General features: G+C 31.7%; 3 protein-coding genes across 3 annotated transcripts; 1 reads left to right on the top strand and 2 right to left on the bottom strand.

Moving 5' to 3' along the window:
- Positions 1-23,295: 23,295 nt before the first annotated feature.
- Positions 23,296-24,070, top strand: LOC139870967 (uncharacterized mitochondrial protein AtMg00810-like). The gene is made up of 2 exons (XM_071858726.1): positions 23,296-23,416; positions 23,607-24,070. Exons 1-2 carry the CDS (start codon positions 23,296-23,298, stop codon positions 24,068-24,070), a joined length of 585 nt encoding a protein of 194 aa, XP_071714827.1.
- Positions 24,071-53,065: 28,995 nt separating this feature from the next.
- LOC139870965 (uncharacterized) lies at positions 53,066-54,891 on the bottom strand. Its single transcript, XM_071858725.1, has 4 exons — positions 54,372-54,891; positions 53,422-54,244; positions 53,269-53,320; positions 53,066-53,098 (listed from the first exon to the last, which is right to left on the bottom strand). Exons 1-4 carry the CDS (start codon positions 54,889-54,891, stop codon positions 53,066-53,068), a joined length of 1,428 nt encoding a protein of 475 aa, XP_071714826.1.
- Positions 54,892-55,993: 1,102 nt separating this feature from the next.
- LOC139870964 (uncharacterized) lies at positions 55,994-56,957 on the bottom strand. Its single transcript, XM_071858724.1, has 3 exons — positions 56,643-56,957; positions 56,446-56,584; positions 55,994-56,220 (listed from the first exon to the last, which is right to left on the bottom strand). Exons 1-3 carry the CDS (start codon positions 56,955-56,957, stop codon positions 55,994-55,996), a joined length of 681 nt encoding a protein of 226 aa, XP_071714825.1.
- Positions 56,958-72,089: the final 15,132 nt, after the last annotated feature.

Raw genomic sequence — 72,089 nt, 5'->3', positions numbered from 1 at the left:
TGTATAGCGAGCTCGAACATTACAACATATAGAGTGTCTATGGTTGTTCCAAATAATATATATAGATGGGTCTATATGATATGTCAAAACATTGTATACGTGTCTATGGTATCCCAAGATTACATAATATTTGTTAGAATACATGTATAATACAATATAAGTTAGCTAGGATATGATTAGTGTAGATTTGTTGTAAAATTTTCGTAGCTACAACAAGTAAAATTTTCCAATTTTGTTTTACCCATAATTTCTTCGTTTTAAATCCGTTTTGAGTGATTCAAGTTGCTATGGTTTCATAATGAACAGTAATTTATGAAACTAAACAGAAAAAGTACAAGTTTATAGTTGGAAATACAGGTTACAAGTCATTTACTAAAGAGGTAGTCATTTCCGTCGAAAGAACGACATCTTGATGACCATTTTGAAAAACATACTTCCACTTAGAGTTTAACCATGATTTTTGGATATAGTATCATGTTCATATGAAATATCATTTTTCCAGAAAACAAACTTCCAATTCAAAGATTAAGATAGTTTTTATTTTTCTAACCCAAAATAGCCTCTGGTTTCAATACGACGGCGTATGTCTGGTTTTACGGTGTTCATCGTGTTTCCAGGTTTTAAATCGTTAAGTAGCATATCATATAGATATATAACATGTGTTTAGTTGATTTTAAAAGTCAAGTTAGAGGGATTAACTTTATTTGCAAACAAGTTTAGAATTAACTAAACTATGTTCTAGTGATTACAAGTTTAAATCTTCGAATAAGATGGTTTTATATGTATGAATCTAATGATGTTATGAACATCATTACTACCTTAATTTTAGTAGGTAAACCTACTGGAAATGAAAAATATAGATCTAGCTTCAAAGGATCCTTGGATGGCTTGAAAGTTCTTGAAGCAGAATCATGACACGAAAACAAGTTCAAGTAAGATTTCCACTCGAAATAAGATTGTTATAGTTATAGAAATTGAATCAAAGTTTGAATATAAGTATTACCTTGAATTAGAAAGATATCTTACTGTAAATAAGAAAGATTTCTTGAGATTAGATGATCACTTGAAATGGATTTGCAGTATTGGAAGTAAGCTAGTAAACTTGAAAGTGTTTTTGGTGTGTTTTTGAGTAGTTGTTTTGGTAAGTTGATCTAGGTTAGGATTTATGAGCTAGATTGAGCTAGATTTTGATAAAGGTGATGAAGAACACTTAGATCATCAAGAGAGAACAAGAGAGAGATAAGTTTGATGCATGAAAGTTGAAAAATGAAAGTGTTATGGTTGGTGAAGAAAAACGTGATCCTACCCTTGAATATAAGGTTCCATTAGTTTGTATTTTTGTTAGATATTTCATGCTAGTTGCCAAATGATGGTTCCCACATGTTTAGGTGACTCATTAAGGCTGCTAAGAGCTTATCATTGAAGTGTATATACCAATAGTATATACGTCTAGAGGCTGAGTATTGTACGAGTACGAGTACGGATTGAATACGAGTAAATTGTGTTTACCGTAGCAAATAGTATTTTACTGTAGCAAAGTAAAAATTTACTGTAGCAAATAGTGCTTTACTGTAGCAAATAGTGTTTACTGTAGCAAATAGTATTTTACTTGTACATCTTTGATTTAATTGTATTTCTTCACACATATATATATATATATATATATATATATATATATATATATATATATATATATATATATATATATATATATATATATAATAAAAACTTACATCATAAAAAAATAAAACGATTATATAATTATCACAAGTTATGACGTTCGTGAATCATCAGGCAAACTGGGTGGTCAATTGTCTACATGAAACTCATTTCAAATAATCAAGTCTTAACAAGTTTGATTGCTTAACATGTTGGAAACATTTAATCATGTAAATATCAATTTCATTTAATATATAATCCTGGAAATTTTTGGTCACTACACAATCATCATCTCCTTAGCAGCCCATGTGAGTCATTAAACATGTTGGAACCATTATTTGGTAACTAGCATGAAATATCTCACAAAATTACAAAAAATATTATAAATCATTCATGAATTATTTACATGAAAACAAACTTACACATCTTTTATATCTAATCCATATACCAACAACCAAAAACACCTACAAACACTTTTGTTCTTCAATTTTCTTCATCTAATTGATCTCTCTCAAGTTGTATCTTCAAGTTCTAAGTGTTCTTCATAAATTCTATAAGTTCTAGTTTCATAAAATCAAGAATACTATCAAGTTTGCAAGATTACTTCCAAGCTTTCTAATCCAATCCAAGTAATCATCTAAGCTCAAGAAATCATTCTTATTTACAGTAAGATATCTCTCTAATACAAGGTAATACTCATATTCAAACTTTGATTCAATTTCTATAACTATAACTATCTTATTTCGAGTGGAAATCTTACTTGAACTTGTTTTCGTGTCATGATTCTACTTCAAGAACTTTTCAGCCATCCAAGAATCCTTTGAAGCTAGATCAATTTTTGTTACTTCCATTAGGTTTACCTACTAAACTTGAGGTAGTAATGATGTTCATAACATCATTCGATTCATATATATATAACTATCTTATTCGAAGATTTAAACTTGTAATCACTAGAACATAGTTTAGTTAATTCTAAACTTGTTCACAAATAAAGTTAATCCTTCTAACTTAACTTTTAAAATCAACTAAACACATGTTCTATATCTATATGATATGCTAACTTAATGATTTAAAACATGGAAACACGAAAAATACCGTAAAACCGGACATACGCCGTTGTAGTAACATCGCGGGCTGTTTTGGGTTTGATAATTAAAAACTATGACAAACTTCGATTTAAAAGTTGTTCTTCTTTAAAAATTATTTTTCTTATGAACATGAAACTAAAAAATATACTTAAAATATTTTTTTTTTCGATTTTAAAAGCTTTTTTTTTTTATATATTTTTTAATTTTTAAACAAAAATATAAATTTTACAAAAACTAATTATAACTTAAAAATTAAAAATATGGCGTTTCGCTTCGGCGAATGTCCCCGGCAGCGGCGCCAAAAATACTTGATGTCATGCGAGGGGTATATAAAATAGTTATTAATTTTAGCAGAAAACACTATTAAATACGATACAATTTTACACAAGATATTTATTTATTTATAGAATGGATATACTTAAACCTTGCTACAACACTTATAGGCAGTGTACCTAATCGTACAGTAGTGTAGTTTTTAGTAAGTCCGGTTCGTTCCACAGGGAAATCTTTAAACAAAGCTCAACGCTATATTAGTTTATTTTTATAAAAATACAAACATATATATAAGTAATATTATTATTATAAAGGGGGGTTTTTACCGTTTAATGACCGGTTTGTCGATTTTAAGATTTTAGTCGTAGTTAAAACCTAATGTAAAATATAAAATAAATACAAAACTTAAATTAAAGCGTAAAGTAAATAACGATAATGAAATTGCGAATAATAAAAATGCGAGAAAATAAAATTGCGATAATTAAAAAGTACGATAATTAAAAGTGCGATTAAATAACAATAAATAAAAATGCGATAATTAGAAGTGCAATTAAATATAAAATAAAGGAAATTAAATATGAAATAAAAGAATTATGCTTATTTAAACTTCCGTAATCATGATGTTTGACGTGTTGATTTTAGTTTTATGCCCATGGGTTAATTGTTCTTTGTCCTGGATTATTCAATATGTCCGTCTGGTTTTTGTCCATAACAGTCCATCAGTCATAAATATAAATTGCAAGTGTCCTTGTCAAATTATTATTATACCCGAAGTTAAATATTCCAACTAATTGGGGATTCGAATTGTAACAAGGTTTTAATACTTTGTTTAATGAATACACCAGGTTATCGACTGCGTGTAAACCAAGGTTTTACTACTTTGTTAACAATTACACCAATTACCCTTGAATGTAATTTCACCCCTGTTTTAATTATTCTAGTGGCTATTAATCCATTCCCATGTCCGGTTAAATGAACGATTATTCGTACATATAAATACCCCGCCCATCGTGTCCGATCGAGTGTATATGGTAATTTATAGGGACGCCCAATTGTAAATCTTTATATTAACATTAACAAACTTTCATTTAGTTAAACAAATATAAAGTCCATTAATAGCCCATAGTCTAATTTTCACAAGTGTCGTTCTTTTGTCCAAACCCCAATTATGGTACAAAGCCCAATTACCCAATTTTAGTAATTAGCCCAACATCATGATTACTTAGTTTTAAATAAGCATAATAATAACTTAGCTACGAGACATTAATGTAAAAAGGTTGAACATAACTTACAATGATTAAAAATAGCGTAGCGTTACACGGACAGAATTTCGACTTACACCCTTACAACATTCGCTAACATACCCTTATTATTAGGATTTAAAATTAAAATTAAAATTAAAATATAAATTATATATATATATATCGTATATATTGAGAGAGATTAAAATTATGTGTAAAACTCGGCAAAAAACTGGCTTTATATAGGACCTGACCAGCAATTTCACTCCATGCGACTCGCATGGATTTGTGCCTTTGGCCATGCGAGTCGCATGGCCACCCTGGATCCAGCCAAATTGATTTGTTTTCTTCTTGCCGACGTAATATAATAATAATATATATAATATAATATATAATTATATATAATTATATATATATTATATTATATTCTTGTGCATAGTAGACTAGATATTTTTGGTCCGTTGCGTCGGGCGTTTCTTCTTGGCTCAGGTCCAGGTCCCGGATTTTCGGACGTCTTCGCGTATTATTTTATATCGTGTACTTTGCGTCTTGTAACTTGTACTCTTGTCATTTTGAGACGTTCCTCATCAATATTTTGAACCTTTTTAGTTGTATCTTGTACTTTTTAGCTCTTTGGACCTTTTTGTCTTCAATTTGTCGAATCTGCCTTTTGTCTTCACTTTTTAATATTTAAACGAATATTGCTTGTAAATCGAACAATACCAACTAAAATCTTGTCTTTCTTGGGGAATAATGCTATAAAATATATGTTCCTTTTTAGCCTTATCAATATCCCCACACTTGAGCGTTGCTTGTCCTCAAGTAATACAGTCTTGAAACACTTGAATCACTTCTTTATTCTTCACACTTTGTACATCCGTGACTTCAATACGGCGGTATGAACAATGGTAGTAACGATGTGGTTTACAGTCCCACATGACTATAAAAATTTAGATCCATTAAGGAAATTGGATCTTTATGAAAACATTTGATCTTTTGAAAATTAAATCTAGTTTTTACCCTAGATAAGTTTTCCGGAATAACCCTTTACCGGTGTTTGCAAAATATTTTTGTGGGTTTGGTGGGTTTCAGATTTGAAAATTTTAGCTCAAAACTTGCGGTTTTGTGTCACCCACTTGCTAACCTTGTATTAGGAAAGCAACACGTCCAGTTTACTTGTTCCGTATATTACCTTTCGGCAAACTACCGTCCGGTTGTAAAGGAAAGCGTTGAACAAGCAACTGTTAAGGCAATGTCCCGTGACATGCTTTTGATTATGGTCTATAACGTGTCGGACGCAATTACTATCCTTGGTAGGAGCAATAGTAAAGCTCACCCTTATAATTTTTCGGTCTGGCACAAGGTCCTGTCTTTGACCACTATGCAACCACCGTTCTTACGGTTGACACCCGATTTAGTTCAGGTGACCTAATGAATTCCAGGTGAATTCCTAGGATTTTACGTTCAATGGTAATGAACGCATTGAAAATAGGGTTTTCAGAAAACAAATCGGTTTGTATTTTTGATCAAAATATTTTCTCGTTCAAGCTCGAGTTTAGATATCATTGAATTCCATGAGTTTGAATTCTCAATCTTTAAGGTCAATCTCAAGGATTGAGTAATATCAGGCTTAAAAGCTGATTTTTAATCTTTAAGGAGATTATCCTTTCTGGAGATCTGATTCATTAGTATTATCCAGCTAATTTGCACGGTGCCTCCCCATTGTACGAGATAAATCCTTCTCATGGTTAGGATAAATCTGACCACTTGGCGACCCTGTTTAATGCTGAGGTCCGTGGATTTCCTGCTGATTTTAGTGATGACTTTTCTAGATTTTTCGTCAACCTACAGCTGGTCTGGACGACAACTTCATGACCTAAATCAAGAAGCGCGTGTCTTTTTCGGAAGACTTTACTTCCTTTTAAATGATGGAATTGATTCATCGTGTAGATTCATCTCTTCTTTTCTTTTATCGGGTAAAACAGTTTAGTTTAGTCCAAAGCAAAAGTATTTTCAGTTATTTGTTACAGATATATGTGACATATGTTTAAAATAACTTGGTAAATTTTCCCACACTTGGCTTTTATTTTCCTTTTTATCGTCCTCTATTCCATTTTAAATGAATTTTAACATTTTAGTTTGTTTCTCAATTTATGTCCTTTCCGAGGTAACAATAATTTCGGTGTTAAAACCTAGTTTTATCGTTCATAAATATGTATAAACATGATTTTGAGTTCATTTAATTGAAAATTTTGAAAAATTTTACTAGAATTGGGTAGTTAGTATATAAGACTAGGGCTGTTCTTTTTTTATCAGAGAGCACTAGATTCTAATACAACTACTGATTTACTAGTATTTTTAATGGTAACCAAGTGTTTAATATAAAAATTTTAAAATCCGAAAGAATTTAACCCCTTCCCACACTTAAGATCTTGCAATGCCCTCATTTGCAAGAAATCAGTAACAATTTAAATTATTGAGGGTGATTTGTGTGAAAATGTTTAAATTTTTACCAAAGTTTCCAAATATATTGGCGTTTGTTTGCTGAATGATAAATGGTGCACGTCATTTGTTCATTCCGTCTTGTTGTTATTTCACATACATTTTTCATCATTGTCGTCAAAATTACTTGCTTTTGCTGAACTTAATGCTAGTCTTTCAAAACGCGTTGTTTTACCCTGTTTTGTGCATAAAAGAGAATACATACAATACAAATATAATCATACATGCAATTTGAAATGGAACTTTGGCATCCCACTTTCAAACTATAAGAAAAATATTAGTACACAATAATAATAAGAATATCAAACATTACATAAACGTAATAAAATGTTTAGTGTTTAAAATAAAAATAAAAATTACCAACTTATCTCTACTGATCAGGAGGTGGGTTAGGAGGAAAATTAGGATATGGATCCCAATTCATGTTCGCGTCCGTGTTCCATGGCTGATTATAGGTGAACTGGTATGCTGCGTCATAATCATATGAATCATAGGGTGGTCTCATTTCTGGCTGATGTGCGGGATAGTATGCGGGTCGGGTCGGATAATACATCTCGCCAGGCTGCAACTGGCTTATAATTTGGCGCTGATGATAATCCCATCGGCCATGCTCTCGTTGCCGGGAATGCTCGTAGTCATTCCGACGTTGCCATGCCTCGTACTGCATATGCCTATCATAGTTCGTCATGTATTCATCCTCCATACGTACGCCTAAATCAAGAGCAGTCTCCCGAACAACTCCTATAATGTTGTTCGCCTCCTCCATCTCGTCATCCGAACCTCTTTCTACCTGTCGCTGAGGTCCCTCGTATCGATATACCCGACCACGTCTCATCAATAATACCCTTGCACCGTGATAAAGGTTTGAACTTATAGTTTCACCTTCGTCCTCTATTTCGTTCATTGGACCCCCTTGGTGCTTATCCACACCTAAATACTCTCCAATGAGAGTAATGAAAATACCACCACCAATAATACTCCCCGATTTCATCCCCGAAACTACATTAGCGAGATAATAACCAACACAATAGGGAATATTAACGAAACTCCTCGGGTCTCTAATACACTTGAGGTAGAACAAATCGTTTACGGTCAATTTCTCCTTATTTTTACCCCTTTGTGTAATTGTGTTTGCTAAGAATCTATGAATCACCCGGAGTTCGGCTCTGTCTATATCTAAGTATGTATGATTTCCACTGGCGTGAAATTCATTAAAGTGGGACATACGCCTCCAGACGGCGTTAATATCAAATTCCCTATCTATCCTTTCTCCTTGGGCAATCAGGCTATTACAGTCGGGGCTCAAAAGTTCAGCAGGGGTGTAAATCTGTAAGGCCCTGGCTAAATCTATCATGGACATTCTGTACATGCGTCCACCTAACAGAAATCTAATAAAGTTTCTATCATCTATCCTCCTAACATCACTGTTTAACTTAATAGTACTAAGTAATTCTATACACCATTCCCTATATATGGTTCTACGAATTGAAAATAGGCGCATCCAATCGTTAAACTGAGAATTACCATACCTTTGCACCAATAATTCCCGAATCGGTTCGGCAAGGTCAACTGTTTCCAAAGGTACCCAGTCAATTGCCCTTGGCATTTCAACAACCTTAAAGTAGAGAATGTGCATGTTCTTTTGATAATCTGGATACTCTATCCAACATCGATCAAATCTCAGATTTGGGTGTAACTGATCTTCATTAATGTCTAAGCTCAGAATCATTTGATGTGGAGCGAATTGACGAAACTGATTCACGAATAATTGATCTTGATCGTGATAAGGAATATGTTGCTCCTCATGTTCTTCTTCTTCTTGTTGCATATGTTGTTCTTGTTCATGAAACATTTCCGGTTCGGGCTCTGGTTGTCTGGACGATGATGCACCGTCCGTATCTGTATTTCTCTTTCTCCTGAAGGGGTTGAGACTACTGAATCTAGGCATGATTATTGTGAAATTTTTGCAAGAAATTTGGTGAAAATTGGTGAAAAATTGAGAGAGTTTGGGAGGTTTTCGTATGTGTTTGTGTGTGTATTGTGAGAGACAGAAGCAATTCGCTGGATAAATTGATCCTGTCCAGTTTTTGGCTGCCATGCGACTCGCATGGTATAAGCCTTTCCCCCATGCGAGTCGCATGGGGGTATTTTCCAGGTAAATTATTTTTTTTTTTTTTTTTTTTTTTTTTTTTTTTTTTTATAAAAACCTTATACTTTTAAAACATAAAATTTAATAAAATTTTAAAAATTTTGTTTCTTTTTAAGACGAGGTCGTTTCGGGACGATGCCCTAGTCCGTCCCTCGACAAAATTTTAAAATTTTGTCATTTTCAAGCGATTGTTTTAAAAGCTCAGATTTTTGGATTTTTCTATTTTTTTTTGGCATACTTTAAATCAATAAGATTAAAAATAATGATAATAAAAGTTCTCGTCCCTCCCTTGGGTAAAGCAATTTCGGTTCAAAGACCTAGTCTTCAACTTACGACGAATTTTAAAAATCATATTTTTAACTTAATGAGATAAAGTAAATTTTTGTTTTTAAATTCACACAACTTAAATATAAAATTCAAAATTTATATTAAAAATTCACACCAAACTTAAAATTTGAAATGCATAAAATTAAAATTTCATATTTTAAAAATTAAAAATTCACACCAAACTTAATTTAAAAATTCATATTATAAATTCATACCAAACTTATATTAATTTTTCAAATATTTACAATTTTAAATATATTGTTTTTACAAAATTTACAATATTAATTTAAGATTTAAATATTAATATGGTAAAAATAAAATTAAAAATCTTTTTGTCTTTTTATCCCACTTTAATCAATCAAATATTATCAAAAATATACGCCCCTCTTTTCGGTAAAGTAATTTCGGTTCCAAGACCTAATTTGACTCATGACGAATTTTTGAAATATTTTGGGTTGATTGATTAAAGATATTTATACCTTAAGAATAAACGTTAAATTTCGCAGTGATGTAATAAATTTTTGAACGATATCAATAATTTCGGTCGCCAAACCTAATTTTATTTAATACCAATTTAATACTTTTTAGCGAACAAATTAGCGTTTATTATCAAAAGGTTAAAAATAAAAATAAAAATAAAAACTGTACAGACATACCTGTGAAATAGATTTCTTAGTTATATGATCTATTATATTCATAAGATAGTCGGTTTAATTGGTTTTCCATGGCTGCATAGGCGTAACCTCGAGCATTCATTGTCTTTTCTTCTAAACATATGAATGGTCCGTCTCTGCATAAAGTAACAAATTCGGTATTTGAATAGGTTTGATTATTTGAACATTTACCTCCATGTGACCATTTTCCGCATTTGTGACATCTTTCTAGGTGTCGTGCTCTTCTTTTCGCTGCGGATTTTGATTTTCCTTTACCAAATTGTAACTTATTATCTTCGCATCTGGATCCTTTTCTAACTCCGTCCATTCTTTCTCTGATTACTGATACTAATTCGCTCGGTAGTATGTCATTATTACGTTTAGTGATCAAAGCGTGTAGCATTAGACCATGGTTTAGTTCACAGGCAGTCTTCATTTCGTAAAAGCCTAAAAAAAATAAAAATTCAGAATGGGGGGAGAAGACTAGTTCTTTAGGGTCTGCTAGGGAAAGACCATACGTGTTCCATTTTCGAGAACTACACGAAAACAGACAATCTAACTCTAACAGAAATACATATTATCCTTTACAGACTTGATTCTCCCCACACTTAGTTAGCTGTGGTGTCGAAATTGTGATTAACTTCGTTGTCGACTTCCATCGGACCATGTATGTAATGTTTAACTCTGTGACCATTAACTTTAAATTCAATCCCATTTGAATTTATTAATTCTATCGTTCCGTATGGGAAAACTCTTTTGACTATGAATGGTCCAGACCATCTTGATTTCAATTTTCCAGGAAATAGCTTGAATCGTGAATTGAAAAGAAGAACTCTGTCTCCTTCTTTAAATTCTTTTGAACTTCTGATTCTTTTATCATGCCATTTCTTCGTTCTTTCTTTATAGATTAACGAATTTTCGTATGCTTCATGTCTTAATTCTTCTAATTCATTTAGTTGACTTAATCGTAGACGTCCGGCTTCATGTAAATCAAGATTACATGTTTTCAAAGCCCAAAATGCTTTGTGTTCAATTTCTACTGGAAGATGACATGCTTTTCCATAAACAAGTCTAAAAGGTGTGGTTCCAATTGGAGTTTTGTAGGCTGTTCTAAAAGCCCAGAGTGCATCCTCCAATTTAATGGACCATTCCTTCGGATTTGATCCTACGGTTTTCTCTAGAATACGTTTTAAGGCTCGGTTGGTATTTTCAACTTGTCCACTTGTTTGTGGATGATATGCGGTGGAGATTTTATGAGTTACTCCATATCTTTTAAGAACTTTCTCAAGTTGATTATTACAGAAATGAGTACCCCGATCACTTATTAAAGCTTTCGGTGTTCCAAACCTTGCAAAAAGACGTTTTAAAAAGTTGACTACAACTCGTGCATCGTTAGTTGGGAGAGCTTGTGCTTCCGCCCATTTAGATACATAATCAATGGCTACGAGTATATATAAATTATTATGAGATTTTGGAAATGGACCCATAAAGTCAATACCCCAAATGTCAAATACTTCACATACTTGGATGACATTTTGTGGCATTTCATCACGTTGACTTATTTTTCCGGCCCTTTGACATGCATCACAGGATTTGCAAAGAAGGTGTGCGTCTTTGTAAATTGTAGGCCAATAGAATCCAGCTTCATAAACTTTTCTTGCTGTTAGTTGAGGCCCATAATGCCCTCCTGTTGGTCCTGTGTGACAATGGTTTAAAATTTTACTAGCTTCATCTCCAAATACACATCGGCGTATTATTCCATCGGGACAACTTTTAAACAGATGTGGATCTTCCCAGAAATAGTGTTTTATATCACTGAAGAATTTCTTTCGTCTTTGGTACGATAATCCTTTTTCAAGGAATCCACAAACTAAGTAGTTTGCATAGTCTGCAAACCATGGGATTTCTTTATAATCTATCTTCAATAGATATTCATCAGGAAAGTTGTCTTGTATGGCCGATTCATTCAGAACTTCTAATTCGGGATTTTCAAGACGAGAAAGATGATCAGCGGCGAGATTTTCTGCTCCTCTTTTATCTCGGATTTCAATATCAAACTCTTGTAAGAGTAAGATCCAACGGATTAATCTTGGTTTAGCATCTTGTTTTGAAAATAGGTATCTAAGAGCAGAATGGTCTGTATAGACCACCGTTTTTGCTAGAACGAGATATGATCGAAATTTGTCAAAAGCAAAGACAATAGCAAGGAGTTCTTTTTCAGTAGTTGTATAGTTCGTTTGTGCTCCTTGTAACGTCTTACTAGCATAATATATAGGTTGAAATCGTTTTTCAATCCTTTGTCCTAAAACGGCTCCCATTGCAAAATCACTTGCATCGCACATTAGTTCAAATGGTAGATTCCAATTTGGTGTTATCATGATCGGTGCATTAGTGAGTTTCTCTTTAAGAATATTAAAAGATTTGATACACTCATCTGAAAAGATGAATGGCGCATCCTTTTCTAGGAGTTTATTCATAGGAGTGGCAATTTTAGAAAAATCTTTTATGAAACGTCGGTAAAAACCGGCATGCCCTAGAAAACTCCTAACTCCTCTAACATTGGTGGGATGTGGAAGTTTAGCAATTACATCTACTTTAGCTCTATCCACTTCAATTCCTTCTTTTGAAATTTTATGTCCAAGAACGATGCCTTCTTTAACCATGAAATGGCATTTCTCCCAATTAAGTACTAGATTTGATTTTTCGCATCTAATTAGCATTCATTCCAGGTTAACTAGACATGATTTAAATGTATCACCGAAGACTGAAAAGTCATCCATGAAAACTTCCATGCATTCTTCTATCATGTCGTGAAAAATCGCCATCATACACCTTTGAAAGGTTGCAGGGGCGTTACAAAGTCCAAATGGCATTCTTTTGTAAGCAAAAGTACCATAAGGGCACGTGAATGTGGTTTTTTCTTGATCTTCGGGTGCTATTGGAATTTGAAAATATCCGGAAAATCCATCTAGAAAACAATAGTAACTATTTCCGGCTAATCTTTCCAACATTTGATCTATGAAAGGTAAGGGAAAGTGATCTTTTCTGGTGGCGTCATTTAATTTTCTATAATCAATACATACACGCCATCCTGTTACAGTCCTAGTAGGAATAAGCTCATTTTTCTCATTTGTGATGACAGTCATGCCACCCTTCTTAGGCACGCATTGAACTGGGCTTACCCATGGACTATCAGAAATTGGATATATCAAACCTGCATCTAGCAGTTTAATAATCTCTTTCTTAACTACATCTTGCATATTAGGATTTAGTCTTCGTTGGCGTTGCACATACGTTTTATGACCTTCTTCCATAAGGATTTTATGTGTGCAATACGAAGGACTTATTCCTTTAATATCATGAATCTTCCATGCAATGGCTGGTTTATGAGCTTTCAACACAGAAATGAGTTGTGATTTCTCATTTTCAGTAAGAGAAGACGATATTATTACAGGTAATTCAGATTCACCATGTAAATAAGCGTATTCCAAATGGTTTGGAAGTGGCTTTAACTCTAATTTCGGAGGTTCTTCTATCGATGATTTATATCGATATCTGTCTTCTTCTTTTAGCATTTGAATTTCTTCTGTTGTTGGTTCATATCCATTAGCTATAAGTGTAGCTAACATTTCAGCTTCATCAATTGGTTCATTACCTTCTCCTAAAGAACATTCTCCTGTTCCTTGTAATTCTGGAAATTCTTCTAATAATTCCGCATGTGCATCTATAGTTTGAATATAATAACATGTATCATCTGCAGATTGTGGTTGTTGCATGGCTCTATCCACTGAAAAGGTAACACTCTCATCCTCTATACTTAGGGTCAGTTTCTTACCGAACACGTCTATCATTGCTTTAGCCGTGTTTAAGAATGGTCTTCCTAATATGAGAGGAACTTGAGAATCTTCTTCCATGTCCAAAACAACAAAATCTACTAGAAATACTAAAGTACCAACTTTAACTAGCATGTTTTCCATTATCCCTCTAGGATATTTTATTGATCTATCGGCTAGTTGTATGCTTATTCTGGTTGGTTTCAATTCTCCAAGGTCTAGTTTAGCGTATAGTGAATACGGCATTAGATTTATACTAGCACCTAAATCTGCTAATGCTTCTATTGAACTAAGACTACCCAGAAAACATGGAATTGTGAAACTTCCTGGATCAGATAGTTTTTCTGGTATCTTATTCAACAGCACTGCTGAACAATTAGCATTCATAGTAACAGCCGAGAGTTCTTCCATTTTCTTTCTATTCGTGATTAGATCTTTCAAGAATTTAGCATACCTTGGCATTCCTGAAATCACATCAATGAAAGGAAGATTTACATTTATCTGTTTAAACATATCCAAGAATTTGGATTGCTCGGCTTCAAGTTTTTCTTTCTTCATTTTACTCGGGTAAGGAAGTGGTGGTTGGTATGGTTTAACATAAGGTTTATCCTTAACTGTGTTATTTTCATTAACCCTTTCAACTACCGGTTCTTTTTCCTTATCTTGATCAGGTTGTGGTTCTTGTGGAGTAGGAATAGTTTCATCAGAAGTTACAGGTATTTCAGGTGATTTAAGTGTTGTACCACTTCTTGTGGTAATAGCTTTAGCTGTTTCATTCCGGGGGTTAGCATTTGTATCACTAGGTAGACTTCCCGGTTTTCTTTCACCTATTAACCTTGCTAGGTTACTTACTTCTTGTTCCAGATTTTGAATAGAAGCTTGTTGATTTCTAAATGCTTGAGCATTTTGTTCATTAGTTTGTTTTTGAGATGTGAAAAACTGCGTTTGAGTTTCAACTAGCTTCGTCATCATATCTTCTAAATTTGGCTTTTTATCATCGGTTTGTTGTGGTGGTTTGTTTTGAAAATTCGGTCTTTGCTGATTGTAAGTATTATTGGATACTTGTTGATTGCTAGGACCTTGTTGGTTGTTGTATGGAATATTTCGGTTATAATTCTGGTTTTGATTGTAAATCGGTCTTGGCGGTTGATAATTATTCTGATAATTATTTCCAGGCCTTTGGTTTATGTATGAAATATTCTCTCTTTGTTCCATTGTTAATTCAATACTGAGACAATCTTTTGTCAAATGTGGTCCTCCACACTGCTCACAACTAATTCATATAGAGTGAATATCCTTAGTCATCTTTTCCATTCGTCTCTCGAAAGCATCTATCTTTGCTGAAATGGAATCTAAGTCATGGCTAGAATCGGCTCTAGCTGCTTTAGATGATCTAATGATATCTTTTTCTTGGTGCCACTCATGCGAGTGGGAAGCAGTGTTATCAATAATTTTGTAAGCATCAGTTTCGGTTTTCTTCATAATAGAACCACCAGCTGCTATATCTATGTCTTTTCTTGTAGTGATGTCGCATCCTCGGTAGAATATTTGTACTATTTGACTGGTGTCTAAACCATGTTGCGGACATCCTCTTAATAACTTTCCATATCTTGTCCACGCCTCATATAGAGTTTCATTTGGCTTCTGTGTGAACGTAACAATTTCTGCTTGAAGTCTTACGGCTTTAGATGCAGGAAAAAATTGTTTAAGAAATTTGTCAACTAAAACATCCCATGTATCAATCGCCCCTTCAGGTAACGATTCCAACCAATCTTTGGCTTCTCCCTTTAAAGTCCAGGGAAATAACATGAGATATATCTGTTCATCCTCCACTTCTCGGATTTTAAATAGTGTGCAGATCCTATTAAAGGTACGTAGATGTTCATTTGGATCTTCCTTCGGCGCACCACTAAATTGGCATTGATTAGTCACCATGTGTAGAATTTGTCCTTTGATTTCATAATCTGGCGCATTAATGTCTGGATGAGTAATTGCGTGACCTTGGCCAGTGCGTTTAGCTCTCATTCGGTCTTCCATACTTAAAGGTTCCAGATTCTCCATAATTGAATTTGTTGAATCGGTATCACTAGATGATTCAGATTTAATGGTTCGTTCCTCAACAATCTCTGTTTGAATGATTTGTGGTTCCAGAGGAAAGTTTAGTGGTTCAGGATCTACGAACCATTCCTGAATATTCCCCGGATTCTCAATTGTGAGGTTGGGTTCAAAAAATGGATTATCGGAAATTTGAACTGAAGTACTTGGTCGACTGGATGACGATTCTAAAGAAAAATCAACGGCGGTTATATTTGTTAAACGATGTCTTGATCGAGTTACAGGTGGTGAACGTACAAAAGGTGATGAACGTCTTGCTCGGTGCATTCACTGAATATCCTATTAGTTTTTAAAAGGAAAGAAAAATTATAATAAGTTATCCAATCAATAGACTTTTCTGATTTTGCCCACGTTTCGAATAGCCAAAAGATGCAGCAGAGGGGCAGGATTCGTTTGGTCTCAATATAATTGAGGACTGTTTGGCTCCAATAACCCGGTCCACGTACAAATCCAACTATTACTACGAACCAGAAAATTTTGATGTCTATTAATTTAACCACTTAAAATAAATTTTCGTAATTTTAAGAAATTTAGATAAGAAGTAGAAAAAATTCTAAGTCCTAAAAACTAGAATGGCGAGAAATAAGAGAGAAAAAGAGTTCGTCGAAAAAGGTCGAAAAAGAAAAAATGGTTGAAAAATAAAAGGTGACGGAAAAATAAAAGAAACTTATAAAAACTTAAAAATACTTTACTAACCTAACCTTATTACTACAACTAACTTAAAATTATAATCGCAAATTGAAATTACTAATTGGAATGATAATTGGTACATAGTAAAAGGTCTAAAAATATTAAAGCTTACAGGAAAAACTAAATCCCAAATGGAAATAACTTAAAAAGAAACTAAAACTTAAAAAGGCGTCGCAAAATTCTAAAGCACCTAAATCTTAGTCTAAAGATAAAGCACTTAAGGAATTCTACGGCAAAGCCTAAAAATCTAGGAGTAAAAATAACTATAGCAAAAACTAAGTTTAAAATTAAATATGAGCTAAAAAATACAAATATTACGCTACAACGATTAAAAAGGTACAAAATATAAAAGTTATAAAAAGTTATAAAAATATTAGATTTTATAAAAATATTATTTTTATATTTTATAATAAAAGTATTAAGTTTATAATAAATAAAACTAGTTTAAAAGTAATATAAATAAAATAAACTAAAAACTTAATAATAATAATAATAATAAGATTAGGGTTTAATAATAATAATTAAATAATAACCGTAATAAATGCGTTTTTAGGGTTTGGTTGTGGTCTTGTCAGACCCCTCATGCGAGTCGCATGATTTAAGGGGGTGGGTCATGCGAGTCGCATGGATACCCTGAACTGGTTCAATTGGACTGGTTCAAATGACAGGTCACGTAATATTTAATATTTTATTTTTTTTTTTTTTTTTCTGTTTTAAATTTAAATAAAATATATATATATAATCAAAATAAAAACTTAAAAATAAACTTAAAATACTTTATAATTTTGTAAAAATAAAAGAAAAACTTAAAAATATACTTAAAATATTTTTTTTTTCGATTTTAAAAGCTTTTTTTTTATATATTTTTTAATTTTTAAACAAAAATATAAATTTTACAAAAACTAATTATAACTTAAAAATTAAAAATATGGCGTTTCGCTTCGGCGAATGTCCCCGGCAGCGGCGCCAAAAATACTTGATGTCATGCGAGGGGTATATAAAATAGTTATTAATTTTAGCAGAAAACACTATTAAATACGATACAATTTTACACAAGATATTTATTTATTTATAGAATGGATATACTTAAACCTTGCTACAACACTTATAGGCAGTGTACCTAATCGTACAGTAGTGTAGTTTTTAGTAAGTCCGGTTCGTTCCACAGGGAAATCTTTAAACAAAGCTCAACGCTATATTAGTTTATTTTTATAAAAATACAAACATATATATAAGTAATATTATTATTATAAAGGGGGGTTTTTACCGTTTAATGACCGGTTTGTCGATTTTAAGATTTTAGTCGTAGTTAAAACCTAATGTAAAATATAAAATAAATACAAAACTTAAATTAAAGCGTAAAGTAAATAACGATAATGAAATTGCGAATAATCAAAATGCGAGAAAATAAAATTGCGATAATTAAAAAGTATGATAATTAAAAGTGCGATTAAATAACAATAAATAAAAATGCGATAATTAGAAGTGCAATTAAATATAAAATAAAGGAAATTAAATATGAAATAAAAGAATTATGCTTATTTAAACTTCCGTAATCATGATGTTTGACGTGTTGATTTTAGTTTTATGCCCATGGGTTAATTGTTCTTTGTCCTGGATTATTCAATATGTCCGTCTGGTTTTTGTCCATAACAGTCCATCAGTCATAAATATAAATTGCAAGTGTCCTTGTCAAATTATTATTATACCCGAAGTTAAATATTCCAACTAATTGGGGATTCGAATTGTAACAAGGTTTTAATACTTTGTTTAATGAATACACCAGGTTATCGACTGCGTGTAAACCAAGGTTTTACTACTTTGTTAACAATTACACCAATTACCCTTGAATGTAATTTCACCCCTGTTTTAATTATTCTAGTGGCTATTAATCCATTCCCGTGTCCGGTTAAATGAACGATTATTCGTACATATAAATACCCCGCCCATCGTGTCCGATCGAGTGTATATGGTAATTTATAGGGACGCCCAATTGTAAATCTTTATATTAACATTAACAAACTTTCATTTAGTTAAACAAATATAAAGCCCATTAATAGCCCATAGTCTAATTTCCACAAGTGTCGTTCTTTTGTCCAAACCCCAATTATGGTACAAAGCCCAATTACCCAATTTTAGTAATTAGCCCAACATCATGATTACTTCGTTTTAAATAAGCATAATAATAACTTAGCTACGAGACATTAATGTAAAAAGGTTGAACATAACTTACAATGATTAAAAATAGCGTAGCGTTACACGGACAGAATTTCGACTTACACCCTTACAACATTCGCTAACATACCCTTATTATTAGGATTTAAAATTAAAATTAAAATTAAAATATAAATTATATATATATATATATCGTATATATTGAGAGAGATTAAAATTATGTGTAAAACTCGGCAGAAAACTGGCTTTATATAGGACCTGACCAGCAATTTCACTCCATGCGACTCGCATGGATTTGTGCCTCTGGCCATGCGAGTCGCATGGCCACCCTGGATCCAGCCAAATTGATTTGTTTTCTTCTTGCCGACGTAATATAATAATAATATATATAATATAATATATAATTATATATAATTATATATATATTATATTATATTCTTGTGCATAGTAGACTAGATATTTTTGGTCCGTTGCGTCGGGCGTTTCTTCTTGGCTCAGGTCCCGGTCCCGGATTTTCGGACGTCTTCGCGTATTATTTTATATCGTGTACTTTGCGTCTTGTAACTTGTACTCTTGTCATTTTGAGACGTTCCTCATCAATATTTTGAACCTTTTTAGTTGTATCTTGTACTTTTTAGCTCTTTGGACCTTTTTGTCTTCAATTTGTCGAATCTGCCTTTTGTCTTCACTTTTTAATATTTAAACGAATATTGCTTGTAAATCGAACAATACCAACTAAAATCTTGTCTTTCTTGGGGAATAATGCTATAAAATATATGTTCCTTTTTAGCCTTATCACATATCATATCGACCCATTTATATATATATATATATATATATATATATATATATATATATATATATATATATATATATATATATATATATATATAATATATATATACATATATATATATACATATATATATATATATATATATATACATATATATATATATATACATATATATATATATATATATATGTGTATATATACATATATATATACATATATATATGTGTATATATATATATATATATATATGTGTATATATACATATATATATACATATATATATGTGTATATATATATATATATATATATATATATATATATATATATATATATATATATATATATATTTCGGAACAACCATAGACACTCTATATGCAGTAATGTTTGAGTTAGCTATACAGGGTTGAGGTTGATTCCAAAATAATATATATACTTTGAGTTGTGATCGAGTCTGAGACTTGTAGACACTGGGTCGTGGATTGATTAGAGATCATATGTATTGCTTTATTTCTGTACATCTAACTGTGCACAACTAGTTGTAGGTTACTAACGAGGACTGCTGACTTAACAAACTCAAATCATTAAAACGTAATAAAAATGTTGTAAATATATTTTGAACATACTTTGATATATATGTACATATTTGTTATAGGTTCGTGAATCGACCAGTGGCCAAGTCTTACTTTCTGACGAAGTAAAAATATGTGAAAGTGAGTTATAGTCCCACTTTTAAAATCTGATATTTTTGGGATGAGAATACATGCACTTTTATAAATGTTTTACGAAATAGACACAAGTAATCGAAACTACATTCTATGGTTGAATTATTAAACCGAATATGCCCCTTTTAGCTTGGTAGCCTAAGAATTAGGGAACTGGCCCCTAATTGACGCGAATACTAAAGGTAGATCTACGGGAACTAACAACCCCCATTCTGGAATTTGGAATGCTTTAGTACTTCGAGTTTATCATGTCTGATGGGTGTCCCAGAATGATGAGGATATTCTATATGCATCTTGTTAATGTCGGTTACCAGGTGTTCACCATATGAATGATTTTTTATCTCTATGCAGTTTGCGAAATGTCTGATATGAGATGTGTTATAAAAATGAAATCTTGTGGTCTATTATTATGATTTGATAATATATAGGTTAAACCTATAACTCACCAACATTTTTGTTGACGTTTTAAGCATGTTTATTCTCAGGTGATTATTAAGAGCTTCCGCTGTTTCATACTAAAATAAGGACAAGATTTGGAGTCCATGCTTGTATGATATTGTGTAAAAACTGCATTCAAGAAACTTATTTCGATGTAATATACTTTTATTGTAAACCATTATGTAATGTTCGTGTGTAAACGGTATATTTTAGATTATCATTATTTGATAATCTACGTAATATTTTTTTTAAACCTTTATCGATAAAATAGAAGTTATGGTTGTTTTAAAAATGAATGCAGTCTTTGAAAAACGTCTCATATAGAGGTCAAAACCTCGCGACGAAATCAATTAATATGGAACGTTTATAATCTATATGAATGTGACATGTCAACAATCCGCCTGGGAACGTTTGAAAGGGATATTTCACGACAACAAAAACTCCAAGGCAGTCCACCTTCAACACCAATTCGCTAATACTCGACTTGAAAATTTTCCCGACGCCTCTACCTATTGCCAGGAGCTCAAAATTATCGTTGACCAATTGAGCAACGTGGGTCCAGCAATTGAAGAAGACAGATTGGTTTTACAGCTAGTTACCGGTTTGAACGATTCGTATGCAAGCCTTCGATCCATCATCACCCACAGAGCCACGTCTCACATGACTAATAACCAAGGTAATTTCTTATTTTATTATCCTCCAACAACGTCTAAACGTATTATTGTAGGTAATGGTAACGGGTTGCCAATCCATGGGTACGGTCACGCTTGTTTAAACCTACCATCCTCGACCAACCTACACCTTAAAAATGTCTTACACTCACCTACTTTAATCAAAAATTTAATTTCAGTTCGACGCCTTGCCATTGATAATCATATCTCTATTGATTTTGATCTTTTTGGTTTTACTTTGAAGGAATTTCCGAAGGGGACCCCAATAGCTCGGTGTAATAGCACAGGCGAGCTATATCCATTCCATCCATCGTTGCTGCGTTCTGTTTCAAATAATTTTGCTTTTTCTGCTTCGTCATCAGACTTATGGCTTAACCGGTTGGGTCATCCAGGAATGCATGTTTTTACTTCTATTAGAAATAATAATTACATTTCTTGTAATTCTAGAAATAAAAGTACTATTTGTCAATCTTGCATTTTTGGTAAACACGTACGCTTACCTTTTTATGATTCTACCAACTTTCCTTACGCTCCTTTTGACATTCTTCATAGTGATTTATGGACCTGCCCCATTTTAAATAGTGATGGTCATCGTTATTACATGTTGCTTCTTGATGATAATGCTAATTTCTTATGGACTTTTCCACTAGCAAACAAATCGCAAGTATTTCAGATTTTTATCAACTTTCATAAATTCGTTCAAACTCAATTCGGAATAAATATAAAATCTTTCCAATGTGATAATGGAACTGAATACAACAACACTAAATTCCATCAATTTTGTGCCCAAAATGGCATGGTTTTTCGCTTTTCGTGTCCTTATACTTCATCACAAAACGGCAAAGCCGAACGAAAAATTTGCGTGATTAATAATATAATTCAAACCTTGTTATCTCATTCTAGCGTCCCACCAAAATTTTAGCCACACGCCCTTGCACACGCCACCTATTTACTCAACATTCTACCATCAAAAATAATTCAAAACTTATCTCCTACCCAACTCTTATACTTCCGCACTCCCACTTATGACCATTTGTGTGTGTTCGGTTGCCTTTGTTACCCTCTCATTCCATCCACAAAAATAAACAAACTTCAACCACGATCAACTCCGTGCGTTTTTCTTGGCTTTCCCGCTAACCACCGTGGCTACAAATGCTACGATCTCTCCACCCGAAAAATAATTATTTCTAGACACGTAGTTTTTAACAAACACTCTTTTCCATTCGCTAGTCCTCATAGCCTACAAACAAACCAATACAAATGTTTTACAGAAGATCTCAATCCTATTTTCTACATGGAGCATTTAAACGGGCTTTGCAATCATGAGCCCAACTCCCCACTGACCTCCTCTAGCTCACTTCCAAATTCACCAGGACACATATCTTCTCCTATTTCTACGCCACCCTCCTCTGATCTGAATACACCACCTACATCACCTTCTCCTACATCACCTAACTGTGAACCTCAAGTACCACCTACTGCCCCTCCGACTAGGACCATCACTACTCGTAGAATAGACGGTATTTATAAGCCTCGTATAACGTTTAATCTCTCCGTCTCCACTTCTATTTTGCCTATCCCTTCCAATACAAAGCAAGCTCTGACCAACCCTAATTGGCACCATGCTTTGATCGACGAATACAACGCCCTAGTTAATAACAACACATGGATACTTGTACCCCGAGAAAAAAACATGAATATCATTCGATCCATGTGGATTTTCCATCACAAGTTAAAATCAGATGGTACCTTCGAACGGTATAATGCACGCTTAGTTGCTGATGGTCGTGCTCAATAAGTAGGCATTGATTGTTACGACACCTTTAGTCCGGTTGTAAAACCGGCAACTATACGTACGGTTTTAAGTATCACCGTCTCTAACTCAAGGCCCATTCACCAACTTGATGTGAAAAACGCCTTCTTACATAGTTCACTTCATGAAACTGTATATATGCATCAACCAATGGGCTTTCGTGACTTAAAGAATCCTGACCACGTTTGTTTACTCAAGCGTTCACTCTATGGTTTGAAACAAGCACCACGTGCGTGGTACCAACGTTTTGCTGATTTTGTAGCTACTATCGGTTTCCTACATAGCAAATGCGACCACTCTCTTTTCATTTACCAAAATGGGAATGACATTGCTTATTTATTACTTTATGTGGACGACATAATCTTAACCACTTCATCTACGACTTTTCGTGATCATATTATTCGATTACTTGCAAAAGAATTTGCCATGAAAGATTTAGGACCATTGAGCTCGTTTCTTAGGGATTTTTCTTGATCAGCGTGCCTATGCCCGTGACATTATCGAAAGGGCTGACTTGATTAATTGTAACCCCGTGAGCACTACAGTCGACACATTAGGAAAACAAAGCTCTATTTGTGACAAACCATACTCCAAACCAACCCACTATAGAAGTTTAGCCGGGGCGCTTCAATACTTGACATTCACTCGTCCCGATATATCCTATGCTGTTCAGCAAATTTGCCTTCATATGCACTCACCACATGAAGCACATATGCATGCATTAAAACGCATTATCCGCTACATCAAAGGTACTATTTCCTTTGGTTTACATATCACGAAGAGTGCAAGCTCTTCTCTTATATCATACACAGATGCCAATTGGGTGGGCTGTCCCAATACGCAACGTTCTACTTCAGGGTATTGCGTTCATTTAGGAGACAACTTGATTTCATGGTCATCAAAACGACAACCAATTGTCTCCTGATCAAGTGCTGAAGCCGAATATAGGGGTGGTGCAAATGTGGTAGCCGAAACTTGTTGGCTACGAAACCTACTACTCGAATTACACAAACCACTCGCCAAAGCTACACTTGTTTTTTGTGACAATGTAAGTGCCATTTACTTATCCGGTAACCCGGTTCAACATCAACGCACGAAACATCTTGAACTAGACATCCATTTTGTCCGAGAAAAGGTGGCATGCAGCCATGTTCACGTTATACATGTTCCTACTCGTCTTCAGATTGCAGATATATTTAGTAAGGGACTACCGCACGTTCTATATGACGAATTCAGGCACAGTCTTTGCCTTCGAGATTCGAACGCTTCGACTGAGGGGGGATATAAGACAATAATTAAATAATCTATGTATATGTTACACTTTGTACTTAGCAGATAACTTTGTATATCTAGTAGTCGATATTTACACAATAGCATAGTCAATGTATACACTGTAAAATAGCATAGTTAGGTACTTTCATGTATTCTCTCATATCAGTTGTACTCCTGCGAATATATAAGCAGAGCAATTCAGATGAATAAAGCATTGATTACAGTATTCTCTCTTTTAATTTGTTTTTTTAGGTTGGTGATGGAGTTTTGTTTGTGGTTTTATTTAACTTTGGTCTATCATTTTTTGCAGTCTTCATATCGTTAACGATTGAATACTCTGATCAATTAGAAAACATACAATAGCTTACTGAAGCTGCATATGTTGTTTATAGACATGAACGATGTCAGATTGATTTGTTACTAAATGTCAAAAAATTTATGCTATTTTGTCTTTTAAAACTGTTTTCTATTATCTACTTTGGCTGCCTGAGTATTCCGTTTATGTATTTAACAGAAAGCAACAAAATCTAAACCCAATGGTAGTTACTAATACGTGGCTTTATGACGTTCTTCGTGTTTTATATTTTGTTTTCGCTGTTTGGATTCGAGTCAAACACAAATCGATATTTATTTCTGTCATAATGCCTTTAAAAAGGACAAAACAAACCTTTAAATGTTGTTTCGCAAACCAATGTTGCTGGTGTAAGTGGTGATAGTTGTAAAAGATCCCCTGGAATAGAACAAATACATGTTAAGAAACCATGTGTTAGGAGATGTGGGATACAATTGTGATTCAGAGGTATCTAATGCATTTGTTATTGAAATTTTGTTCACTTTTAATCGTGTTGTCAAGGTATTTCTTACGACGTAATCACGTTAAATGTTGTTATGCAGCCTGCCAATGCCATAGATAAAGTACTCCAGTAAAAAGAAAACATTAGTATTTATGTTATTTTGATCTCTTTCAGATTTCAGGTAGTTCTATTCTTTTCTTTATTTGTGTGTTTGTGGTATTTCTTTTAGTTAAATATTATGCGATTACGGTTGAGATGTATGCTGGACTTGCATTCGAATGTGGGAGTTTACTTAACATGCTTATTAGCTATGTTGATAATCTTCCTACAGGGTAAATCTTTTATTTATGTTTTCTTTATTTATTTATTTATTTTAATTTGTGTTTGATGTTATTCTGTATATATTATGATTATTTTTTATTTATAGTATTGTGGTAGTCTTTATTGTTTGTTTTTGATATTATTTTGACATGGTTTTACAGCCTTTTCTTTTACATGTTACCGGAGGTGATGATGACAGTTTTCCAGACACTAGATCTATTTGTTGGTCGAGTTAGCATTTTTGGCACCCCTAATTCTCATATATTTTAGTTTTAACCTTATATGATTAAGTAGTTTCCAATGTGAACCATGTTATTGAACTGCTACTATATAATATGTATTTTGGTGGATGAATATTAAAATGCATATCATATCTTGTGTTTGCAGTCTGTTATTAAGGAAGAACTATGGGCAAGATGCTATAAATGTTGCTAATGAAGTTGGTTTTGCTGCTAATATCGTGTGTATGTATTTTATTTTTGGAGTATCAGTTGAACTTATATGAATACAAGATCAAAGTTGAATATTAAATGTAGCTCATGATGTAAAGGTTCAGATTTCATTCATTTTCTGATATAAAATGACTAGAGGTTTTCCATGCTTTGTTACATTAATGTATGCACATGATCGTTCATAATACATGTTTGATTTTTTGATTCTGTAGAACAATGACGAGCCGATGGGTTTCCCATTAGAATTTAGTCCCACTTGAGTTGATTCGGGTCGACTATATTTGATTCGGGGTATGACGTGTCTAATAGTTCAAACGGGTCATATGTCATCCAACCACTAATGTAAGTAATCTTATAGGATTTTTATTTGTTTCATATGTTCTATATCAGTGATGATACCCTAATTAGAATTAGTTACCATCGAGTTTACACAAGGCTATATAATTAGAAATCCATGAATTAGTTAAAAGAAATGATTATTTGGACTTTACTTTGATTCATTTTAGTTATCGTATTAACATTTATAGATTTACCCTTTTTATGATCAAACATTTCAGGATAGATAATCAGGCGATGATGAAGCAATGCCTTTGGATGAGACATTTTGTACGACACTTGCATATGGTTTACCACCAAATGGTGGTTGTGGTATAGGTATACATAGGCTTCCAATGTTGCTCATTGATTCTTAAAACATCTAGGTATGCTTTTCCTTTTTCTCTAATTGGTGGGGACAATATGGGTGGGTTGTGTTAGGATCAGTCAAAAGGGTCTAGGTTGAATAAGTTGTTTTTAATTCGGGTTAAAATGGGCGGGTCAGTATGGGTTGACAGTTCTTTAAGATTGAAAGAATCGTTAATGGATACATACATTTTCATTCTAGCAACAACAAAAACAACAATAATGTTGTTCTAATGCAGATTTTGACTAATTATATTTGAATCTTTATATAAAAAAAGACCACGGCCAATTTACAACCTATTGGCTCCCGTGGCATGTCATATTTCAGATTTTGACACATTTATTTAGTCAACATTTTTGTTACAGTTCATTTAGTCAAATAAGTTTGTTTAACTTTGTTAATTTGTTACAATTTGTTGACCAAATTTGACTACACTTTGTTTAGTCAGCTAAGTTTATAAACTGCATGTGGTTAATTTTCTCATTACATTTGTAAGTCAATTATAGCATTTTGTCATTTGCTTAATTTGTGTGTTAATTACATTATAAGCATTTGGTCATACTGAATTTTGTTCATAACATTTGGTCAAAACTTCATTGCAACTGCATTTGGTCAAAATACATATTATTAGTTTGAAATAATAACAGATGGATGAACTATATCATTTTGTTAACATACACTTTGGTCAAAATACAGTTTTGTATTATACAGGTTTGTATATTACAGTCATAAATATTATAGTTGAGAATTTGTTCCACGATCGTAAATTTTGTGAAACTCATACGTATTATAGTTGACTACATATTATAAGCATCAACTATAGCATATTATAAGCATCATTATGAAAGTTGGTCAAAATACAAATTATAAGGATCATTTAAGCAACTATTTTTAAGCATCTATTTTGACATTTGGTCAAAATACATATTTATACAAAAATTAATCAAAACCCTAATCAGATTTAACATTGTCAAATTGATCAAAAAAAAAAAATAGTTGTGTTATGATCTATAATCTCAAACGCTGTATTGACACTTTAAATGACCTATAACTGTCAAACTTACTGTATGGTCAACATCAATCAAATTAAGTCAAATTTATTAAAATCAGAGATACTATTCTCCATACTTTCAAAACAAGCATATTATTCATCAATTTAACATTATTCAAAACAAATCATAAACATATGTATATGGTCAACACCAGTCAAACTAAGTCAAATATATTGAAATCAAACATAATATTCATCACACTTCCATAAACAAACATAACAATTCAAAATTATACAAAACATAATCAAAACCCTAATCAAATTTTTGCTGCAAATATATAATACATGTATAATATATCTTTGATAGATATAATGGTAAACATTAGCTCTTGGACTATTTAACAAACGAACAACACAAGTAACTTTTTGTCTATTATTTTTCATTAATCGTGCAACGTACCGGTTCCAAAACCTAGAGCACAATATTACTCATGTACTTAAGACTCCGTTGATTTTGGTTATCTTTTATCCCAGTAATGAGATAACCTGGTTAGAGTCACCGTACAACCTGATTAAGTAGCGTGTATAGTTGAGTAAAAACCAACTTATTTTCTAAAACGGGTCAGATATAGCCAAAACGAGATAGCTAAATGGGTCCAACTGTTTGAATGTCGCCCAAACTATTTTTTTTTCATACATAGAACCTCATAATTACTTTAGTTAGATCTGTATAATGTGAATTGTTGATGTAATATTTTGTTTCCTGATATCATATCTATTCAGAAACTAAGGATTGGTACTAATCTTATGAAGAGGACAAATGTCTTTTGATCCAACCTCAAACACCACAAGATTAAACCAATATAAAAACAGAACCTACACGAACTGATGTCAAGTCGTTGGGGTTATTTCAAAGACGAGAATTTTGCAGGGCCGTCGTGTCAATGTATTGGGCCATGTTTGAAAACTAAAAGTGGGCCTTTTATATACGAAGTATTCGAGGAGTATTAGAGCTTTATTACGGAGTATTCGACATTGATTATGTATTCATATATGGGGTTTAAAAGAAGAAACAAATAAGAAAAAAACAAATTTCTACGTGTCGTCTGGCTGGACTAATCTTGTCAAATCAGATGGATACAAAGCTGGTCAACAATGTCACATTGGATTCTGACGAAGCGTACTTTTATTTTTTTTATGTTAAATGATGGAAGACACGAGGTTGCTGTTTATGTTGATTCTTCAATTTCACATATATATGCAATAAAAACAATATAATGTCGGATTTAATAGCCTTAATCTGTACGTTTTGTGTAAAATAAAGTTTTACTTGTGATGTACTTACATATAAATTTGCTACTGTTGGTTATGTGTTTTTCATTTTGCTAATGTCGGAAATAATAACCTTAATCTATGTGCTTTGTGTAAAGCAAAAAAACTTAACTATATTATGTTTATTATATCCACAAGAATGTTTTTGATACTCTCTTTATCATACCGTTAATTGATTTAACATATACGTTTTCAGTTTATTTGATTAAGAGTCGTCGTGCAATGCATGGGCTCTTAAAGGCTAGACCTAAACTGTTAATGAACAATATAATCATGTCTAACATTTCATCAATGGGTTAATACCTATATTATATCTTTTGTTTATATTATTATATAATTATAATATAAATATTTGTGATGTTATTATAATCTTAAGATTTAGTTGGGTATATTTCCACATTCCTTTACAACCCTTAGATCAAAAAATTACCTCCTAATACCCTTTAATCGAATGGCTAAAATTAATCCCCTATCACTATTAAGTAATAAATCAAAAAACTTACATAATGTACCTGAAATACCCTCAAGAAAAAACACGGGCTAAAATATCCCTACATCGAATACGCCAATACACGTTCATTCACCAATTTTAGTACACGTTAAACTGATTCAGTTCTCGAATTAAGTTTCCTTTTAATTTTATTGCTACTACCTGAAAATATATTACTACTAACTTTAGTCAATTTCAGTTAGGGGTTTTCAACGGGTTCGGTTTCAGTTTTCTCGAGTTTGCCAACTTCAAGACTACTTTGATAACCGATTCTAAATTCTAATTTTAATATAACTATTAATCAATTTTGGTTAAACTAATTTTAAGAATCTAAATTGATTTGGTCTAAAGTCCAAACTAGTTGAATTAGAATAATAAAGATTTAAGCTTTAGATTTTACGAGAAGTATATAGCGTTTATTTGTCTTAGTTATCGATCATTTGTGATTTTAATCGATGAACAACTTCATACTTCATACAATAATATCACTTGAATGTTTTACCCGTCTAATATCATATATATCCCAATTAACCTTTAAAAGTTTCATTTTTAAATAACATAATAACATATATACCCACCTAATATCATATATATCCCAATTAACCTTTAAAAGTAACATATATATCTAACTAAGTAAAATAATAACATATATACCCAATATAAGTACTAAAATTCTCAAATTTATCCATTTCATTAAACGATTTCTATTGTGTAAGGTTTAGATTTAGCTTTTAGGTTAAGAGTTTAGGTTAAGCTTTAGAGTTAAGAGTTCAGGGTTCAGGGTTTAGCTTTAGGTTTAGCTTTGGAGTTTCGGGTTTAGGTTTAGTTTTAGTGTTTAGAGTTTAGGGTTATCATTAGGGTTTAGGTTTAGCTTTCAAGGCTAGCATTAGGGTTTGAGTTTAGCTTTAGGGTTTAGGTAAAGCTTTAGGGTTTTGGTTTAGCTTTAGGGTTAGAGTTTAGGGTTTAAGATTTAGGTTTAGCTTTAGGGTTTAGAGTTTAGGGTTTCGGTTAACTTTAGGGTTTAGAGTTTGGGGTTTAGCTTTAGCTTTAAGGTTTAGGTTTTAGAGTTGGAGGTTCACCTTTAGGGTTTAGGGGTTAGACTTTAGAGTTTAAGGTTTAGGGCTAGGTATAGTATTAAGGAGTATAAAATGGGTAAATATGAGATTTTTGTTACTTATATTGGGTGTATTTGATATTATGTAATTTAGTTGGGTATATTTGTAATCTTAAATATTAATAGGGGTATATATGATAATGCCCCGTTTGTGTTATTATGGTTGATTTCTATTGTGTAGGGTTTAGATTTAGCTTTGGGGTTAAGAGTTTAGGTTTAGCTTTAGGGTTTAGAGTTCAGGGTTCAAGATTTAGGTTTAGGTTTAGCTTTGAAGTTTTGGGTTTAGGTTTAGTTTTAGTGTTTAGAGTTTAGGGTTTAGGGCTAGCATTAGGGTTTAGGTTTAGCTTTAAGGTTAGCATTAGGGTTTGGTTTTAGCTTTAGGGTTTAGGTTTAGCTTTAGGGATAGAGTTTAGGGTTTAGGATTTAGGTTTAGCTTTAGGGTTTAGAGTTTAAGGTTTCTGTTAACTTTAGGGTTTAGATTTTGGGGTTTAGCTTTAACTTTAGGGTTTATGGTTTAGAGTTCAAGGTTCACCTTTAGGGTTTAGGGGTTAGACTTTAGAGTTTAAGGTTTAGGGCTAGGTTTAACATTAAGGAGTATAAAATGGGTAAATATGAGAGTTTTGTTACTTATATTGGGTGTATTTGATATTATGTAATTTAGTTGGGTATATTTGTATTTTAAATATTAATAGGGGTATATATGATAATGCCCCTTTGTGTTATTATGGTTGATTTCTATTGTGTAGGATTTAGATTTAGCTTTGGGGTTAAGAGTTTAGGTTTAGCTTTAGGGTTTAGATTTCGGTTTAGCTTTGAAGTTTTGGGTTTAGGTTTCGTTTTAGTGTTTAGAGTTTTGGGTTAGCATTAGGGTTTAGGTTTTGCTTTAAGGTTAGCAATAGGGTTTGGGTTTAGCTTTAGGGTTTAGGTTTAGCTTTAGGGTTGTAGTTTAGGGTTTAAGATTTAGGTTTAGCTTTAGGGTTTAGAGTTTAGGGTTTCGATTAACTTTAGGGTTTAGAGTTTGGGGTTACCTTTAGCTTTAGGGTTTAGACTTTAGAGTTTAGGGTTTAGGGCTAGGTTTAACATTAAGGAGTATAAAATGGGTAAATATGAGAGTTTTGTTACTTATATTGGGTGTATTTGATATTTATGTAATTTAGTTAGGTATATTTGTAATTTTAAATATTTAGGGGTATATATGATAGTGCCACTTTGAGTTATTATGGTTAGAGATTGTCTTAAAATTTCATCATTTCATAAAACCCGCAGGTTTAGCCATCTTATTGTGGCCATTGGTGGCTGCTAAAATCTTGCTGGGCTCAATGGTTTCTGCTATATTTCTCGGCTTATACCATGATTATGTAACATGTTTACTTTTGTAGAGAATGTGAATGAAACTACAATTTGTGATCTTGAGCTTGAACTTGATGAAGCAAAGGTTAAGTAGTTCAAAGAGGCTATCAAGAATAACTATTGATTTGAATTTATATTTTATTTATCGTCGAGCTTGAAGAGAAAATTCTATTTACATCTATCAAACATACTATAGGTTAAAATATGTGGCTATTTGTTTCTCATATTCATTTTAATTTCTTTAGACCAAGTAGGGTAGTTGAAGTAGTCATTAGTTATCTATGCAACCATACCTCTTACTTGACTGATCTGTTCATTCTGTTAGAGATTTATACCACCAATAAAATTATATATTGTTACATTTTGGAATCGTGTAGCAAACATGGATGTTGATAGCTGGGACCAAAAAGGTAGCAAACTGTTATTAGCAAAGCAAATAGCTTAGCAAAAGAACAATGCTGCGCTAATTGGCTAATTGGTATTTACTCTTTGCACTATCTGATTATCAAAATCTTTCTTCTTTCTTTACAACCATATATATGATGTTATGTTTGATGTGACAACCCAGAAATTTCCGACCAATTTTAAACTTTATCTTTATATTTTTCCGACACGATAAGCAAAGTTTGTTAAGTTGAATCTCAAGGATTTTAAACTTGTGTTCATATATTCATTTAACCTCGACCAAATCCCGATGATTCACGAACCATTTTTTTTATGTGAATATGTATGTATGTATATATATATATATGTATATATATATATATATATATGTATATATATATATATGTATATATATATATATATATGTATATATATATATATATATATATATATATATATATATATATATATATATATATATATATATATATATATATATATATATATATATATATATATAAAATATAACTTGAAAATGTTAACAAAGTATTAAACGTATAATACTTTACATGAACATATTTGTTTCAAAATATATTTAACGGTGGAGTTAGAAGATAATATCAAATGATTGATTTATCAGATAGTATGATTACGAGTCTCTATTAAGAGAGGTCCACTTTGATTTAGGAAACTTTTCCTTTTTAACGATATTCAGAATAAATGGTAAAGTGATTTTCGAGTAAGGACAAAGTGTCAAGTAGCGAGAGATAGTCAGATTGGTGGAAATTCCTGTTAAATTCCAATACATGCCTTACAATAATTATCCCGTGACTTTTGATAAGATAAATTAATTAAACTTCATATTATGAATTGTGAAAGTGAAATTAGAGAATATAGGTAAATTAGATAATAGATATTGACAAGTTAAATAGATCAACATTTTACATTAAGATGATTTCTTACGTTTGATTTTCCTTAGACTTAATCCTACGAGTCATGATTAAACTGGAAGTTAAAACCTTGAAACCTGATATGATTCATATATGATTTTACTTTCATAAACGAAAATGTCTTTTCGATATAATATACTTTTTAAGAACCTCTTATGACATAATAACTTCTACTATTATAACCTTCGTAATAAAATGATTTTTGAATATAAAATAATTTGGTTATTAAAATGTTTTTATGAACATTGTATATAAATGAATCATATCAATTTTAAACTTTAAAATACAAATGTTATGAAATAGTAATTCTTAATATTTAAACGATTTCTAAATATATAAGTTTGAATATCACTAGTTTTGAAAAACTATATATTATATTAAGTAAATAGTTCAAAATTATATTTCAAAATGAAAATATATATATATATATATATATATATATATATATATATATATATATATATATATATATATATATATATATATATATATATATATATATATATATATTTTAACTTAGTCATAAAACGTCCTGATTTAAAATAAATATATTTTGATCTACAACGAGCCACCGATTTACAGAAGCAAATCACCAAAACACTCAAAAGATTGAGTTATACTTTGAGTGGGTTAGTTTTTCATTAATTTAAGTCTAATTATTGATAAAGGTACGTGTCGCGAAACGTAAAGTACAAGTTTTCTAAGCGTACGAAAAGGCGTTCGAAAAACTGGAACCGGCACGAAAGTCGAGCGTCAACGTACAATTCATCGGTACTAAAATTACAAATCAACTATGCACGTAAATATAATATAATATAATATTTAATTAATTATAAAGATTAAATATTAATATTTATTTATATTAAGTAAAAAAGGTGTCGACAGCATCTTTGTTATTTTTGAACGAACATGAATTGAAGGAGAGGCTCATGCAATCGCATGAGTCCCTCTGACAAACCTCATGCGATCGCATGAGGTGGTAGGTGGGTTTACATCCTATAAATGTCGAACATTTTTGTTTTTCTGAATCATTTATCTATCTCTCTCGCATCTATCTCTCTATATATTATTATTATTATTATTATTATTATTATTATTATTATTATTATTATTATTATTATTGTTATTATTATTATTATTATTATTATTATTATTATTATTATTATTATTATTATTATTAGTAGTACTATTATACATAAAATACTACGACGAGGTCATGAATGGGTTATTTTCAAAACTAGTTTTCGAGTAGGATAGAGCTTAGAAAATTATGGGTTATAGCTATGGAGGTGATGTGTAATATTCGGGAGCATGCTCGTGAGGTTAATTTTGTGACAACCCGGAAATTTCCGATCAAATTTAAACTTAATCTTTATATGTTCCCGACACGATAAGCAAAGTCTGTATGTTAAGTCTCGAAAACTTTGGAACTATGTTCATATATTCAATTGACCTTTTGACTATTCCGACGATTCACGAACCATTATTTAATTGGATATGAAAATGTATATATATGTATATGTATATATTATAACTTGAATACATTATTTAGAAATACTCGTTTTATTCTAAACGAAGTTAATAACGAATATATATATTAACAATTCTAAAGTGAGGTATGTAATATGTATTATTCTATACATAGATATTTATATAAATATTGTAATACAAGTAATTTAGGAAAAATAGAAATTTATAATAATTTATTCTATATAAATAATTATGTGTAAATATTAATTTATTCATTCAATATTATTATCATTACTATTAATTATTATTAACATTAATAATATTACAAATATTATTATTAATATTATTAGTAATATTATTATTACTAAAATATTTAAAATTATTATAATTTTTATTAATACTAATATAATACAATTTACTATTATCAGTAATATTATTATTATAAATATCATTATAAACATTATTAGTAATAACTATCATTATCCTTATTATTAATATTATTATTATTATAAAAGTATTATCTTTTATAATATATTTATATTTATTAAAATTAAATAAATGTACAGATATATAATTACGCGATATATCCCTATCAGTGATATTTTTTTTCCTGTTTTCTCTGTTCGGCTTGTGATGAACCTGTCGACACACACACCTTCAATAAATCACAATCGATCATTCTGTACTACTGATTAAATTTATTCGATTTCCACCATCCATATCCGATATAATTCCTTCATCTGCTATCTGATTCATAAACCAAAAATTCAAGAACACAAGCTCGATACTTCTATTCACAACTTGTTTTAATCAATAACCTAATTTCGAATCAATCATCAAAATCAAAAATACAGATGTGTTAGGAAACATCAAATTGACCTATCTGCAAGTTTTCAACCTCTAAATCCTTCAATTGATTATTAATTCTGGAGTCAAAGTTTAATTTTAAAAAAGTCAACTATGAAGTTCTTCGAGAAATTTGAATCAGTGTTGATGTCTCTGGTACGATTGATGAGTTACAAAGATTCAGTGAATGCTTTATGACATTTTCATGTTGTAATCTTAACCTAATAGCGTCCAGAATTTAAATTCAAAGTTGGAGTTCATCATCTTCCTTAAAAAATCACTGGTACCTTTTCCTGATCAATTAAACCTAATCATAATTTAAATAGTGATTACGTTTGTTTCTATTTCAATTACAAATCCTAATTCAAACCCACTTTACTCGCTGTTATGATTTTTTTTGGCTAGTACCCTGTTCGATCGAAGTTAATAAGAAGAAGGTATAGATATAAGAGTTAAATAAATTTGGGTTATAGATTTTATCAGAAAAGCAGCCGGCAGTGGTGTGGTGTGGGGTTTTCGGGTTAGCGAGAGGTCTCGTGTTCGAATCCGGCTGGTGACTTATTTTTTTAAAAGCTTGTTGTGAGGTAGTTTCATTATTAAAAAAATTATTATTATTATTGTTATTATTACTAGTAATATAAATATTATTATTATTATTATTATTATTATTATTATTATTAATGATCATTTGTTATTATTATTATGATTATTATTATTATTATTCATTATTATGAAAATAATACAATTAATTATTAATATTAGTATTATTAGTCTCAATTTATAAATATTAGTAAACTATCATTATTATTACTAGTATTATATTATACTATTAGTATTAGTATCACTAGCTTGGCAAACATTATTACCAGTGTTAATACTATTAAGTATCATTATTATTATTATATCACTAAGTATCATTATTATTAATATTTAGTATTAGAAATATCATTTAACGTTAATATTAGTATTATTAGTAATATGATTATTAAAATTTATATTAAAACCATCATTTTTATTTAAATTACCATTATTATTAAAAATATTTTTTTTATGAAAACTAACATTTTTATCTTATCATTATTATCATTCTTATTAAAATTATTATTATTACTGACATTACTTTTAATATTAGTATTATTACCAAAACTATTAATATTTGTATCATTACTAAATCTAATTATTTTTAGTATTATTATTATCATAAAAAGATGCAAATTGTTAATTATTATTAGTGTTATTATTATATCAAATAAATAACTATAAAAGAATATATTTAAATACATATCACATAACAACATTAATGTTTTTATAATAAATATTAATTATTTATCTAAAATGTATACAATAAATATAGTTAATTGACCTATTAATGAAAAATACAAGTTATTTAAATAACAATTAATAATAATAAATAAACTTGTTCGATTACGATTATATGTTTTAATATATATATATATATATACTTAATATAGATTCGTGAATCCAAGGCCAACCCTGCATTGTTCAATATAGCCAGATGTATTTTTACTACAAAATACATTAGGTGAGTTTCATTTGATCCCTTTTACTCTTTACATTTTTGGGACTGAGAATATATGCGCTGTTTTTATAAATATTTGACGAAATAGACAGAAGTAATGAAAACTACATTCTATGGTTGGATTATCGAAATCGAATATCACCCCTTTAGCTTGGTAACCTAAGAATTAGGGTACAGTACCCCTAAATGACGCGAATCCTAAAGATAGATCTATGGGCCTAACAAACCCCATCTGGGTTACGGATGCTTTAGTACTTCCATTATTATACAGAAGAGAGGATTCTGTTATACAGACGAGAGGATTCTGTTTTGGGGATATTCTATATGCATTATGTTAATGTCGGTTACCAGGTGTTCACCATATGAAAGATTTTACCTATAAGCAGACGAGAGGATTCTGCTATGGGAATTATGTTTATAAATATGAAAATCTTGTGGTCTATTAAAATGATGAAAATGATCGATTATGATAAACTAATGAACTCACCAACCTTTTGGATGACACTTGAAAGCATGTTTATTCTCAGGTTTGAAAGAAATCTTCCGCTGTGCATTTGCTCATTTTAGAGATATTACTTGGAGTCATTCATGACATATTTCAAAAGACGTTGCATTCGAGTCGTTGAGTTCATTAAGATTATTATTAAATCAATTATAGTTGAATATATTATGAAAGGGTATGCATGCTGTCAACTTTCGATGTAATGAAAGTTTGTCTTTTAAAAACGAATGCAATGTTTGTAAAATGTATCATATAGAGGTCAAGTACCTCCTGATGTAACCAAATGTAATGTATTTATAAAGATGGATTAGGACGGGTCGCTAAAGTTAGTATCAGAGCGGTGGTCTTAGCGAACCAGGTCTGCATTAGTGTGTCTAACTAGTAGTTGTTAGGATGCATTAATGAGTCTAGACTTCGATCGTGTCTGCATGTCAAAAGTTTTGCTTATCATTTCTAGTCGAAAATCATCTGCTTATCATCCTTAAGAAATTACATGCTTATCATTCTTAGTCTAGACACATTTTACTGCATTGATTGTATGAATAGTGTATAGACAAATTCAAATCTTAGCGTATCTGTTAATCCATATCTTAGCGTATCTGTTACTGTAGACTCTATCTGACACGTTTCCTTAATGCCCTCTGTAATATACGGGATCTCCTGTACTATAGACAAGTATCTTATGTAATTAGAATATCATCCGATATCCGAAAATCATCTCATATCAAAAACCCTTTATCTAACCGTACAAGATGGAACTAGCAACTAGTTCGAATTCCTTAGATTTCGACAACCATTCCAATATGAACTTCCACTCGATCTCCGAAAGCAGTGTGACTGTAATGGATTAACCAATCCGCCATCATCAATTCATCTGATGGGTTCATAGTCGACTTAACCAATGGAGACAAGAAGAAGGCGATCCTTTCCACCCACCAACCTTCACACTTGGTGAAGAACCTGAAGCACTTACCGGGGAACCTATCCGAAATACCATTTTCAGCCTCATTTCCAGAGTATCTCGTCATGATTATATACTAAACCAAATTCTAGATTTTATTTATCAGCTCGTCTGAACCGACAATCACCCCGGTGTAATAGAAGAAGTCAACGAGCTTCGCGCTCGGATTACGGCTTTGGAGAATATGGTGCAAAGATTACAAGCACCAGTGGCTACACCGTCAGCAATAGTACCACCATTAGCAGCACCAACAGCATAACCAGTACCACCATCAACAACATCCACATCACCATCACCACCACCAACATCAACATCTGCAACCCACACCTCAACATCACAATCTTTATCTCGAACATCAACATCATACGCACCATAGATACCAAGGAGTACCAACAACAATTAACGATGAAGTATTGATCCATAACTTCATTAATATTCTGCGAAGAATATGTGGTTCTTAATAGTTTTAGAGATTACTTATTCTAGCTCAAACCGAAAAGCAAATGAGATGAATATCATATAACTCATTAAATCCATGATTACATCTAAAGAAAATATATATGGAAGTTTATTTTCATAAAGATTGTAATTAAAAATTCTTTTGTACAAACGATTAATGGTGAAAATATTTTAACGGGTAGGTAATACCCGAGAAATATTTAGATTTCACATTAATAAGTTACACTGTACATTCTTCGAACCTAATTCAACAGTCATTTACTATCCTACTTACATCCACGAGATATACGAATCCGTTCACCACAAAATAACCATTTTCATTCAATTTCATATTTGGATTTTGATTTACCAGAATCCAACAAGTGGCATAATGAAGAAAACATTGGACAAAAAATAAAATTTGTTAGAAACAAACAAATTAACTATGAGAAATTTTGTTAAGAATCCACGCTAACTATTTCTAGCTAACTGTTTCTAGCTAACTGGTTACATTTTATTTATCGCAATTTAATTATCGCAATTTATATTCTCGCAATTTTATTTATCGTCATTTAATTTCTGTTATTTATTTCACGCACTTTAAATATCGGGACACGTATACAAGGTTTTGACATATCATATCGACGCATCTATATATATTATTTGGAATAACTATAGACACTCTATATGCAGTAATGCTTGAGTTAGCTATACAGGGTTGAGGTTGATTCTAAAATAATATATATACTTTGAGTTGTGATCGAGTCTGAGACATGTATACAATGGGTCACGATACATATTAATTAATTTGAATATCATATATTAAACTACATATGAATTATGGAACTACTAACTGTTGACTACCAACATTGGACAATTAAAATAAATTAAAATATTGATTATAACTCATGAAACTAAACATTTCTTCAAGTTGCCACTTGATTTCATCTTAAACCTCAATTGTATCTTAACGATTACAATCTGCGTTCAAACTCTTCATGATTCTTGAAAACACCTCAACCGAGAGGATGAACCAACCGCACTTCATCTACGGAAGAAAAGATCGATGCATATAGTTATGCACCTGAAAACACTCGGAATCTGAATAAACGTTTAACATGTATCTGTACTAATTCCTTTAGCGTTGTTATTCCCGAAAATAACTTTGACATCTCTTTCCAAATTAGCCAATTTTGTCACAGCTCTAGCAAATCAACTTCGACTTTCATTCGAATTTTCCATATTATAACCTCATTATATACGTTGTCATTTCACCATCGTTACCGGAGAATCGTTTATATCCCACCACATTAGCAGTAAACTTACCAGCAACTTCATTGATCTTTGGCTTTCTGAAAAGTTATTATATTCATTGAAACCCCATCATCTACTCATCTACATCTGATAATGAGAATTTCTGTACCAATTACCGGGAATTATCAATCAGTATTTTGAATCTCGCAACGTTCCTACATCAATAGTTATATGTATACATATAACATTTATCTCTTAGAATTTTGATCTTCCATTCTGAAATTCTGAAAGCACCCAGTTTACGAATCAATTTTCTGAGTTTTGAAAAAGCTGATGAAGCAGTGAAAACTGAAGACTGCCTTAATAGTCAAAAGTTTGATGATAAAGAATGGAGTGTTGAAAAAAACGCTCAAAGAATTTGATACTGAAAAAATGAGTTGAGCAAACCATGAAGGAGGCTGTGGACAAGTCACAAAGACTAATCCTGCCTTCAAAGAATCCAAATGATTCAGTGTCTGCTGAAGTCATTAATGACTACCTTGCTCCCTACTCTAAACCCTTACGGACGAATCTTCTTCATCATCCATCGATATTAGAAATTCTGAGTTAAAATCGTATATTTCATTATAAATATCCTTGATATTTCTGAAGATATTTTCATAACTATTCTCATCTAAAATTATTTATCTCTTCTCAATATCTGTGTTAACATCAGAAAGGAAACTAAATTAGTTTCTAAATTCTGAAAAGTTCTAGTTTAAAATATGAATGATTTTGAAGTAGTGTTGAGAACTGATGCATGAGTTAGTATAATATAATGACACTTGATCAATGTGATTATATTACAGTAAGTCATGTTGAGTTTCTAATGGAACGTGATGATTCACAGACTATAACGTCATCATGTGCCATGTTATACGACTCTTACATTTTATCTAATCTATAAACATATCAAGAACATATTTCCTAGATAGTTCTATCTTTTCTCTTGAATTCTGATAATTTGACAAATCAAATCGTGCTACTACCTTACCTTTCTACTATTATATTATGATAATCCGAAACTCCATACCTACAAATTCTGGACCATTACTTGCAAAAAGAAAACAAAAGCATGAAGCTCTGAAATAGATAGGGAGTATAAATCACAGCAAATAGAAGAGAGCATTAACTTTGGATGACAATGATTATAGGAGACAGAAGCAGGGGCATCAAAATATAAGAGAAAATATAAAGCCCAATAACAACACGGAAGTTACAAACCGTGGATATTAATACGAATAGCAATATAAAGACACGGTAGAATTAAGAATAGTATCACCCCAAGGTAATAGTAGAAGTAAACAGATTCTTTTGGTGGAAGATCGAAAAGAAGGATGACAGAAATGATAATTAAGAAAATATCAAGGATTAAAACTGGATTAAGCATTTTCACAATCTTTTGGATGTATGAACTAAGAAAGAAAGTATAAGAATAGTGAGAATATTAGAACAGAAGAGTTTAATTTATAATGGAAATATCAGACAGAGTAACCGAGGCGGATCACCGTATTTAATTATAGAGATCTTAATTTCCTTACTCGCCGAAGAATCAAACCTTTTAGATTTCGAAGATTTTCTTTAAATCCCTTGAATTTCGGAATTCAACCATGACTAGTCAAAAGTTATGATGAAACATGTCTTTCTCATTTCACTATTTAGTGATAGCTTCACTCGTACTCTTCGAGTAATCGAATTACCTTATCCATATTACTCAACAATATTAAAATTCTATTTATCAGCTCAAATTCATCATGAAAAACATTTTTAATGTTAGCTATGACGACCACGATAAAATTTTGGGACAAAATTTCTTTAACGAGTAGGTACTGTGACAACCCAGAAATTTTCGATCAAATTTAAACTTAATCTTTATATGTTCCCGACATGATAAGCAAAATCTGTAATGTTAAGTCTCGAAAACTTTGGAACTATGTTCATATATTCAATTGACCTTTTGACTATTCCGACGATTCACGGACCATTATTTAATTGGATATGAAAATGTATATATATGTATATGTATATATTATAACTTGAATACATTATTTAGAAATACTCGTTTTATTCTAAACGAAGTTAATAATGAATATATATATTAACAATTCTAAAGTGAGGTATGTAATATGTATTATTCTATACATAGATATTTATATAAATATTGTAATACAAGTAATTTAGGAAAAATAGAAATTTATAATAATTTATTCTATATAAATAATTATGTGTAAATATTAATTTATTCATTCAATATTATTATCATTATTATTAATTATTATTAACATTAATAATATTACAAATATTATTATTAATATTATTAGTAATATTGTTATTACTAAAATATTTAAAATTTTTATAATTTTTATTAATACTAATATAATACAATTTACTATTATCAGTAATATTATTATTATAAATGTCATTATAAACATTATTAGTAATAACTATCATTATCCTTATTATTAATATTGTTATTATTATAAAAGTATTATTATTTATAATATATTTATATTTATTAAAATTAAATAAATGTACAGATATATAATTACGTGATATATCCCTATCAGTGATATTTTTTTTCCTGTTTTCTTTGTTCGGCTTGTGATGAACCTGTCGACACACACACCTTCAATAAATCACAATCGATCATTCTGTACTACTGATTACATTTATTCGATTTCCACCATCCATATCCGATATAATTCCTTCATCTGCTATCTGATTCATAAACCAGAAATTCAAGAACACAAGCTTGATAATTCTGTTCACAACTTGTTTTAATCAATAACCCAATTTCGAATCAATCATCAAATTCAAAAATACATATGTGTTAGGAAGCATCAAATTGACCTATCTGCAAGTTTTCAACCTCTAAATCCTTTAATTGATTATTAATTCCGGAGTCAAAGTTTAATTTTAAAAAAGTTAACTATGAAGTTCTTCGAGAAATTTGAATCAGTGTTGATGTCTCTGGGCCGATTGACGAGTTACAAAGATTCAGTGAATGCTTTATGACATTTTCATGTTGTAATCTTAACCTAATAGCGTCCAGAATTTAAATTCAAAGTTGGTGTTCATCATCTTCCTTGAAAAATCACTGGTACCTTTTCCTGATCAATTAAACCCAATCATAATTTAAAGACTGATTATGTTTGTTTCTATTTCAATTACAAATCCTAATTCAAACCCACTTTACTCGCTGTTATGATTTTTTTTTGCTAGTACCCTGTTCGATCGAAGTTAAGAAGAAGAAGGAATAGATATAAGAGTTAAATAAATTTGGGTTATAGATTTTATCAGAAAAGCAGCCAGCAGTGGAGTGGTGTGGGGTTTTTGGGTTAGCGAGAGGTCTCGTGTTCGAATCCGGCTGGTGACTTATTTTTTTAAAAGCTTGTTGTGAGGTAGTTTCATTATTAAAAAAATTATTATTATTATTATTATTGTTATTATTACTAGTAATATAAATATTATTATTATTATTATTATTATTATTATTATTAATGATCATTTGTTATTATTATTATGATTATGATTATTATTATTTATTATTAAGAAAATAATACAATTAATTATTAATATTAGTATTATTAGTCTCAATTTATAAATATTAGTAAACTATCATTATTATTACTAGTATTATATTATACTATTAGTATTAGTATCACTCGCTTTGCAAATATTATTACTAGTGTTAATACTATTAAGTATCATTATTATTATTAATATCCCTAAGTATCATTATTATTAATATTTAGTATTAGAAATATCATTTAACTTTAATATTAGTATTATTAGTAATATGATTATTAAAATTTTTATTAAAACCATCATTTTTATTTAAATTACCATTATTATTAAAAATATTATTTTTTTTATGAAAACTAACATTTTTATCTTATCATTATTATCATTCTTCTTAAAATTATTATTATTACTAACATTACTTTTAATATTAGTATTATTACCAAAAATATTAATATTTGTATCATTACTAAATCTAATTATTTTTAGTATTATTATTGTTATCACAAAAAGATGCAAATTGTTAATTATTATTAGCGTTATTATTATATCAAATAAATAACTATAAAAGAATATATTTAAATACATATCACATAACAACATTAATGTTTTTATAATAAATATTAATTATTTATCTAAAATGTATAAAATAAATATAGTTAATTTACCTATTAATGAAAAATACAAGTTATTTAAATAACAATTAATAATAATACATAAACTTCTTCGATTACGATTATATGTTTTAATATATATATACTTAATATAGGTTCGTGAATCCAAGGCCAACCATGCATTGTTCAATATAGCCATATGTATTTTTACTACAAAATACATTAGGTGAGTTTCATTTGATCCCTTTTACTCATTACATTTTTTGGGACTGAGAATACATGCGCTGTTTTTATAAATGTTTGACGAAATAGACACAAGTAATCAAAACTACATTCTATGGTTGGATTAACGAAATCGAATATCACCCCTTTAGCTTGGTAACCTAAGAATTAGGGAACAGTACCCCTAATTGACGCGAATCCTAAAGATAGATCTATGGGCCTAACAAACCCCATCCAGGTTACGGATGCTTTAGTACTTCGATTATTATACAGATGAGAGGATTCTGTTTTGGGGATATTCTATATGCATTATGTTAATGTCGGTTACCAGTGTTCACCATATGAATGATTTTACCTATAAGCAGACGAGAGGATTATGCTATGGGAATTATGTTTATAAATATGAAAATCTTGTGGTCTATTAAAATGATGAAAATGATCGATTATGATAAACTAATGAACTCACCAACCTTTTGGTTGACACTTGAAAGCATGTTTATTCTCAGGTTTGAAAGAAATCTTCCGCTGTGCATTTGCTCATTTTAGAGATATTACTTGGAGTCATTCATGACATATTTCAAAAGACGTTGCATTCGAGTCGTTGAGTTCATCAAGATTATTATTAAGTCAATTATAGTTTAATATATTATGAAATGGTATGCATGCCGTCAAATTTCAATGTAATGAAAGTTTCTCTTTTAAAAACGAATGCAATGTTTGTAAAATATATCATATAGAGGTCAAGTACCTCGCGATGTAACCAAATGTAATGTATTCGTCCAGATGGATTATGACGGGTCGTTAAAAATTTAGTGTTTATCATCTCCGTTGCGTTTACGTACCTTTTCTGCAATATTGAATCTCAATATTGATACGTGAGTACTCATAATTTAACTTTTACATATTAATAATGTATCCCTGACTAGTGCTCGAGTATATAGGATTATGCATGCTTGTATTTTTGATATTGTCATTAGATATGTTATGTTGAATCTTGAAATAGTTACATATGCGGTTGAGATAAGGTATAAGATATGCATGTCGTTGGAAAGCTAGCGAAAAATTAAGAACTTTTTATTTAGATATCGAATGGTTTCGATGAACGGATTAGAAGTTATAGTCAATTGAATTTTTGTATTATTATTAAAACTGATTATTATTATCGACGTTATTATCGTCGTTATAATTTTTATCTAATTATTATTATTATTATTATTATTATTATTATTATTATTATTATTATTATTATTATTATTATTATTATTATTATTATTATTATTACTATCGTTATCAATAAAAAGTATTATCATTAAAAATTGTTATTATTATTACTATCGTTATTATCATTAATGTTATAATTAGTTTTATTATTATTATCATTAAAATAGTTATTACTATTATTATTATCATAATATTTATTATTATTAGTATTATTATAATTAAAACTAATATTAGTAACACTCAAGTATTATAATTACTATTATTATCATTAATATGAACGCGATATAAAAGACGATTAAAAGCTATTAAACGAATCGATTAGGAAATAATGAGTATGAGTATCATTAACATATTGTAAGATATTGATTTAGATAAAATTATCGTTCTTATTATTTTTATCATTACTATTATTATTAAAAGTATCGTTAATATTAAAACTATCATTTTAACAAAAATTATCATTTTAATAGAAATGTCATTGTTATTATAAAATATCATTATTATAATCATTTTAAATAAAATTATTATTTTAAAGTTAATATTAAAAAGTATCGTAAATATTAAAGTTATCATAATTAGAATTATCATTTTATCATAATATCATTTTTAGTAAATATAAATATTAATATTTTTATTAATAGAATAGTAATAATTATTATTACAAAATAATACAACGTTTACTTATTATTATTATCAATGTTATTTTATCAAATAAATATGTAATACAAATAATATAATTACCTTAATAAAACCTATCATAATATTTTTATGATATTAAATGAACTTTATAAATTTTATTACCTAAGATATATAAAAGTATATTTCGATATAAAATTTTATTTATTAATAAATGAATTATATTAATTACACTAATAAATCTTTTAAAAATATTTAAAAATATAAAACGACGATATTTAAGTTATATAATAGTCGTGTATAAACTTTGGAAATCATTTTGAGTCAAAGGGACTTTTGTTGACTTTTGCATATTAGTCTCGAGCATTAGCATTGTGGTACACTATGACTTGACCTAATTTGTAAGACAAATATTGATCAACATATAAATATATATACTTAATTTAGGTTCGTGAATTCGAGGCCAACCTTGCACTTGTTCAATGATTTTATATGTATTTTTACTACGAAATACAGTATGGTGAGTTTCATTACTCCCTTTTTATATACTTTTGCAATATTTATTTTTGGGACTGAGAATACATGCGCTGCTTTTATAACTGTTTTACGAAATAAACATAAGTAATTAAAACTACATTATATGGTTGAATGATCGAAGCCGAATATGCCCTTTTGCTTGGTAGCCTAAGAATTAGTAAACTGATCTACTAATTGACGCGAATCCTAAAGATAGATCTAATGGGCCTAACAAATCCCATCCAATGTACCGGATGCTTTAGTACTTCGAATTCATTTTTATCATGTCCGATGGATGTCCCGGAATGATAGGGGATATTTTTATATGTATCTTGTTAATGTCGGTTACCAGGTGTTCAATCCATATGAATGATATTTTTGTCTCTATGCATGGGACGTATATTTATGAGAAATGTAAATGAAAATCTTGTGGTCTATTAAAATGATGATAATGATCGATTATGATAAACTAATGAACTCACCAACCTTTTGGTTGACACTTTAAAGCATGTTTATTCTCAGGATTGAAAGAATCTTCCGCTGTGCATTTGCTCATTTTAAAGATATTACTTGGAATCATTCATGGCATATTTCAAAAGGCGTTGCATTCAAGTCGTTGAGTTCAGTAAATATTATGATTAAGTAAATGACAGATTAGATCATTTATAGATGGATATTATGAAATGGTATGCATGTCTATCAACTTTCGATGAAATGAAAGTTTGTCTTTTAAAACAAATGCAATGTTTGTAAAATGTATCATATAGAGGTCAAATACCTCGCGATGTAATCATATGTTATTGTATTCGTTCTAATGGATTAGGACGGGTCTTTACATTTGACATCCATGATTCTCCACTTCGTGGAATCCAATATGTTTGCTGCCAATCATTCAAATACTGTCCTTTCACTTCAACAAATTTATTTCAACGAATTGATTATCAAACAGATCCATAAAAAAACCTCGCGAAGACGCGGGCTTTAAGCTAGTGTGGAATTATACAGGAAACAATTATTGTGCTTCACAATTTCAAGCCCAAGCCCAGTTGTTAAATATAATTCAAGCCCAACAGCAGGTCTAACAGCAGACTTAATAACAGGCCTAACAGCAGGCCCAACAACAAGCTCAATGCTTTTACACAGCTCAGCCCGCTACTCAGCAAACTATTCTTCCTAGTGCATTTAGTCCAGATTACGGTGCTACCGCGTGTCACATGGACACAGGTGTGTCTTCACATCTTACCTCCTGTATTAATAATCTTAGTAATGTTTTTAATAATTGCAAATATTCATCAGTAGAAGGTGGCAACGGGAAACACCATTCCCGTCACCAACACCAGCCATAGCTTGTAACCCAATGTTCACCGACCGTTACATTTACATAATGTACTGGTAACCCCTAACATCATTAAAAACCTAATATCTGTCAAAAATTTACCCGTGATAATCTAGTTTCTGTTGAATTTGATCCTTTTGATTTTCTGTGAAAGATTATCTGACGCATCGTCTGCTTCTCCGATGTGATAGCATCGGGGATCTCTACCCACTTACATCACCCACTTCTCACTCTTCTCAGGATGTTCTTCTCACCAGTCCGGTTACATGGCATCAGCATCTTGGACATCCCGGACATGATGTTTTTCGAAAACTCATTTCTAATAAAGATATTATTTGTAATAAATCATCATCTCCCGTTCTTTGTCATGCTTGTCAACTTGGCAAACATGTGCGACTCCCTTTTTCTGTTTCTAGTTATTGTGTTAATGCTACTTTTAATATTATTCATTCGGATTTATGAAAATTTCCTGTTTCTAGTCTTAGTGGTTAAAAATATTATATTATATTTCTTTATCATTTTTTGCATTACGTTTGGGTTTTTCCATTACGCAACAAATCTGACGCACTTACCACATTCATACAATTTTGCACATTTGTTCACACTCAATTTAACAAAGAAATTAAAGCTTTTCAATGTTATAGTGGGGGTGAATTCGATAACATTGCTTTCCATCAACTTCTTCAAACTAATGGTATTCAATTTCGATTCTCCTGCCCTCACACCTCTTAACAAAACGGAAAGCTTACTGGGCAGTGTTATCGAATTGAAGCTCATCTCCCGCCCACTTATTGGGCGGAAGCTCTCCACATGGCAGCCTATCTACTTAACATTCTTCCCTCTTCCACCATCATTCATGACATCCCGTACTTCCGTCTCTACAAACAAAAACCTAACTATACCACTCTCCGAGTCTTCGGTTGCCTATGCTACCCCCACCTTCCCACCACACACAAACTTGCTCCTCGCTCCATTCCATGTATTTTTCTTGGGTACCCCTCCAATCATCAGGGTTACCGCTGTTTGGATCTTACCACCAACAAAATCATCCTCTCTCGACGTGTCACCTTGGATGAGACATGTTTTACATTCGGTTCCATGACACCTACTCAATCTCCATCCTATGACTTTCTGAAACCCCCTCCAAATCTCTTTTCCAGAACATTTCATCTACCACTAGAGACACAACCTCCTCTTACTGAGGCTACCGGCACCACACCTCCACCTCATACTATTCCAGAGCCACAGCCTCCTCCTCCTGATGCTACCGACCCCACACCTCCATAACATTCGGAGCCACAACTTCCTCCTACCGAGGCTAAATCTTCCTCTACTTCTCTATCCACTAACCCTATGATCACTCGCACCCGCCTTAGTACCAACAAGCCAGTTCAACGTCTTAACCTTCACACAACTGCCATATCTCCTATTCTTCGCACTTACCCTGAAGCTCTTCATGACCCTAATTGGAAACAAGCTATGACTGATGAATATAATGCTTTAATTAAAAATTGTACTTGGAAACTCGTGCCTCGCCCATCGGACACGAACATGTTCGCTCCATGTGGTTATTCAACCACAAGTATAATGCACATGGTAATTAGAGTAGGTATAAGGCTCGACTCGTTGCTAATGGTTGAAGCCAGCAGGTTGGCATTGATTGTGATGAGACTTTTAGTCCGATTATTAAACCGGCATCCATACGTATGGTTATTAGTTTGGCAGTTTCTAGACACTAGCCTGTCTACCAGCTAGATGTTAAGAATGCTTTTCTACACGGACAGCTACTTGAGACTGTCTATATGCATCAGCCTCCTAGGTTTCGCAATCCTCGATACCCAGATCATGTTTGCTTATTGCAGAAATCCTTATACGGCCTTAAGCAGGCCCCTCGTGCATGGTTTCAGCAGTTTTCCAATTATGCTCAGCGGATCGGCTTTTACCAAAGCCGTTGTGACACCTCTCTTTTCATTTACCGCCATGGATCTGATACAGCCTACCTGCTTTTGTATGTTGGGATATTGTGTTGACTGCGTCTTCAATTAGTTTACTCTAGCACATCATCACTTCCTTACTTAAGGAATTTGCTATGACAGATTTGGGCCCTTTGAACTACTTTCTTGGAATTACCACAACTCGTACTACATCTGGAATGTTCTTATCTCAGAAACAGTATGCTACAGAGATTATTGAGCATGTGGGTATGCCCACGTGTCATCCCTGCAGGACCCTGGTTGAACCAGGGGCCAAACTTACCAGTCACGGCCCAGCTGTGAAAGACCCGACTCTGTACCGTAGTCTTGCAGGTGCTTTATAGTATCTCACATTTACTCGTCCTGATATCTCATACGCCGTACAACAGATTTGCCTCTTCATGCATGATCCTCGCGAGCAGCACATGCATGCCCTCAAACGGATTATTCACTATATTCAGGGCACTACCGATCTTGGTCTTCAGCTCTATGCGTCTTCTCCGACTACATTGATCGGTTACTCACCACTACCAGACGCTCTACTTCTGGCTATTGTGTTTTTCTAAGCAACAACCTTCTATCATGGTCATCCAAGCAGCAACTTACGCCCTCCTGTTCCAGTGAAGAGGCAGAATATCGCGGAGTTGCCAATGCCGTTGCCGAGACTTGCTGGATTCGTAATCTTTTGCGAGAGCTTCACAATCCCCTCACTTCAGCCACACTAGTTTATTGTGATAATGTCAGCTCTGTCTATCTCTCTACTAATCCGCTTCAATATCAGCGGACCAAACACATTGAGATTGATATTCACTTTGTTCGTGATCTAGTTGCTCAGGGACAGGTACGGGTCTTACATGTTCTGTCCAGATTTGCTGATATCTTCACTAAGGGTCTACCGTTTGCATTATTTGACGAGTTCAGATCCAGTTTTGTATTCATGTTCTATATATCGGTAAACATGCTTTGTAATTGGGCAACACCATATATTGGTAATATCAATTCATATCTTTATCTAACACAAAGTATATTTACCGAAGGTATTGTGAAAGAGGGTAAACTTAACTTAGAGAGACGATGCATGTAATAAGACCATATATGCGGATGGGGAGTTTGTAGTTTTGTACTAAAAGCTCATTTACTTACACCGGGTTTGTATGCGCCCTTTAGTTCTAAAGATGGTTTATTAGAAAAGCCCCTTGGTTAGATGCATGTAATAATAAATATAGGTTAACAAGTGAGCAGTGTACCCCTAGTTGTAGCTTTGGAACACTTAAATTGCTTGGGTAGATCTGTTTTTTAATCAACCCCACCTAACTTTTGAAGGTTAACCCATCAACTAGGGGTGTAAATGAGCCGAGTCGAGCCGAGCTCGAGCTCGAGCTCGACTCGTGTAATTTTCATAGAGTTCGAGTCAGGCTCGTTTGATATTTTACAAGCTCGAGCTCGATTCGTTAACTATGTAATCTTATTATTTACTTAATTTAATAATATTTCATATATTTCTTGTTTTTGTAATCTTTATCCACATGTAATAAGATTCATTATTAAATTTTAATTGTTAATGATATAATAATAGTAATTATCATATAATTATAATTATATTCATATTTATATTTATATATTATATTATCACAAAAATAATATTTAGTATATATAAATGAAAAGCTCATTTAGGTTCGCGAGTTTTGCTCAAGCTCGAGATATGAAGCTCGAGCTCGGGCTTGGGCTCGTTTACTAAGCGAGCTCGTTTAGGCTTGGCTCGACTCGAGCTTTTAACGAGTTGAGCTCGAGTAGATTGCGAGTAGCTCGGCGTCTACTACCAATGTTTCTTATTTTAATACTTGTTTGTTCTTTATTTATTGCAGGAATTAGTGGTGAGAAAAAACAAGAAATAGAAACCGAGGAGCAAGACATGGATGATGACTCAGAAGGAGATGGTGAGGGAAGTGAAGAAGATAACTCTGATGAATAGCGTAGAATATTTATCTTTCGTTGTATTAAATTATCATAGATATGCTGTTCATTTGCTACATTATGAAGTGAGATATGTCGTGCCTTTTTTTGGTGACTCCTTTCAAGATTCTAAGGCCGCATACAATGGTGTACAACTTTAACATACATTTTCCCTGTCACATCAGCGCCACATCAGTACAAACACTTTAACATTTCTTTCATATTCCTTTCACTAAATGCTCACTATCATACACCCCATTTCAAACTTTAAACAATTTAAAATAATTATTTAAATACCATAAATAAATACAAACAAGAGCGTAGGCATGCTCGCTTCGCTGCTTAAAAATGTATGCGATATTCATAACGAAGGGTTTTTTTGTTGCGAAAATATAAAATGCTAAAAGGTTATCATAATGCAAATGAAAAATGTAGATGCTAAAGAAGAATGCATAAAGGAAAGTTATAAAGATCAACACAATACTAACTAAGCTGCGATAATTTACAATGGGAACATGTTAACGATTACAAGTTAAGGATTACAAAAAGTAGGCTGGAATAGTTCAGGGTTAAAAAAATATGCAAATGTTTTTAGGTACCGTTCTCTAATTATGCGGCCCCAAAAAAAGCCAGCCATTGGCACCGAGTGTTGTAGCTATTGACGATTTCATCTACACAAAGTGTACACAATTTGCAGAATCAAAAAGAGTTTTTAACCTAAACAGATGATTACAACGGGTGATACTCAGCCAACACCATGAAGAACGTGAAGAGCTCCCTGGAAAATCCAAACATGCAGCAAATGCAGTAAATGTAACAGATAAATGTAGTAAATTTTAAGTAAACGAACGTTACTATTTTACCAAGGATTATGCAGCAGTTACCGGTTGGAGCTTGAGTGTGGTAGTTACGGGTCACTCATTTGCGATAAATCTTAGCTTCGATTACCCTATTCCTGTCACCGGATGGCAGTTGTGCAAGCGGAGTGATTTGTTCGATACTATTAAAATAAATATTATGTTAGTACTGACTGTAAAAAAAAATGGAAGTAAGTAGTATAGATCGATGGCTGTGGGTTTCTTTGACATGCAATGCTACGACCGTAAGTGGATCTCAAAGTCGCAAAGTGTTAACAGAAAATCACTGTAGACTATATTATTCGTCATGTTTGGACCTTGATTTTCATGCTCCTTTATAAGCAACCTAAGACCATCTCGTGACGTGGCTCTTGATAGCGCAACGTACAACTGGCCATGACCAAATATTGGTTTTGATAAGTAGACTCCTATCTTACTAATAGATTGACCATGGCTTTTGTTTATAATCATTGCGTATGATAGCTTAATTGGAAGTTGCTGTCTTTTTAAAATATAAGGAAGTGCCGAATCTTTGTATACGAGGCCCATCCTAGGGAGGAAGACTTTTTGACCAACTCGTGTTCCTGTAATTATTTCACATTCAACTGATTTAGATAATAGTTGAGTAACTATCATCCTTGTTCCATTACAAAGCCCACCACCAACATTAACATTTCTAAGCAAAATAGCTGGTACACCGATTTTTAGCTCAAGCGCGTGCGGTAGAAGACAGGGGAAATTTAATGTATTCAGGTATTTAACAGGGTACAGGAGTTCTGATTCACATCCGTCATTTCCATGTGGCGTCGCAGTGTCTAAACTATGGTAAGTTTTAATCGGCCCGTCAACCATATCGACAATGGTCTTATTTATTGCATCGGCTGCATCATTCTTTGGGCAGGCAATTGCTTTTTGTTGAAGCTCGACAGCTGTTGGATTTTGCAGTGATTCACGAGGATATATAAATGAGATTAGATTTGCAAGGCCGTCTTCATTGTCGGGGATGCAATATTCATCGGGGATTTTTACCCACCGTGCGTTCTCTGGATCTTGCTCATCAGGTGACCCTACTTGACCGTTCCCAATGCAAACAACCAGTCAGAAAAATCAGAAATTTCTGTTTTTTCGAGCAATGTTAGGCCAGGTCGTTGCAGCCGCATGTTTTCTGTGAGAGTGAAGAGCTTGAATTATTGCCACAAATATGAGCTAGTAACGGAGGCATCCAGTATATCTTCCTTCGACCTTTTTTTTTAATAGGCAGAGTTTGTTTGAAATCCCCGCCTAAAATAACAGACATACCTCCAAATACGACATCATTGTTGTCTAAAATATCCCTAAGGCTTCGATCTAGTGCCTCAAAACACCGCCTATTGTTCATTGGTGCCTCATCCCACATGATTAGGTCAGTCTTCTGCAATAATTTAGCCATCTGAGTATTTTTCTTGACATTGCACATCAATTCATCAGTAAGAACCATTGGAAGTTTGATTCGAGAATGTGCTGTTTGACCTGATGGAAAAAGAAGGGATGCAATACCGGATGATGCTACAGCAAGAACAATTTTACCCCTTGCTCTCAGTGCTGTAATAATCGCCTTCCATAAGAATGTCTTACCTGTACCGCCATGCCCATAAACGAATATCAATTCAGTTGACTTAGCATATGAGGAACGTGTAATCAGATCGTACACCAATTTTTGTTTCAATTTCATCATGCTTTCAAGCTGTACGTGCTCGATTTCAAGTGATTCCCGATCATAATTTTTCTCTTCCATAATAAACGATTGGCAAGATCTAACAGGAAGTCTGGCGGCAGTGAAGGCAACCCATACTCAGCTATTGACCTTGAACATTGATTTAAAAGAAGCTCAACCTCATACAAAACAAAATTATGGAGTTCTTCAGTATTTATATGCAATTTTGACATGTTCAAAGAAGCAGCAGCCCGAATGGAAATATCATCGTACATAAGTTTCCAGTGTTTTTCCCATAGAGTCAATGGGTTTGTAACCGAACAGTACATCAAAATGTTTGCGAAAAGCGAGCGGAGTTCAGACGAAGATGCAGATACAGATGCCTCTTCAAGAGTAGTTGACCATTCTTTATCATCGTCGAGTAAGCCAATAGCCTCGCAGGCCGATCGGTATGTAGAATGTACAATATTATTGACTGTTCGTATATCTGCGAAGCTCTTGCAAGCCTTTTGATGGCAAAGGAGCATTCTCAAGAAAAAAGCCTCCCCAAATGCCGGATGTATATACGTTAACCTTCCAATACAAGGTTTCTTCAAGTTTGCCCTTTGTTTCCAACACTTGTTTCCATCATACCAAACAAACTCCAGAGGAAAATCTAGGTAAGTTAGATGGTGTCCTGCACTAAAAGAAGCATTATAATGCAGCCATTGAGTGAGAGTCGTCTTCTTTGTTGGGTTTGTTTGAACAATGGATTCAAGCGGTTCACGCGCATTAAATGTCATCAGTTGCATGTTTTCTAAATGTACGCCAAGAATCTGGACCGTTGGCTCGCGATGATGAATCGGGAAATTAAATATACGCCAACAAGCTTCATGAGGACAAATAAAGCGCGCGTCAATGAAATTCTGAATCTTGTCGATGGCCTTGGGAGCCTGTGATTCCTGAGCATCGGTATTGCCCACAGGTCTTGTTATGCAAGGTGCAACACGATCGGTTCCTTTTGAAATGTACTTAAACAGATACTTGATGAGCATTGTCCAACAACGAAACTCAACATTTATATGAGCATGAAAAGTCAGACATAGAAGCATATTGTCGGGGACAACGTAACTATTATCGAGCTTCACCCCACCTCTGGTGGTTTGAATCCCAGTGTTACGGCGCCGATAGTGAGGCGCCCATTAGCGTCAAAATAAGTTTTACTAGTATATAATTTAGGGAACTTCTTTGAGCAAGCAGATAGTTCTATGCATGGTGCACTTAACTTTGCGAGGCCACAAGGCCCGTGCATCATAGTTGCACAGATAACTGCATAGCCAACTGGATCAGTTCTAGGATCGGGTAACTCGGCTGATATGTAATCATCTATGCTGATTTATAGGAGACAATGGAGGCGAATGAACCCACAATAACATATGACAATGCAGCAAACCTCGTTTCTGAAACTCGATCGTATAGAGGACTGAGAATCAAAAAGGAAAACATGAGGTACGTTGTCCATGCAATACAACACAGCAAAGATATGGGAATGTAGACAAAATGGTATAAGTAGAAATAGTTTAAATTGAAAAATACCTCCTTTGAATACACCAAAAGGCTGTTCTTCTTTTAAGAAGGTGACAAACTCTCCAACTCTTAAGTGGAATACACGAGCAACAACATCTGCGCGATCTGAGGGAGTAAGGAGTGTGTATGGTTGCAAATACCGAGCGATCTTCGGCCATTTAACATTACAGGTAAATGTGATAAAAAAACTGAGGATTTCCATATACTCTGTAAATAGCAAGAGCATCCAAGTAATGACTATACATATAGCGAGGACCACCGGTAAATGAAGCAGGGAGTATTGTCCTGCTACCAACATCTGCACCGGTTTGGTCCCCCTTATCAATGGCATCATACAAACCGGACAAATACTCATTTCGTATATCTTTTTGCTTATGACGTATGTAATCCATACGATTTAATTCAATGCTACAATAAACTGTAACTACATACTGCTGGAAAAGTCGCCCCATTCTAAGCATCAAGCTGTATACACTAGGGGTGGCACCCGCGGGTCGTAGGCGCGAATCCACTACATCCATCACCCGCACCTGCGAATTTTTTGATGATCCATTAGCCCGCGGATCTTAGTTAGCGGATTTATTTTTAGATCCATGCCCGTACCCACGGATATTTGCGGGTCGCGGGTCTACCCGCGGATCTTATTCATGAAGTATGTGTAAATTAAAGTATTCTAAAACCAAAAATAAATATCATTAGAAAATTCAAAATGACATGAAAACATTATCCAATTATATACCCATGTTTATGATATCATATACCATGTTTATGATATAGAAAAATAAGAAAACATAAATTGTTTATACTTTTTTTTGCTAATATATGTGAAGCTAAGATTTTTAAAATTAACCATCTAAATTTAGTTGCTAAAACTAATCATACAGTAGTTTGACGAATTACTAAAGTGATAGCTAAAAATAAGATGTATTAAGATAGTCTAATAAACGAAACAAACAACAACATTCTTTGATTATATAATACATGTAATGTGTAGTTGTGAGATGATCTAGTTACTAAAAAGTTCGATACCAAAATGAAATGAGAAATGTAGAAACTTATACGAAGTAAATTATTATCTATTGACCATTTATTTAAAGTGGGGATTTCCACCCGTTTAGAATGGGAATATCCGTGGATTATTAAAACAGGTATTACGGATTTTCAGATCGGATTTTACCCGCAACGGATCTATTACATCCATCACCCACCCGCGGGTAAAGATTGCATCCATCTCCCACCCGTAGGTAAAGATTTTTTATTTTATCCGCCCATCACGGGCGCGGGTACCTGCAGATCTCGGATATTTTTTAGATCCATTGTCATCCCTAGTATACACCAAGCCTATCATGAATTTGATAGTTGTAGTACATGTTCATAGTCATTTTTCTTTCACGGCCAGCGGGCGAACCAGGAACATCCCGCAACATCAAACCAAGATGGAACCCAGGTTCACCATAAAAGAACATCAAAGGGAACTGCGACGACATGTACATGGGGTGAAGCTTGTTGATGCGCCTTGGTGCTTTACCCCTCGGTTCAACAATCACATCGTAATCAGTGGTAGCTCGAGGACCACTATCAAAAATAATAGCGCCAATTGCATTTGAGGCAGGTAATGCGTGTTGTCTAGAACCACTAACACTGAACAACCGCACACAAAAAGTCGGAACCTCATGTAGTGACCCGAACTTTTCCATAATTATATATTAAATGAAAACTATATTTACATGATTAAATGTTTCCAACATGTTAAGCAATCAAACTTGTTAAGACTTGATTAACTGAAACAGATTTAGTGTTAACGTTTGACCACCCAGTTTGCCTGATGATTCACGAACGTCAACTTGTGATAATTATAATCGTTTTATTTATTTTATGATATAAGTTTTTATTTTATATAAATACATAAGAAGAAATACAATTAAATCAAAGATGTACAGTAAAACACTATTTGCTACAGTAAACACTATTTACTACAGTAAACACTATTTACTACAATAAACACTATTTACTCGTATTCAATCAGTATTCGTACTCGTACAATACCCAGTTTATAGACGTATATACTATTGGTATATACACTCAATGATCAGCTCCTTAGCAGCCTTAATGAGTCATCAAACATGTGGGAACCATTATTTGGCAATTAGCATGAATGATTACACTAAAAATAAACTAATGGAGCCTATATACACATGCATACATTCACGTGAATGATGAACACACACACACACATTTTCAATCAACTTCCATACATCAAACTCATCTCTCTCAAGTTATCTCTTGATGTTCTAAGTGTTCTTCATCATCTTCATCAAAATCTACATCAATCTAGCTCATAAATCCATACATAAATCAACTTACAAAACAACTACACAAGAAAACTTCAAGAACACTTTCAAGTTTGCAACTACTTCCAAGCTTTCTAATCCATTCCAATCAATCATCTAAGATCAAGAAAACTTTGTTATTTACAGTATGTTATCTTTCTTATTCAATGTAATATTCATATTTAAACTTTGATTCGATTTCTATAACTATAACTATCTTAATTCGAGTAGTAATCTTACTTGAAATTATTTTCGTGTCAGGATTCTACTTCAAGAACTTCCAAGCCATCAAAGATCCATTCAAGCTCAAGATTATTTCTTTTCATTTCCAGTAGGTTTACCTACTATACTACAGGTAGTGATGATGTTCATGACATCATTCGATTCATATATATAACTATCTTATTCTAAGATTATAACTTGTAATCACTAGAACATAGTTTAGTGAATTCTAAACTTGTTCGCAAACAAAGTTAATCCTTCTAACTTAACTTTTAAAATCAACTAAACACATGTTCTATATCTATATGATATGCTAACTTAATGATTTAAACCCTGGAAACACGAAGAACACCGTAAAACCGGACATACGGTGTCATAGTGAAACAGTGGGCTGTTTTGGGTTAGATAATTAAAAACTATGATAACCTTTTATTTAAAAGTTGTTCTTCTGGGAAAATGATTTTTCTTATGAACATGAAACTATATCCAAAAATCATGGTTAAACTCAAAATGGAAGTATGTTTTTCAAAATGGTCATCAAGACGTCGTTCTTTCAACTGAAATGACTACCTCTTACAAAAACGACTTTTAACTTGTATTTTTTACTATAAACTTATACTTTTTCTGTTTAGTTTCATAAATATCAGTTCATTATGAAACCATAGCAACTTGATTCACTCAAAACGGATTTAAAACAAAGAAGTTATGGGTAAAAAATTGGTTAAAATGATTAATTTAACTACGGGATGAATTTACAAAAACCCATACTAACCATAACTTAACTAACTTATATTGTATTATACATGTTGTCTAACATATATTATGTAACCTTGATAGACCATAGACACGTATACAATGTTTTGACATATCATATCGACGTCATCTATATATATTATTTGGAACAACCATAGACACTCTATATGCGGTAATGTTCGAGTTAGCTATACAAGGTTGAGGTTGATTCCAAAATAATATATATACTTTGAGTTGTGATCGAGTCTGAGACTTGTATACACTAGGTCATGGATTGATTCGAGATAATATATATTGATTTATTTCTGTACTACTAACTGTGGACAATAATTGTGGACTACTAACGTTGGACTATTAACTTAACAAACTTAAATCATTAAAACATAATAAAAAATATTGTGAATATATTTCGATCATACTTTGATATATATGTATATATTTGTTATAGGTTCGTGAATCGACCCGTGGCCAAGTCTTATTTTCGACGATTTGAAAACATGTTAAAGTGAGTTATAGTCCCATTTTTACTATCTAATATTTTTGGGATGAGAATACATGCAGTTTTATAAATGTTTTACAAAATAGACACAAGTACTTGAAACTACATTCTATGATGGATTATCGAAATCGAATATCGCCCTTTTTAGCTTGGTAACCTAAGAATTAGGGAACAGTACCTCTAATTGACGTGAATCCTAAAGATAGATCTATGGGCCTAACAAACCCCATTCGAGGTACAAATGCTTTAGTACTACGAATTTTATACAGACGAGAGGATTCTGTTTTGGGGATATTCTATATGCATCTTGTTAATGTCGGTTACAAGGTGTTTATCATATGAATGATTTTTATCTCTATGCAGTTTGCGAAATGCCTGATATGAGATGGATGTTTATGGAAAATGAAATCTTGTGGTCTATTATTACAATTTGATATATATAGATTAAACCTATAACTCACCAACATTTTTGTTGACGTTTAAAGCATGGTTATTCTCAGGTGATTATTAAGAGCTTCCGCTGTTGCATGCTAATTAAAGACAAGAATTGGAATTAGCATGCTTGTATGATATTGTTTAAAAACTGCATTCGGAAAATAAATTGTTGTAAAATATTATCGTAAACCATTATGAAATGGTCGTGTGTAAAAGCTGAATTTTAGATTATCATTACCTGATAATCTATGTTATGTCTATTAAACCTTTATCGATAGAATAAAGGTTATGGTTTGTTTTAAAAAAAAAGAATGCAGTCTTTGAAAAACGTCTCATATAGAGGTCAAAACCTCGCAACGAAATCAATTAATATGAGACATTTATAATCAATATGAACGGGACATTTTAGTTGGTATCAGAGCATTGGTCTTAGAGAACCATAAATTTGCATTAGTGTATCTTATCGAGTTTGTTAGGATGCATTATTGAGTCTGGAATTCGACCGTGCTTTTCTTTAAAAACGATTACTTAACACGTTTGTTGGAAACTATATATTTTTACATGTAAATATTATGTGATATATTAATCTCTTAACGTGCTTGCTATTGTGTGATAGATTTCCACCTCTAGTACAAATCCCATCGACTCACCCAATAATAATGAAGAGTCGAATGTATTTTGGGAAGATTCACAAATTCCGGAAGAAGAAGAAGAAGAACCGAAAGAAGAGGAACCGGAAGAAGAGGAACTGGAAGAAGAGGTTCCGGAGGAGGAAATATTAGGAACCGTAGAAAAATAGATAAATAAAAGAAAATCCTCAACCAATGAACCACAATTAAAAATGGTCAATGGTGTTTCCGCCGGGGAAGCAAAATATTGGAAAAATTACCAATTTTCCGATGAATCGGATCCCGAAGAGGATTCCGATGATGTTATAGAAATTATCCCGACCCAATTTGAAAAAGCAAAAGAAAACAATAAGAGAAAAGGCATCAAAATAGAGAAACCTAATTCCAACCCCGATGAACTTTATGTTAACATGAAATATCCCTATGGGAAATACCGTCAACACCCGTATTTCTTAAGTTTTAACTATAACCCGGGAACATCTAAGCCACCAGGTTTTTCTAAACCATTTGTGAAAACAACGACTCGTATTAGGGGAGCACCATATATCCCTAGGAAATTAGTGTGACGACCCGAAAATTTCCGACCAAATTTAAACTTAATCTTTATATGATTTCGACACGATAAGCAAAGTCTGTAATATTGAGCTTTAAAATTTTGAACTATTTCATATATTCAATTGACCTTCGACTGCTCTCGACGATTCACGAACAATTAATTGTAAATAGATATGTGTGTATGTATATATAAATAATAATTCAAAATATAATTTGAAGTATTATATGTTGTTGTTATTAAAAATTAATAAAATAAAAATAGGATATTATAATAATTATTATTTAAAATATATCTCTATATATAAATAAAGTATATTAAAAATAAATATTAAATGATTGTAATACTCGTTTCATGTTTCGATTGATATTAAGCAAGTTAAATTCAAATTTATTTAATTTTAAAATAAATGGTGATACAAAAATGAGTTCTATAAATTTTAGGCTTATTAAAAATGTATTTAGGAACTATTTGTTAAGTTTTAACACTTTTTATATTTTACCCAGAAATGAGAGGGACAGTTGATGTAATTTTTATTTAATAATTAATAACCGAATTTTATACCATAATGACTAAAATAAATAAAGATGATTAATATAAAATTTTGGAATTTTTCTGAGAACTTTTATCCGCCAATGATTATCAACGGAGTACGAATTTCAGTCCGTAAATGAAATAGTAGACGGCGGCTAAATTAATCACACGTTTATATTTTAAATTATATTATAATAATTATTATATTATTATTATTAAAATTATTGATTCTTATTTTCAATGATGGAACCTCTAACCGATTGAATCAAGACATTATATTAATTTAACGGGTACTGTATTTGTCTGCCCACTTCCTACCTTTTCTAGCTAATTATATATGTTTATGAGATGAGATTCATGTATCACAAATAACCCATCCCTTCTCTTAAACCATTACAAACTTATTGAACTTCTATACTACGGCTGTTTTGCTTCTACAATATAATCGAACACTCCACCCATTAAACCACCACACTTACACGATCACCATAACCACCTTCCACCAACTTACTCATCCATCACCCTTAATACATTCCTGCTCGAACTACAAAAACTAAAACGAACCAACCATTCTCCTTTCTTATTGCTTGCTTCGTGAACCCAAATCCACTCCATCACCACCTGATAACCGTAACTGTTTGAACCCACAATACCACCATCATCATCATCAAACCCCCATGTTCATGGCTGCGTTCGTTGTTTTCTGTTCAGGTCAATACCAACACCAAGTAACCACTTTCATTTTTCCTGCAACTCACCTTGTTTGTTGTTTATTGCTGTAACTTCTGTTTTATGCGAGAACCACACCATCAGAGAACCACTTGTTCGATTACAAACCCAAACCGCCACCCTCATCAAACCAAAAACTGTTTTATTTAGCTGCTACTAATACCACTTTCTATATTTTGTTTTTCTACTATAAACCCCGACACAAACCACCATTTTATTCGTTATAGATACTGCTTTTCTCTTCACTGTTTTGGCTGCCATTGATGTGATGCTACTTCATTTAATAAACCAAGCGAACCCACTTGCAAGCCTACAACCTTTGTTAGTTTATTTTAATAAACAAAAACCCATTTAATAGATATTAAAAGATAATGAATGGAACTACTATCAAGTGTTCTCTCTTTTTGGCCGACATCTACAAAGCATATAACCCCACTCACCCACAATTCAATTTAATAGGAAGTTGTTAATAATTTAGAGTAACTTTTCTATTTTGGTTGGTTAAAAGAAAGAAGGAAAAGGGAAACCACAACCCAACTGTGTCGTACATTTTCCTTATGAACTATCTGTTTTTTTTTTAAATCTAAGATGACGATATTGATTGATCAAGGATAATGGGTCTGGGGATGACTAATCAAACAGAAGATATTACGGGTACAAAATAAAACGAAGGTGAAGTTGTGGATAATGATATCGCGATATTAATAATGATATTCGAGGATGAAGATAAAACATGAAATAACCAATGATGATGATTAGGGTTACGGATTTGGTAAGAAATTAAAACACATACAGCGAATTTAAAATGAGTATGGGATCTGTTATGATCTGACTGGGCCGTGGGCTTAGTTAAATGATTCGGCCGAGGTGTTTATTTTGTTGGGCTTGTGACACTAATTGATTGGGCCAGATTATTGATATAGTTGACGAGTTAAAGATAATTAGATTAGAAGGTATAACAGAAAAGTAGAATTGGAGGAATGGTTAGGATGTTTTGGACAAGCGAGAGGTCTCAGGTTCTTGCTGTGATGACCCGGAAATTTTCGACCAAATTTAAACTTGATCTTTATATGTTTCCGACACGATAAACAAAGTCTGTAATACTGTAATCTCAAAAACTTTGAACTATGTTTATGTATATATTTGACCTTTGACTATTCCCGACGATTCACGAACAATTGATTTGTAAATAAATATGTATATATATAAATATAAAAATATGTGAATATCTATATATATATATATATATATATATATATATAATAATGTGAAGCAATAAAATACCAGTTAATCATTAGAATTAAATAAATAAAATAAAAATAGGATATTATAATAATTATTATTTAAAATATATCTATATTTAAATAAAATATATTAAAAATAAATATTAAATGATTGTAATACTCGTTTGCTGTTTCGAGTGATATTAAGCAAGTTAAATTCAAACTTATATGATTTTAAAATAAACGGTGATCCGAAAATGAGTTATACGAACTATAGTCTTATTAAAAATACAATTAGGAACTATTTGTTTAATTTTAGAATTTTTTATATTTTACTTAGGGTTGGGAGTGAATAATTAATGTCATTTTTTATTTAATAGTTAATGCTCGAATTTTATACCATAATGACCAAAATAAATAAATATAGTTAATTTAAAAATATGGGATTTTTCCGAGGACTTTTATCCGCCACTAATTACAACGAAATACGAAATCCAGTCCGTGAACGAAATAATGAGTTAATAATTTAAGGCGGCTAAACTTTTCTATATTATGCACATTTATGATTCATTTGATTTATTAATATTATTATTGTTTAATTCACTCATTAGTTGTAATACCTCTGGCAACAATCGAATTTAAAAAAAAAACAGTTGTTAGTGTGTCTTGTGTGAATTATATATATTTTATATACTACACATTTACATTTACTTACAAGAATAACATCTATATTTTTTTTCTCTGCTATCAAACGAATCATCACCACTACTCACTTCCGGTTCTAATTTAAACGAGTATCATCATCAAACCACCATTTAACCATCTTGCATTCCTACAGCTAGTTTAACTATTGCTATTGATGTTTTTCTATTTCAGCTATTATTATTTGTTTCAACCATCAACGAACTCTATCCATTCTTTTATTCTCTTCATTCTAAACCCACAAGAGTTACTCACAAATTATCCCTTTCTTTCTTGTTCCTTGAGAAACCATCACCATATTTACCATCGACACCACCATGGTATCATCATGATCACGGTTCAACCACCCATGATTACCTCCGGCATTCTAACACCACCTTGCTCGAGCCTTTCTTCGTTTTCTTAGTTTGAACCAAGGTAAGCCACCCTACATTCTAAATTATAAATGAACAAGATCACCGAGCAATCACCACGAACCACTTTCTCCTTTCTTCGTGATCCACACACAATACCACCACCTGCTCGATGTCTAACTCTACTATGTGTTTCTATTCTAGTTGACTAACAAATTAACCCACTAGATCACCACCTTCACCATTGATCACAAACAACAAAACTGTTTCGCTGATTTCCTGTGTTGGTTTTTAATTCTGTTCGAAGGGAATTACACTTAAACCGTTACCCATATAAGTCACAACCACCACCCTTGTTAATCACCAAACACCACCATCTGTTTATGTTCTTTTTTTTTCGTCTACCTGCAACTGCTACACAGCTATTTATAATTCGAAGTTGAAGACAATCAACGAGGACTGTTGTATATGTTTGCTTCTGTTTACGATAACCACACCATCCACCACCTCTGCGTGTCTCTTCTTGTGGCAATCATAACCTCACCGCCACTATCACAACTCCTGCTATTGTTCTATTTATTTTCTCTGTTGAAGAACACCATAACCATCACCATGAAACGATGATACTATGCTGTCATTTTTTTTCTTTTTCTTCCTTCCTGTTTGGTGCTACTATGGCTAGAATTCTTTTTGGTTTCTAGTCACTGTTATGATTAATATATTATAGATGATAATATGATTATAAACACAAGAGTGTGCTGTCAACCACTCAACAAACTTTCCAACTTTTTAGAAGTGTAGTATTACAGCCGTACATATATATTTATTTAAGCTGCAAAAACAATAAATTTCAATGTATTATTGTGGCCAACAAATGGGAAACAGATTGGAGTAGTCGAATAAGAATGGCCTGCTGGAGTTAGTAATTGGGCTGCTGAAGTTAGTAATTGGGCTCCTTTCTTTTAGTAAATGGATTATTTTGTCTTGGGTTTGTATTAGACATTATTAGTAATGATAATGATCATGAGAGGATCATGTTATGCGATAGCATGATAATGACTATAGATAAGTTAAGATGATTATGAAACAACGATTTTGATGATGAGATGAGGACTCATCTCCGGCAACTGCTATATTTTTCTGTTTGCACGATCACAAAAACCATAATGAAGAATATGATGATTGATTGATGATGATAATGACGTGTATGATTATGATGAAGATTATGATACACATCGATGATGAAGATGGATAAATGAAAATTTTGATGTATGATGAGGATGATTAATTAAGAAGATGATGCTATCAAAATGAAAATGATACATGATATTGTGACGGGATTAGGATAATGATAATGGTATGATGTTTATGATAAGTCACTAGTATGATGTCGATAATTATAAGATGATGATGATAATGAAGATTGAAATGATGTTGACGATGATCGTGTTAGATGATGATGATAATTAGGAAACAGAAAATGGAATTAAAAGAACTAGCTTGGGTATTAATAACAAAAAAAATGGAAGTGTAGCGTAATGGTTTACGTTGTTATCTGGTTAGCGGGACGTCGCGGGTTCAAACCCAGACTTGGGCATTTTTTTAGGGCTACTCCTTTGAGGTAGTTATTACTAATACTCTTATTATTATTATTTCATTATTATTATTATTATTATTATTATTATTATTATTATTATTATTATTATTATTATTATTATTATTATTATTATTATTATTATTATTATTATTATTATTATTATTATTATTTATTATTTATTATTGATTGTTATTAAGTTATTATTATTACTAATATTAGAAATAAGATTTTTAGTATAACTAATATTATTATCATTATTATTATTACTATTAAAATATATAGTATTGTTATGATTAATATGACTATTAATATTTCTATTAAAATCATCAGTTTTATTAAAAGTACCATTATTATTTAAAATATTATTTTTATGAAAACTAACATTTTATCTTATCATTATTATCTTTTCTATTAAAATTATTATTATTACTAACATTACTTTTATTATTAGTATTATTATCAAAGCTATTAATATCAGTATCATTACTAAATCTAATTACTTTTAATATTATTATTATTATCATAAAAAGATACAAATTTTTATTTATTATTATTGATATTATTTTACCAGATAAATAACTATATAAGAATATTTTTTAAAACATATCACATAACAACATTAATATTTTCATAATAAATACTAATTAATTATCTAATATATATAAAATAAAGTATAGTTAATTTAATTATTAATGAAACATACAAGTTACTAAAATAACAATTAATAATAATATCTAAACTTGTTCGATTACAAGTATATGCTTTAATAGATATATGAATAATATAGGTTCGTGAATCAGAGGCCAACCCTACATTGTTCAGTTGTTCAATGCCGTCATATGTATTTTTACTACAAAATACAGTATTGTGAGTTTCATTACTCCCTTTTTAAATGCTTTTGCAATATATATTTTTGGGACTGAGAATACATGCGCTTTCATAAATGTTTTACGAAATAGACACAAGTAATCGAAACTACATTATATGGTTGAATGATCGAAGCCGAATATGCCCCTTTTGCTTGGTAGCCTAAGAATTAGTAAACCGATCTACTAATTGACGCGAATCCTAAAGATAGATCTATTGGGCCTAACAAACCCCATCCAAAGTACCGGATTCTTTAGTACTTCGAATTCGTTTTTATCATGTCCGATGGATGTCCTGGAATGATAGGGGATATTATTATATGCATCTTGTTAATGTCGGTTACCAGGTGTTCAATCTATATGAATGATATTTTTGTCTCTATGCATGGGACGTATATTTATGAGAAATGGAAATGAAAATCTTGTGGTCTATTAAAATGATGAAAATGATCGATTATGATAAACTAATAAACTCACCAACCTTTTGGTTGACACTTTAAAGCATGTTTATTCTCAGGTATGAAAGAAATATTTCGCTGTGCATTTGCTCATTTTAGAGATATTACTTGTAGTCATTCATGACATATTTCAAAAGACGTTACATTCAAGTCATTGAGTTCATCAAGATGATTATTAAGTCAGTGATAGTTTGATATATTATGAAATGGTATGCATGCCATCAACTTTCGATGTAATGAAAGGTTGTCTTTTAAAAACGAATGCAATGTTTGTAAAATGTATCATATAGAGGTCAAATACCTCACAATGAAATCATATGTTATTGTATTCGTCCTTATGGATTAGGACGGGTCGCTTCACGAGCCCGGACTGAGGCAGTTTTATTTTTTTGGAAGCTTACACTCTTAAGGTATTATTATTATTATTATTATTATTATTATTATTATTATTATTATTATTATTATTATTATTATTATTATTATTATTATTATTATTATTATTATTATAATTATAAATATTATTATTATTACACCAGTACTAATATTGATATTTTGATTATTATTATTATTATTATTATTATTATTATTATTATTATTATTATTATTATTATTATTATTATTATTATTATTATTATTACTATTATTATATAAGTATTATTGTTGTTAGTATTATTATTGTTAATATTATTATGATTAGTAATATAAGTATTATTAAGTATCATTTTTATTATTATTATTATTATTATTATTATTATTATTATTATTATTATTATTATTATTATTATTATTAAAAACTATCATTTTTATTAAAATCATTATTTTTTTTTACAATATTAGTATTATTATTTTTATCAATATGATTATTATCCTTAATAGAAATTATCATTATCATTAATAAGTATCATTATTATTAATATATTATTATTAGTAATATTAAAATATTTTAATCAAACACATAAGTTATAAAATGATATCACTAACAAATATGTATATAAATTGTTCGATTACAATTATATGTGTTAATATATATATATATATATATATATATATATATATATATATATATATATATATATATATATATATATATATATATATATATATATATATATATATATATATATATATATATATATATATATATATATATAAATGATATAGGTTCGTGAATCCGAGGTCAACCCTATATTTATTCAATGTCGTCATATGTATTTTTACTACAAAATACAGTATTGTGAGTTCAGTTGATTCCCTTTTACTCTTTACAATTTTGGGACTGAGAATACATGCGTTGCTTTTATAACTGCTCTATTAAATGCTTTTGAAATATATTTTCAACAGAGAATACATGAATTGCTTTTATAAATTTTTGACGAGATAGACACAAGCAAAACATTCCTCGAATGAATTATGTAGACATGATAATTGCTACCATTGAATTATGTAGACATGATAATTGCCACCATTGAATTATGTGGACATGATAATTGACACCATTGAATTATGTGGACATGATAATTGCCACCATTGAAATATGTGGACATGATAATTGCCACCAATTGATGTGAATGTTATGTATCGAGAGAATGATTTTTATACACAGGTTATGTGTATTAATTTTTGTGCACGAGATATGTGTACGGTTACTAAGATTTATGAAAAATGGATTTCGTACACTAGAAAGGTGTACTGTGTTTAAAAAATATCGCATGTACATTACAGGTGGGTGTAGGATTCGGGCCCATTTGTACCATGCAGCATTTAAATCTTGTGGTCTATCAAAATGATGAATTTTATTATTTTATGATAAACCTATGAACTCACCAACCTTTTGGTTGACACTTGAAAGCATGTTTATTCTCAGGTATAAAAGAAATCTTCCGTGTGCATTTGCTCATTTTAGAGATATTACTTGGAGTCATTCATGACATATTTCAAAAGACGTTGCATTCGAGTCGTTGAGTTCATCAAGATTATTATTATGTCAATTATAATTGGATGTATTATGAAAAGGTATGCATGCCGTCAACTTTCGATGTAAAGAAAGTTTGTCTTTTAAAAACGAATGCAATGTTTGTAAAATGCATCATATAGAGGCCAGAACCTCACGATGTAATCAACTATTGTGAATCGTTTATAATCGATATGAACGGGTCCTTTCAATTAGCGAAACGAACCAAGTCCGAAGAGGAAGAAACAAGTGAGTCGGAATAAAGAATAGTAACCATGATGTGTAATATATATATTGAAGTGTGCTTGTACTTTTATGTTATATGTAAAAATTGCTTGTTTTGTTTGTTAATTATCTTTTACGAATCTAATCCTCGTCTATTTTACAGTATAAAAACACACAATGGATGTTAAGGATAGATAACCGAATATTTTAGAAGACCTACCCGGGGACATGATTGTTGAAATCTTGTCTAGAGTCGGTCAGAATTCATCGGCACAATTATTTATGGCGAAATTAGTTTGTCAAACATTTGAAAGACGTTCCAGACATGCCTTAGTTTATAAAAGGCTTTCCTTTGAAAGATGGGGTATATCACATTGGGGAGACTTTATGTTACGCCGTGTTTACTTTAAAGCATTAAATGCGGGGAACCTAAATGCAATTTTACGCTACGGGTTGAGAGCCTATTTTGACTCCACATATCCCAACATAGGACTTCGTTCTTTAGAAAGAGCTTCCGACATGCAACTTAGAGAAGAATGTTATGTTTACGGGTTAGTGATGTTCGCTTCTCACCAAATTGAGAAAAAGAACATCGGATTACAATTGCTAAATAAAACGTTCCCATAAGTGACGGATTCGGTAGTTGGGGTGAGAAATAAGGTTTTTAGATTGTTACAGGGATGTTGGGCATTACGTAACCCTCGTCCTTTTGACGACGTTACAACATGCTGCTTAGCCAAAGGTCACAACGGTTATTTTCCACAAGACCAAGGATGGAAAATAATACTAGTAAAACCCGAATGCATGACTTGTTTCTGGACTTATGAATTACGTGTCTTTATTACCTTTACGAAACGACTTGCGTATTAACTAGAATTGTCTTCGCAACTGCCTTGTATCAAAGTTATTGTGTGCTATACTTCATGCTATATGTAAAATAGCAGTATTGTAAATTTGTAAAAATTGTATAAAAGTTTGAACGTAATATTATTGTAATCAGTTTTTTCATATAGAATTGTAGTAGTTGAATTGTATATTAGCTACTAAGTATGAACTTAACGGGTAGGTACTACCCAAATTAAAAATTATAAAACGCTAATATGAAGAAAAAGCTTATATAAATAAATTCATATTATGCTATGAAATATTATTGACTACTCTAAAATATTCTATATGATTAACCGAACTCTTTTGGCTATTTTTGAAGGAAATGGCACCGACTACTAGGCAGAACTTGAACATGAGAAAGGAAGACTTCCGTGCTTTTCTTGTAACAAATATAGCCGCAGTACAGACTGCAATGCAAAACAACAACAATAACTTAGGGTCTAGCAGTGGAGTTAACTCCACAGGAAACCGTGTAGGATGCTCCTACAAGGCTGTCACTGCCTGTAAACCTCTGGAATTCGATGGAACTGAAGGACCAGTCGGACTGAAATGATGGACCGAGAAGGTCGAATCTATGTTTTCTATAAGCAAATGTGCTGAAGAAGACTAGGTAAAGTACGCCACGCATACCTTCACAGGTACTGCGTTAACATGGTGGAACACCTATCTCGAACAAGTGGGACAAGATGCTGCTTATGCATTACCG

Source organism: Rutidosis leptorrhynchoides, chromosome 10 (assembly GCF_046630445.1).
Source record: "Rutidosis leptorrhynchoides isolate AG116_Rl617_1_P2 chromosome 10, CSIRO_AGI_Rlap_v1, whole genome shotgun sequence".
In the NCBI taxonomy this organism is placed as follows: domain Eukaryota; kingdom Viridiplantae; phylum Streptophyta; class Magnoliopsida; order Asterales; family Asteraceae; genus Rutidosis; species Rutidosis leptorrhynchoides.
Note: the sequence above shows the minus strand (reverse complement) of the source record. Positions and strands in the feature narration are given on the sequence as shown.

Excerpts from the sequence above, each read along its gene's own strand:
- LOC139870967 (XM_071858726.1), top strand. The coding sequence starts at position 23,296 with ATGGGCTTTCGTGACTTAAAGAATCCTGACCACGTTTGTTTACTCAAG. Across the intron at positions 23,417-23,606 it reads TGATTTTGTAGCTACTATCG|GGATTTTTCTTGATCAGCGT; the intron begins GTTTCCTACATA and ends CTCGTTTCTTAG.
- LOC139870965 (XM_071858725.1), bottom strand. The coding sequence starts at position 54,891 with ATGATGAAATTGAAACAAAAATTGGTGTACGATCTGATTACACGTTCC. Across the intron at positions 53,321-53,421 it reads GACTTTGAGATCCACTTACG|TATCGAACAAATCACTCCGC; the intron begins GTCGTAGCATTG and ends TTATTTTAATAG. Across the intron at positions 53,099-53,268 it reads CATCCGGTGACAGGAATAGG|GGAGCTCTTCACGTTCTTCA; the intron begins GTAATCGAAGCT and ends TGGATTTTCCAG.
- LOC139870964 (XM_071858724.1), bottom strand. The coding sequence starts at position 56,957 with ATGGATGTAGTGGATTCGCGCCTACGACCCGCGGGTGCCACCCCTAGT. Across the intron at positions 56,585-56,642 it reads ATGCTCTTGCTATTTACAGA|ATCGCTCGGTATTTGCAACC; the intron begins GTATATGGAAAT and ends AAATGGCCGAAG. Across the intron at positions 56,221-56,445 it reads TTTTGGTGTATTCAAAGGAG|CCGAGTTACCCGATCCTAGA; the intron begins GTATTTTTCAAT and ends ATTACATATCAG.